At 41.2% G+C, this 68,012-nt stretch overlaps 5 protein-coding genes, 1 long non-coding RNA gene, 4 other non-coding genes and 4 pseudogenes across 10 annotated transcripts; 8 read left to right on the forward strand and 6 right to left on the reverse strand.

The window, feature by feature from the left end:
- Positions 1 to 985: 985 nt before the first annotated feature.
- Positions 986 to 5,471, reverse strand: LOC115793610 (protein FAM49A-like; annotated as a pseudogene).
- Positions 5,472 to 5,675: 204 nt separating this feature from the next.
- Positions 5,676 to 5,748, forward strand: trnaa-agc (transfer RNA alanine (anticodon AGC)). The gene has a single exon. It is a non-coding gene; the product is annotated as a tRNA-Ala (tRNA).
- Positions 5,749 to 12,025: 6,277 nt separating this feature from the next.
- LOC115793612 (protein FAM49A-like) lies at positions 12,026 to 15,718 on the reverse strand. The gene is made up of 5 exons (XM_030748657.1): positions 15,470 to 15,718; positions 13,941 to 14,037; positions 13,561 to 13,733; positions 12,523 to 12,681; positions 12,026 to 12,109 (listed from the first exon to the last, which is right to left on the reverse strand). The coding sequence occupies exons 1-5, from the start codon at positions 15,716 to 15,718 to the stop codon at positions 12,026 to 12,028; spliced, it is 762 nt and encodes a 253-aa protein (XP_030604517.1).
- A 5,503-nt stretch (positions 15,719 to 21,221) lies between these two features.
- LOC115793613 (golgin subfamily A member 6-like protein 22) lies at positions 21,222 to 22,686 on the forward strand. The gene has a single exon (XM_030748658.1). It carries the CDS (start codon positions 21,367 to 21,369, stop codon positions 22,684 to 22,686), a length of 1,320 nt encoding a protein of 439 aa, XP_030604518.1. The 5' UTR covers positions 21,222 to 21,366.
- Positions 22,687 to 23,405: 719 nt separating this feature from the next.
- On the reverse strand, positions 23,406 to 27,106 carry LOC115793614 (protein FAM49A-like; annotated as a pseudogene).
- Positions 27,107 to 28,094: 988 nt separating this feature from the next.
- Positions 28,095 to 28,167, forward strand: trnaa-agc (transfer RNA alanine (anticodon AGC)). Its single transcript has one exon. It is a non-coding gene; the product is annotated as a tRNA-Ala (tRNA).
- Positions 28,168 to 30,443: 2,276 nt separating this feature from the next.
- Positions 30,444 to 32,286, forward strand: LOC115793615 (myosin-9-like). The gene has a single exon (XM_030748660.1). The coding sequence runs from the start codon at positions 30,925 to 30,927 to the stop codon at positions 32,284 to 32,286; it is 1,362 nt and encodes a 453-aa protein (XP_030604520.1). The 5' UTR covers positions 30,444 to 30,924.
- Positions 32,287 to 34,453: 2,167 nt separating this feature from the next.
- On the reverse strand, positions 34,454 to 38,150 carry LOC115793616 (protein FAM49A-like; annotated as a pseudogene).
- A 988-nt stretch (positions 38,151 to 39,138) lies between these two features.
- On the forward strand, positions 39,139 to 39,211 carry trnaa-agc (transfer RNA alanine (anticodon AGC)). The gene has a single exon. It is a non-coding gene; the product is annotated as a tRNA-Ala (tRNA).
- A 2,298-nt stretch (positions 39,212 to 41,509) lies between these two features.
- On the forward strand, positions 41,510 to 44,594 carry LOC115793617 (myosin-10-like). Its single transcript, XM_030748661.1, has one exon. It carries the CDS (start codon positions 41,985 to 41,987, stop codon positions 44,592 to 44,594), a length of 2,610 nt encoding a protein of 869 aa, XP_030604521.1. The 5' UTR covers positions 41,510 to 41,984.
- A 913-nt stretch (positions 44,595 to 45,507) lies between these two features.
- Positions 45,508 to 47,709, reverse strand: LOC115793618 (protein FAM49A-like; annotated as a pseudogene).
- A 2,473-nt stretch (positions 47,710 to 50,182) lies between these two features.
- Positions 50,183 to 50,255, forward strand: trnaa-agc (transfer RNA alanine (anticodon AGC)). The gene has a single exon. It is a non-coding gene; the product is annotated as a tRNA-Ala (tRNA).
- An 8,346-nt stretch (positions 50,256 to 58,601) lies between these two features.
- Positions 58,602 to 60,613, reverse strand: LOC115792845 (uncharacterized). Its single transcript, XR_004021079.1, has 4 exons — positions 60,464 to 60,613; positions 59,344 to 59,457; positions 59,053 to 59,187; positions 58,602 to 58,695 (listed from the first exon to the last, which is right to left on the reverse strand). It is a non-coding gene; the product is annotated as an uncharacterized LOC115792845 (long non-coding RNA).
- A 3,697-nt stretch (positions 60,614 to 64,310) lies between these two features.
- On the forward strand, positions 64,311 to 66,800 carry LOC115792844 (cingulin-like protein 1). The gene has a single exon (XM_030747413.1). It carries the CDS (start codon positions 64,404 to 64,406, stop codon positions 66,348 to 66,350), a length of 1,947 nt encoding a protein of 648 aa, XP_030603273.1. The 5' UTR covers positions 64,311 to 64,403; the 3' UTR covers positions 66,351 to 66,800.
- The last annotated feature ends 1,212 nt before the right edge of the window (positions 66,801 to 68,012 follow it).

The following is a 68,012-nucleotide window of genomic DNA, read 5'->3' on the forward strand; positions in this document are numbered from 1 at the left end:
AACAAAGATTTAGAGGAATACCGCCAGAAAAAGAAGGGAAAGCATGTCTTTTCTTTTTCCAGCTGAGGTTCTGCTGCTTCTCCCGCTCAACCTGGAGAAACATAGGCTGCTCTTCCTCCACCGTTCCTCCATCTCCTTCATTTTCCCCTCTCCCATCTCTTCACCTTTCAGGAGATTAAAAAAGAAGAAGCGTCACTGGCTGCTTCACCTAATTGGCCACAAAATTCACCAACAGCATGTCCTAAACATCACATTTATATAAATATGTCATTGAACTTATCAGTGGTAGGTTAAAAGACCATTCCTCGTTTCCATCACGCCCCCCCCAGCCGGTCGCAGCAGATGGCTGCCCCTTCCTGAGCCTGGTTCTGCCCGAGGTTTCTTCCTTTAAAAAGGGAGTTTTTCCTCGCCACTGTCGCCAAGCGCTTGCTCACAGGGGATCTTCTGATTGCTGGGGGGCTCTTTAAACCAAAAACTGATAAGTTCACTGGCATCAAATATCAGACTCAGCAAATATGTAAATACATGGGAATCATGTATTTTAAACATGGATTGTATAAATATAATTTGAAATCAAATAAAAAAAAAAAATCAAAACATCTGTGTCAATGTGTATACGTTCATTTATACTGTATAAGAATTCCTGTTTTACAGTAAAATATGGCAAATGTGTTTCTATGCCAAAACTTCAAAAACAGACATTTGAGGAAAATGGTCATCAAAGCTGACCTTCATATCTCCAGCCTAACTCTTTACTGGTAGAGCTAAACCACCAGTACTGTGGTACTGAGAGCAGCTGGCTTCTTATTAGTGGACATGCGCATCAATATTGTCAGCAAATCAAAAGCTGCAAATCCTACTGTGTGTGTGTGTGTGTGTGTGTGTGTGTGTGTGTGTGTGTGTGTGTGTGTGTGTGTGTGTGTGTGTGTGTGTGTGTGTGTGTGTGTGTGTGTGTGTGTGTGTGTGAGAAAGAGAGAATCCTAATTCACGGTGTCTCTAGCATGACTTTACAGACGCTGGCCATGGTGCTGAGGCAGCCTGTTGTGTTCTCCAGTGGAAGAATCTTGTTCTGAACAAAGTACAAATCACACATGATCACAAATCATTACGATAACATCAGTTATCGTAATGAGCCAGCAGTGGTCGTTACAAATATTTTCAGACCTGAAATAAAAACAGAGGCTGTGGAAACAGGCGTATGAACCCTGCTGCACGAATAAAAGAGCAACTTTAGACATTAATCTCTAGCCATGATTCTGCTGTGCAGCAGATAACATTGTATGAACATGTAGAAGTCGACTTCAGAAGTCTGAAAGTCAGTATTTTTATTTTTTTTTTGCAAACACAGTAGGTCACAGTAAGTAAGTAATACTGTTTGTTTCAGTCACGTGTTGTGGATAGACCCCTTACACTCCTCACTGCTTAACAACAAACACGCTCTCTTAGTCAGACTGCTCACAGTCATGTGCTGTCAGCACTTTTACCTCTGTCACAAAGTTTGTGGTTGCATTGCTGAGTGTTTTCAGCATGGGCGTGGCCTCCGTATAGAACAGAGACATCCTGTTAGCCATCTCATTGTTGACTTCACTCTCAATGTCCAACTGTGGGTGCAGAAACCAGAGATGTATAGTAATGAAGTAGAACTACTTAAGTACTGTACTTAAGTACTAAAATGCAATATCTGTACTTTATTGGAGTACATATTTTTTCCCCTACTTTCACTTTTACTCCACTATATATTTTTGATTAATTTAATACTTTTACTCCGATACATTTTTCACGTGCTGAATCGTTACTCGTTACTATTATGAAAACGTTATTAATCATCCCCAAGTCATAGTATCAATGCCAGAGCGGTAGATGGCGCTGTCACGGTTTATGAAGCTGGCTCATCATTGGGCGATTTGAGCGATCAAGCCTATAAAAAAAACGCAGGCTTCGTCTCCGCCTTTTGCGCTGTTGCTTGTAAGTATTGAGGACAGAACGCGTCAGCTTACTGTCCGATATCGAGATGGATGACGTCCCAGGAACACCTTGTCCAGGTTTGTCTTTTAGCTGCTCTGTGGACTGCCCCTCTGGCCTTTTGAGATGTTTTATTTGTGTTTGGTTTTTTGTAAACACTTGTATGGCCTTTTATCATTGTACTCCAGCTTCAGCCAAATACATTGTGCCTTTCAAATGTTTGAAATTATATAAACAATGATAATCAAACTTTTGACTGCCTTTCTTTAATATACACAGTACTTGTACTTTTACTTGTACTTGTACTTTCGGTACTTGAGTAGCAATTTTTGAAATACTTCTACTTGCAATACTTAAGTACCAAAAAAATTGAAGTACTTCTGTACTTCCACTTGAGTATGGTGTTGAAAGAACACTTCAACTTTTACTCAAGTCAATTTTTTTATATAGTACTTGTACTTCTACTCCACTCCTCTACTCCAGTACTTTATACATCTCTGGCAGAAACAAACAGGAGGCTCCAGTTTTATTCCACACTGATGAGCGTCATGTAGCCTTGTACAAGACTGAGTGTGTGTATGAGTTTAACTCGAGTGTTTCCACAGACCTCGAGCTCATCAAAGCGTAGAGTGAAGTGGAGGATCTCAGCGAACTGTTTGCCCAGCGCCTGCTTCCTCTCCAGGTGCTGAGTGGGCGTGAGGGGCGGACATGTCAGGGACTCCGGCAGGGACTCCTCTGTACGCACACAGGCGCACGTGCGCACACACACACACACACACACGCACACACACGAGACGTCAACTAATTTTAAAAAGCGAATTCAATCTTTATTCATCACCTAAAAAGTGACTCATTAAGATGAAACCTATGGCATAACCTGTTGACTAACAAAAGGAAGTAATAATCCTGTCCCAACACATTTGTTCAGCAGTGTGACTGCACCTACTTTGAGAGAGAAGCTGTAAAAACGTCTCAAGCTTGATGACCAACGGGCAGACAGAGTTCCACTCTCGCTCCTGCAGGCTGGGGTTTTGAATCGCCTGGAAACAAAGAAACAACAAAACAGAATCAAACACATCCATCAAACATCACACACACACATCTCAACGGGGACTTAACAGCATCGAGAAATTGCACTCACACAAATCTAAAATGGTAAAAAAGGGTAGTGGTTGATTTGCAGCATTCACATCAGTTTCAGCTGTGTGGTGGCAGGTGTCTCAGTAAATATGTAAGTGCAGATTTTCTTTTCTTTTTTTAACGTTTTCTTGTCTTATTGTATCCATAATGTGAATCAGCGTGGCATTTGTTCTTTGAGCTGAGCTACAGATGTCGATCATGTCACCAAAATCCATTCTTACATTATATAATTTTCTATGCATGCAGTACTTCTGTTCCATTGACCACTGAAATGAAAGTCATGGCTTTCTTTTCATTCATATAGATCAGGGCTTTAAAATAACTTATAATACTCACAAAACAACAATAATAATCAGGGGTGTAGCACAGAACTCTGGGCCCTATATAGAAGCAGTCTCTGTGGGCCCCCTTCCTTTCTTGATCTTTTCTCATGCATCTTTTGATTTTATTTATTTATTTAATTTACTTATTTTAACAAATAATCTCCTGTGGTCCTTAGGGTAGCCAGTGATGAACTATTCATTTACCATATCTAATAAATCTAGGATAGGCCCATAAGTCTGCACAGTTTGAAATATCCCCACAATAGTGCATTATTTTCTTCATTTTCATTCAAGTAAAAAATGATATTCTTAGTTTTCTAACACATTAAGAACATGCGTAGGCTGCTGTGCTGCATAACAAAGACATCAACTGTATCCAAGTGAACAAGAACACGACCAGCTTTCTTGACATACAGCGCAATGGTTCAAAAGCATAAAGGCCCAAAACAAAGAAAAGATAAATCATTCAAATGGAACAAATCTGTCTGCTCTTCATTCTTCCCATCACCCTCAGGGCAACCTTCATTTTCCTTGCTCTCTCACTTCCATCGTCCTCTGTCATGTCTGTTTGCTCACTATCTGCTAAACAGAAAGACCTGTACAAGAATGAATCATAAAGGCACACATAAAGGCACACCATGATAATTGAATAGTTGAACATATAGAAATAGAAATACAAATCCCTTTATTTGTCCCACAATGGGGAAATTTCAGTGTAGTAGCAGCAAGCTATTGTACAGACACACGATACTATAAACACAATAAAAAAACACAATAAGAAAGTATTAAAAGATAAAAATAATTAAGAAAATACAAATACAGAATTACAAATAAAACTGTATACACTATGTGCAGTATAGACTATGTATACACTATGTATAGTATAGACAATATAGAGATTGCGATCAGTATAGACAATACAGACAATGTGACCAATCAAATGTCAGTAGTGTAGATACGTACATAGCAAAACACTCTTATGTCTGGGAGCAGTGATGGGTAAAAAGTCTCACTACTGCAGGCAGGAAGGACCTGCGATAGCGCTCTCTCAAACATTTGGGGTGCAACAGTCTGTCTCTGATGGAGCTCCTCAAGGCTGTCACAGTTCCATACATGGGGTGGGAGTCATTTGACAGCATAGAGTACAACCTTCTTGTCATCCTCCTCTCCCTCACCACCTCCACAGTGTCCAGAGAGCAGCCCAGGACAGAACTGGCCTTATTGATGAGCCTATCCAGTCTCTTCCTGTCAGCAGCAGTCATACTGCTCCCCCAACACACCACACTGTAAAAAAGAGCTGATGCCACCACAGAGTCATAAAATGTTTTCAGGAGTGCCCCCTGCACTCCAAAGGACCTCAGTCTCCTGAGCAGGTAGAGTCTGCTCTGACCTTTCTTATAAAGTGCATTGGTGTTGTCTGACCAGTTCAGTTTATTGTTTAGATGAACACCCAGATACTGCCCAGATAAAGTGAGCAGCAGTTCTCCAGGTGAAACTCTTTCTGATGACAGAGCTCGTGCACAAGACATCAAACCTTGAAGCAAGTGGGCTACAGAAGCAGAAGACCACACTGTGTGCCACTGTCAGATAAGAACAAGAAACTGAGGCTACAATTCGCACGTTCTCACCGAACTGGATAACACAAGATAAAAAACATTGCCTGGTCTGATGAGTCTTGATTTCTGCACTGACAATCGGATGGTAGGTTCAGAATTTGGTATAAACAACAAGAAAGTATGGATTCATCCTACCTTGTATTAACAATTCTGGCTGGTGGTGCTTTAAACATGCTTTTTATCAGAGCTAAATGTAGCCCAGCTTGCAGTAAATTGCCATAAACCCATGTTCTGCTCCAGAAATTTTGCACAATGAAAGGGAAAAACCCTACAAACATGGCTTCTACCTATTACCCCTGCCGGGGCAGAGGCCGTCAACAAGCGATCTCCAGCCATCCTGGTCCTGGGCCTTTCTCTCCAGCTGGTTCCAGCTGTACCCCATTCTCTTGGTGTCAGCATCGAGGTCACGGCACAGGGATTTTCTGGCCATCCTCTGTTTCTCTTTCCTTGGGGGTTCCAGGTAAGGGCTTGGTTGGTTATGTTGGAGGCTGGCTTATTATTATTATTATTAACAACACTATACTACCCTTTATATAAGGTGTCACAGCACATTTCAGTCACTCAATACTGCATTATTTTAGGGTCATTAAGAATCTTTGTGATGTTTGTCGCTACGGTCGCTCACCATGAACATGGGGGATTAGCTCAAATGGTAGAGCACTCGCTTAGCATGCGAGAGGTAGCGGGATCGATGCCCTCATCCTCCAATTACCAATTGTTACTGGGGGCATATATTTCCTTGCGTACTACTATAGTAGTAATCAGTATTGGCACCACCTGTTTCACGTTTTACACACTTGGCTTATGGTGCATTTTTGTTGCAGTTCAAACAGTATCATGGCTTAGTGGAAACACCCATTCATAACGCTGCCCCACCAGTCAATGCAAATACTAATAATAACGGAAATGTAAATGCAAAAAAATGACAAGCCCACAAAAATATTTAGTTTAAACTAATAATTTAACTTTTTGAGCAACAGTAAAGTGAAATGAAGGAATTTAAATAATAAGTGTGTGTGTGTGTTGCTGTTTAAGCCTTTAGTTTTCTCCGTGTTCGTTTCATCGAACAGGAATGACAAAAAGATCAGAATAAGGAGTCCAACTATTAAATTTAATAAAGCCGTTTCAAACAGTTCAGATATCTGGGTCAGACTTCATGCCATGAGATGGCATGAAGTACTGGCACATTCTAATTCAACTTACAGTTTCATATAGTCACAGCATATCAGTCTTGATTACATCATTTACAAAACAGAATGTGGAAAGCAGAGAATTTCAACAACAGGGTGACCTTGAAGTCTCCATTTCTATCATTGTGTAGTCTTCATCAGTGTGGTTCATTGTACAGTCAGAATACAAAGTTCATGATGACACAGAACATTATAAGCTTCTGTATTTTTAATCAGTTATGTTATTTTCCAGACAAATTTGCTCAGGGAAGTAAATGTATGTAAGACATATATGTGGCATATACCATGAATAATACAACAGAAGGTAATATGAAAAAACTGAACACTTTAAATATTTAATTATATTTGATGTATTCATTGAATTTATCTTGAACAACGTTTTAAAGGTATCCATTTGAAGATCAACTTCCAACAGCAGTAACTTGAGGTCCTCTCTAACAGCTGTGCCAGCACTTCCTATTCTGATCCTTAATCTGAATACCAATACGAATACCTTTATTAGTCCCACAATGGGGAAATTACAGTTAACAGAACACCCATCCAAGAAATACAAACACAGAGACAAACAAAAACAGGGGGGGACAGGTGTCTGAGGTCATGCAGCCGTTTTAACCGGCGCTAACTTTAGCAGGAAAACAGAAGGAGATACACTGGGATAAGTAGGTTCAAAAAAATCATCTCGTACTATGTTCGGGAAAAGAAATCCTGGTATCAATATATATATGCCACGTCCACACAGTGCAGCCAGGAACGTTATTTTCCATCCCCACAGGAATCCATAACATAGCCAGCCGGGTGTGTAGTCGGACCAGAGGAAAGAGGGTTCCCCTTCTCCCATTCTCCTCGTGATGAGAATTTGGCCATCAGTAGTGTTGAGAGACCAGCTGACAAGATCCATAATTTAATTTGCAGTTCGGGGATGTGTGAAGAGATGCTCTAAGCAGCGAAGCAGCAACAAGCAGGGGCAGATAGGGAAGGCTGGGGAGAAGAGAAAAATGCGTCCGTCTTCACCGAGAGCATGTGATGCAGAGGGGCATCTTGCAACAGATATGCCTCAGCAGCAGTGGTGCAAAAAGTGGGTATGAGCTATATGCAATGCAAAGGGGTGCCGCACAGGGAGGCGCCAAAGCGATGAGGGGAAATTGGTTTCTCTAGTCGGCATTTTCTGTATTTAACAGCTGTACATATGATATGATCAATAACAGAAGGCACGGCGCTGATCAGGCGCCCCGTGCTCCTTTAGGCGCTCCAGCGCGCGCTTTCGAGAACGCGCTCGATCGCGACATGTCTGTTTGCTCACTATCTGCTGTGTGTGTGTGTGTGTGTGTGTGTGTGTGTGTGTGTGTGTGTGTGTGTGTGTGTGTGCGAGATTGGGGGCAGGGGGTGGGGGGCTAAAATGTATCTGCATACACCTCAGAAAGTATATAGCTGCGCTCCTGATAACAAGGTATTGTTATTGAAATGAAATTCCAGAAAACCTATGGTCCACCAGCTGGTGTTATTGTTAGACTGTAAATCAAGACTTATATGTGCATACATCCATGTGGACCATAGGTTTTTGGACAGAAACAAATGTATTTTGTCCAGAAAAGAGCTTGTGAAAATTGAGGGACTATTTAAAAGTGGCTATACCACTTCTTAAATATTTGATAAAATGTCTTCCATTAACCCCATTCAATAAAAGCTGTGTGTACACTTCAAGCATAGACAGAGTGGGTCAAGATGATTAAAGTGACTCATCATGCTCCACACTGACACGTGCGCTCCTCCATCCATCGGATTCAAATAGCGGCGCTGCTCTTTATTTACCCGTTGCCATGGTGAATCCTGGTGCCACTGATGATGGCAGGGTGCACTCAAACTGAAGTTCTAATGTGTACAGGTGTGGATCCAGGTGCTTCTGATTATGCTGCTATAACAATGGGTCAGACTCACCTCAGATCACCCAGAACACTTCCTCTATTTCCCACGTCTTTTTCAGCAACTCGAATCACGCAATGAGTCAGTCACGTGATTGCAGAAACAACACGGGGCCTCCTTTGGCTTTTGTCACGTGATCAAAACCGTACGTGCTTCCGCACAGGTTTCATTTAGACACGCCCCCTCTATTCTATTTTTGTGACGTCATTCTTTTCGGCTCAAAACATCAGAGGCGCTTCGTTCGAAGCTCAAATCTATAAGAAGCCAGAGAAGCATTACACAGCTGACAGAGTTTAATTTTTGCAGCGTTCAAACTTTTGGAAACATTTACAGCGTCAGTGTATCAAAATTGCAACATGTCTCAGCACCCAAGACAGAGACATTCTGCTGACATTGAATCCTTCAGAAGGGCATTAGATTGCACGAAGAAGGAAAATCAAGACCTGCACAATATCATTAAAAAAATGCAGGAGGAGAAAAGTCAGCTGGAGGACAAGAATAGTCAGCTGGAGGACAAGAATAGACAGCTGGAGGACAAGAATAGACAGCTGGAGGACAAGAATAGACAGCTGGAGGACAAGAATAGACAGCTGGAGGACAAGAATAGTCAGCTGGAGGACAAGAATAGTCAGCTGGAGGGACAAGAAGTCATGGAGGACAGAATAGTCAGCTGGAGGCCCAAATTAAAAACCTCCCAGAAATTTCCTCACAGGACCAACCAGGTCAAGATCTGCAGTACAAGCCTGACTTGCAGGTCTTAAATGCCGGTTGGGAGATTCTGCTTAAACAATCACAGCAGCAAATCACAGGCCTGTTGGAAGGAAAGAAAAATTGCAACAGCGTCTCCAAAAATTAGAGAACATCGCTGAAGAGAAAAAACAGGTGGAAGCATTAGCTGATGAGATGGCAGGCCTGTTTGAAAAAACTGAGGAAAAAAATGAAGATTTGCAGAAAAAGCTTGACGAAGCACTGCAAATGAATAGACAAATGATTAAAGAGAAGCAGCAACAGGAAGCCGAGCACAGGGAGATGGCTTGCGAGCTTGAAGACGTGAAAGCAAAACACCAAGAGACACAACAGAAGCTTCAAGACGTGGAAAAAATACACAAAGAGACGCAACACAGGCTGGAGGACAAGACCAGACAGCTGGAGTGCCAAATTAAAGACCTCCCAGAAATTTCCCAACAGGACCAAACCAGTAAAGATCTGCAGTACAAGCCTGAATTACAGGTCTTAAATGAAGTTTGGGAGATTCTGCTTAACCAATCACAGCAGCATATCACAGGCCTGTTGGTAGGAAATAAAAAATTGCAACAGCGTTTCCAAGAATTAGAGGGCATCGCTGAAGTGCAAAAACAAATGGAAGAGGCAATTAATGAGATCACAGGCCTGTATGTAGAAACTGAGGAAAAAAATATAAATTTGCAGAGAAAGCTTGACGAAGCACTGCAACAAATAGACAAATGATTAAAGAGAAGCAGCAACAGGAAGCCGAGCACAGGGAGATGGCTTGCGAGCTTGAAGACGTGAAAGCAAAACACCAAGAGACACAACAGAAGCTTCAAGACGTGGAAAAAATACACAAAGAGACGCAACACAGGCTGGAGGACAAGACCAGACAGCTGGAGGCCCAAATTAAAGACCTCCCAGAAATTTCCTCACAGGACCAAAGTGGTAAACATCTGCAGTACAAGCCTGAATTACAGGTCTTAAATGAAGTTTGGGGACTTCTGCTTAACCAATCACAGCAACATATCACAGGCCTGTTGGTAGGAAATAAAAAATTGCAACAGCGTTTCCAAGAATTAGAGGGCATCGCTGAAGAGAAAAAACAAATGGAAGCGGCAGTTGATGAGATGGCAGGCCTGTATGTAGAAACTGAGGAAAAAAATATAAATTTGCAGAGAAAGCTTGACGAAGCACTGCAAACAAATAGAGAAATGATTAAGAGAAGCAACAACAGGAAGCCGAACACAGAGAGATGAAGTGCGAGCTTGAAGACATCAAAGCGAAGCATGAAGAGACACAACAGAAGCTTCAAGACTTGGAAAAAATACACAAAGAGATGCAACACAGGCTGGAGGACAAGACCAGACAGCTGGAGGCCCAAATTAAAGACCTCCCAGAAATTTCCTCACAGGACCAAACTGGTAAACATCTGCAGTACAAGCCTGAATTACAGGTCTTAAATGAAATTTGGGGGCTTCTGCTTAACCAATCACAGCAGCATATCACAGGCCTGTTGGTAGGAATAAAAAATTGCAACAGCGTTTCCAAGAATTAGAGGGCATCGCTGAAGAGAAAAAACAAATGGAAGCGGCAGTTGATGAGATGGCAGGCCTGTATGTAGAAACTGAGGAAAAAAATATAAATTTGCAGAGAAAGCTTGACGAAGCACTGCAAACAAATAGAGAAATGATAAAAGAGAAGCAACAACAGGAAGCCGAGCACAGAGAGATGAAGTGCGAGCTTGAAGACATCAAAGCGAAGCATGAAGAGACACAACAGAAGCTTCGGGATGTGGAAGAAAGCTATTCTTCCAAGCTTCAAGAGTTAGAAGAAAAACACAACCAGACAAAATACAAGCTTAAAGAGCTGGAAGAAAGGTGTGAAGCAACACAACAGAAGCTTCACAAAGGTGAGGAAAAACTAAAGGTTTGCAGGTAACTCTTGATGGAGCACTGCAGAGAAATGCAGAACTGCAAAGAGAGAAGGAGCAACAGGTAGAAGAGATCAGGCAGGCAATGAAAGCACAGGATGAGAAATATAAAGACCTGAAGGTAAAGCATTCTGAAAAGGAGAAAGAGTTAGAAGAACTCCACAAAAAATGCACCAAACTGGAAGAAGAGAATGCACAAATCTTCAGTGAGGTCAAAAGACTCATCCTCCAAAACAAAGATTTAGAGGAATAACGCCAGAAAAAGAAGGGAAAGCATGTCTTTTCTTTTTCCAGCTGAGGTTCTGCTGCTTCTCCCGCTCAACCTGGAGAAACATAGGCTGCTCTTCCTCCACCGTTCCTCCATCTCCTTCATTTTCCCCTCTCCCATCTCTTCACCTTTCAGGAGATTAAAAAAGAAGAAGCGTCACTGGCTGCTTCACCTAATTGGCCACAAAATTCACCAACAGCATGTCCTAAACATCACATTTATATAAATATGTCATTGAACTTATCAGTGGTAGGTTAAAAGACCATTCCTCGTTTCCATCACGCCCCCCCCAGCCGGTCGCAGCAGATGGCTGCCCCTTCCTGAGCCTGGTTCTGCCCGAGGTTTCTTCCTTTAAAAAGGGAGTTTTTCCTCGCCACTGTCGCCAAGCGCTTGCTCACAGGGGATCTTCTGATTGCTGGGGGCTCTTTAAACCAAAAACTGATAAGTTCACTGGCATCAAATATCAGACTCAGCAATATGTAAATACATGGGAATCATGTATTTTAAACATGGATTGTATAAATATAATTTGAAATCAAATAAAAAAAAAAATCAAAACATCTGTGTCAATGTGTATACGTTCATTTATACTGTATAAGAATTCCTGTTTTACAGTAAAATATGGCAAATATGTTTCTATGCCAAAACTTCAAAAACAGACATTTGAGGAAAATGGTCATCAAAGCTGACCTTCATATCTCCAGCCTAACTCTTTACTGGTAGAGCTAAACCACCAGTACTGTGGTACTGAGAGCAGCTGGCTTCTTATTAGTGGACATGCGCATCAATATTGTCAGCAAATCAAAAGCTGCAAATCCTACTGTGTGTGTGTGTGTGTGTGTGTGTGTGTGTGTGTGTGTGTGTGTGTGTGTGTGTGTGTGTGTGTGTGTGTGTGTGTGTGTGTGTGTTGTGTGTGTGTGTGTGTGTGAGAAAGAGAGAATCCTACTTCACGGTGTCTCTAGCATGACTTTACAGACGCTGGCCATGGTGCTGAGGCAGCCTGTTGTGTTCTCCAGTGGAAGAATCTTGTTCTGAACAAAGTACAAATCACACATGATCACAAATCATTACGATAACATCAGTTATCGTAATGAGCCAGCAGTGGTCGTTACAAATATTTTCAGACCTGAAATAAAAACAGAGGCTGTGGAAACAGGCGTATGAACCCTGCTGCACGAATAAAAGAGCAACTTTAGACATAATCTCTAGCCATGATTCTGCTGTGCAGCAGATAACATTGTATGAACATGTAGAAGTCGACTTCAGAAGTCTGAAAGTCAGTATTTTTATTTTTTTTTTGCAAACACAGTAGGTCACAGTAAGTAAGTAATACTGTTTGTTTCAGTCACGTGTTGTGGATAGACCCCTTACACTCTCACTGCTTAACAACAAACACGCTCTCTTAGTCAGACTGCTCACAGTCATGTGCTGTCAGCACTTTTACCTCTGTCACAAAGTTTGTGGTTGCATTGCTGAGTGTTTTCAGCATGGGCGTGGCCTCCGTATAGAACAGAGACATCCTGTTAGCCATCTCATTGTTGACTTCACTCTCAATGTCCAACTGTGGGTGCAGAAACCAGAGATGTATAGTAATGAAGTAGAACTACTTAAGTACTGTACTTAAGTACTAAAATGCAATATCTGTACTTTATTGGAGTACATATTTTTTCCCCTACTTTCACTTTTACTCCACTATATATTTTTGATTAATTTAATACTTTTACTTCCGATACATTTTTCACGTGCTGAATCGTTACTCGTTACTATTATGAAAACGTTATTAATCATCCCCAAGTCATAGTATCAATGCCAGAGCGGTAGATGGCGCTGTCACGGTTTATGAGCTGGCTCATCATTGGGCGATTTGAGCGATCAAGCCTATAAAAAAAACGCAGGCTTCGTCTCCGCCTTTTGCGCTGTTGCTTGTAAGTATTGAGGACAGAACGCGTCAGCTTACTGTCCGATATCGAGATGGATGACGTCCCAGGAACACCTTGTCCAGGTTTGTCTTTTAGCTGCTCTGTGGACTGCCCCTCTGGCCTTTGAGATGTTTTATTTGTGTTTGGTTTTTTGTAAACACTTGTATGGCCTTTTATCATTGTACTCCAGCTTCAGCCAAATACATTGTGCCTTTCAAATGTTTGAAATTATATAAACAATGATAATCAAACTTTTGACTGCCTTTCTTTAATATACACAGTACTTGTACTTTTACTTGTACTTGTACTTTCGGTACTTGAGTAGCAATTTTTGAAATACTTCTACTTGCAATACTTAAGTACCAAAAAAATTGAAGTACTTCTGTACTTCCACTTGAGTATGGTTTGAAAGAACACTTCAACTTTTACTCAAGTCAATTTTTTTATATAGTACTTGTACTTCTACTCCACTCCTCTACTCCAGTACTTTATACATCTCTGGCAGAAACAAACAGGAGGCTCCAGTTTTATTCCACACTGATGAGCGTCATGTAGCCTTGTACAAGACTGAGTGTGTGTATGAGTTTAACTCGAGTGTTTCCACAGACCTCGAGCTCATCAAAGCGTAGAGTGAAGTGGAGGATCTCAGCGAACTGTTTGCCCAGCGCCTGCTTCCTCTCCAGGTGCTGAGTGGGCGTGAGGGGCGGACATGTCAGGGACTCCGGCAGGGACTCCTCTGTACGCACACAGGCGCACGTGCGCACACACACACACACACACACGCACACACACGAGACGTCAACTAATTTTAAAAAGCGAATTCAATCTTTATTCATCACCTAAAAAGTGACTCATTAAGATGAAACCTATGGCATAACCTGTTGACTAACAAAAGGAAGTAATAATCCTGTCCCAACACATTTGTTCAGCAGTGTGACTGCACCTACTTTGAGAGAGAAGCTGTAAAAACGTCTCAAGCTTGATGACCAACGGGCAACAGAGTTCCACTCTCGCTCCTGCAGGCTGGGGTTTTGAATCGCCTGGAAACAAAGAAACAACAAAACAGAATCAAACACATCCATCAAACATCACACACACACATCTCAACGGGGACTTAACAGCATCGAGAAATTGCACTCACACAAATCTAAAATGGTAAAAAAGGGTAGTGGTTGATTTGCAGCATTCACATCAGTTTCAGCTGTGTGGTGGCAGGTGTCTCAGTAAATATGTAAGTGCAGATTTTCTTTTCTTTTTTTAACGTTTTCTTGTCTTATTGTATCCATAATGTGAATCAGCGTGGCATTTGTTCTTTGAGCTGAGCTACAGATGTCGATCATGTCACCAAAATCCATTCTTACATTATATAATTTTCTATGCATGCAGTACTTCTGTTCCATTGACCACTGAAATGAAAGTTATGGCTTTCTTTTTATTCATATAGATCAGGGCTTTAAAATAACTTATAATGCTCACAAAACAACAATAATAATCAGGGGTGTAGCACAGAACTCTGGGCCCTATATAGAAGCAGTCTCTGTGGGCCCCCTTCCTTTCTTGATCTTTTCTCATGCATCTTTTGATTTTATTTATTTAATTTACTTATTTTAACAAATAATCTCCTGTGGTCCTTAGGGTAGCCAGTGATGAACTATTCATTTACCATATCTAATAAATCTAGGATAGGCCCATAAGTCTGCACAGTTTAAAATATCCCCACAATAGTGCATTATTTTCTTCATTTTCATTCAAGTAAAAAATGATATTCTTAGTTTTCTAACACATTAAGAACATGCGTAGGCTGCTGTGCTGCATAACAAAGACATCAACTGTATCCAAGTGAACAAGAACACGACCAGCTTTCTTGACATACAGCGCAATGGTTCAAAAGCATAAAGGCCCAAAACAAAGAAAGATAAATCATTCAAATGGAACAAATCTGTCTGCTCTTCATTCTTCCCATCACCCTCAGGGCAACCTTCATTTTCCTTGCTCTCTTCACTTCCATCGTCCTCTGTCATGTCTGTTTGCTCACTATCTGCTAAACAGAAAGACCTGTACAAGAATGAATCATAAAGGCACACATAAAGGCACACCATGATAATTGAATAGTTGAACATATAGAAATAGAAATACAAATCCCTTTATTTGTCCCACAATGGGGAAATTTCAGTGTAGTAGCAGCAAGCTATTGTACAGACACACGATACTATAAACACAATAAAAAAACACAATAAGAAAGTATTAAAAGATAAAAATAATTAAGAAAATACAAATACAGAATTACAAATAAAACTGTATACACTATGTGCAGTATAGACTATGTATACACTATGTATAGTATAGACAATATAGAGATTGCGATCAGTATAGACAGTACAGACAATGTGACCAATCAAATGTCAGTAGTGTAGATACGTACATAGCAAAACACTCTTATGTCTGGGAGCAGTGCTGGTTAAAAAGTCTCACTACTGCAGGCAGGAAGGACCTGCGATAGCGCTCTCTCAAACATTTGGGGTGCAACAGTCTGTCTCTGATGGAGCTCCTCAAGGCTGTCACAGTTCCATACATGGGGTGGGAGTCATTTGACAGCATAGAGTACAACCTTCTTGTCATCCTCCTCTCCCTCACCACCTCCACAGTGTCCAGAGAGCAGCCCAGGACAGAACTGGCCTTATTGATGAGCCTATCCAGTCTCTTCCTGTCAGCAGCAGTCATACTGCTCCCCCAACACACCACACTGTAAAAAAGAGCTGATGCCACCACAGAGTCATAAAATGTTTTCAGGAGTGCCCCCTGCACTCCAAAGGACCTCAGTCTCCTGAGCAGGTAGAGTCTGCTCTGACCTTTCTTATAAAGTGCATTGGTGTTGTCTGACCAGTCAGTTTATTGTTAGATGAACACCCAGATACTGCCCAGATAAAGTGAGCAGCAGTTCTCCAGGTGAAACTCTTTCTGATGACAGAGCTCGTGCACAAGACATCAAACCTTGAAGCAAGTGGGCTACAGAAGCAGAAGACCACACTGTGTGCCACTGTCAGATAAGAACAAGAAACTGAGGCTACAATTCGCACGTTCTCACCGAACTGGATAACACAAGATAAAAAACATTGCCTGGTCTGATGAGTCTTGATTTCTGCACTGACAATCGGATGGTAGGTTCAGAATTTGGTATAAACAACAAGAAAGTATGGATTCATCCTACCTTGTATTAACAATTCTGGCTGGTGGTGCTTTAAACATGCTTTTTATCAGAGCTAAATGTAGCCCAGCTTGCAGTAAATTGCCATAAACCCATGTTCTGCTCCAGAAATTTGCACAATGAAAGGGAAAAACCCTACAAACATGGCTTCTACCTATTACCCCTGCCGGGGCAGAGGCCGTCAACAAGCGATCTCCAGCCATCCTGGTCCTGGGCCTTTCTCTCCAGCTGGTTCCAGCTGTACCCCATTCTCTCGGTGTCAGCATCAAGGTCACGGCACAGGGATTTTCTGGGCCATCCTCTGTTTCTCTTTCCTTGGGGGTTCCAGGTAAGGGCTTGGTTGGTTATGTTGGAGGCTGGCTTATTATTATTATTATTAACAACACTATACTACCCTTTATATAAGGTGTCACAGCACATTTCAGTCACTCAATACTGCATTATTTAGGGTCATTAAGAATCTTTGTGATGTTTGTCGCTACGTCGCTCACCATGAACATGGGGGATTAGCTCAAATGGTAGAGCGCTCGCTTAGCATGCGAGAGGTAGCGGATCGATGCCCTCATCCTCCAATTACCAATTGTTACTGGGGCATATATTTCCTTGCGTACTACTATAGTAGTAATCAGTACTGGCACCACCTGTTTCATGTTTTACACACTTGGCTTATGGTGCATTTTTGTTGCAGTTCAAACAGTATCATGGCTTAGTGGAAACACCCATTCATAACGCTGCCCCACCAGTCAATGCAAATACTAATAATAACGGAAATGTAAATGCAAAAAAATGACAAGCCCACAAAAATATTTAGTTTAAACTAATAATTTAACTTTTTGAGCAACAGTAAAGTGAAATGAAGGAATTTAAATAATAAGTGTGTGTGTGTGTTGCTGTTTAAGCCTTTAGTTTTCTCCGTGTTCGTTTCATCGAACAGGAATGACAAAAGATCAGATAAGGAGTCCAACTATTAAATTTAATAAAGCCGTTTCAAACAGTTCAGATATCTGGGTCAGACTTCATGCCATGAGATGGCATGAAGTACTGGCACATTCTAATTCAACTTACAGTTTCATATAGTCACAGCATATCAGTCTTGATTACATCATTTACAAAACAGAATGTGGAAAGCAGAGAATTTCAACAACAGGGTGACCTCGAAGTCTCCATTTCTATCATTGTGTAGTCTTCATCAGTGTGGTTCATTGTACAGTCAGAATACAAAGTTCATGATGACACAGAACATTATAAGCTTCTGTATTTTTAATCAGTTATGTTATTTCCAGACAAATTTGCTCAGGGAAGTAAATGTATGTAAGACATATATGTGGCATATACCATGAATAATACAACAGAAGGTAATATGAAAAAACTGAACACTTTAAATATTTAATTATATTTGATGTATTCATTGAATTTATCTTGAACAACGTTTTAAAGGTATCCATTTGAAGATCAACTTCCAACAGCAGTAACTTGAGGTCCTCTCTAACAGCTGTGCCAGCACTTCCTATTCTGATCCTTAATCTGAATACCAATACGAATACCTTTATTAGTCCCACAATGGGGAAATTACAGTTAACAGAACACCCATCCAAGAAATACAAACACAGAGACAAACAAAAACAGGGGGGGACAGGTGTCTGAGGTCATGCAGCCGTTTTACCGGCGCTACCTTTAGCAGGAAAACAGAAGGAGATACACTGGGATAAGTAGGTTCAAAAAAATCATCTCGTACTATGTTCGGGAAAAGAAATCCTGGTATCAATATATATATGCCACGTCCACACAGTGCAGCCAGGAACGTTATTTCCATCCCCACAGGAATCCATAACATAGCCAGCCGGGTGTGTAGTCGGACCAGAGGAAAGAGGGTTCCCCTTCTCCCATTCTCCTCGTGATGAGAATTTGGCCATCAGTAGTGTTGAGAGACCAGCTGACAAGATCCATAATTTAATTTGCAGTTCGGGGATGTGTGAAGAGATGCTCTAAGCAGCGAAGCAGCAACAAGCAGGGGCAGATAGGGAAGGCTGGGGAGAAGAGAAAAATGCGTCCGTCTTCACCGAGAGCATGTGATGCAGAGGGGCATCTTGCAACAGATATGCCTCAGCAGCAGTGGTGCAAAAAGTGGGTATGAGCTATATGCAATGCAAAGGGGTGCCGCACAGGGAGGCGCCAAAGCGATGAGGGGAAATTGTTTCTCTAGCGCATTTTCTGTATTTAACAGCTGTACATATGATATGATCAATAACAGAAGGCACCGGCGCTGATCAGGCGCCCCGTGCTCCTTTAGGCGCTCCAGCGCGCGCTTTCGAGAACGCGCTCGATCGCGACATGTCTGTTTGCTCACTATCTGCTGTGTGTGTGTGTGTGTGGTGTGTGTGTGTGTGTGTGTGGTGTGTGTGTGTGTGTGTTGTGTGTGTGGTGTGGTGCGAGATTGGGGGCAGGGGGTGGGGGCTAAAAATGTATCTGCATACACCTCAGAAAGTATATAGCTGCGCTCCTGATAACAAGGTATTGTTATTGAAATGAAATTCCAGAAAACCTATGGTCCACCAGCTGGTGTTATTGTTAGACTGTAAATGAAGACTTATATGTGCATACATCCATGTGGACCATAGGTTTTTGGACAGAAACAAATGTATTTTGTCCAGAAAAGAGCTTGTGAAAATTGAGGGAATATTTAAAAGTGGCTATACCACTTCTTAAATATTTGATAAAATGTCTTCCATTAACCCCATTCAATAAAAGCTGTGTGTACACTTCAAGCATAGACAGAGTGGGTCAAGATGATTAAAGTGACTCATCATGCTCCACACTGACACGTGCGCTCCTCCATCCATCGGATTCAAATAGCGGCGCTGCTCTTTATTTACCCGTTGCCATGGTGAATCCTGGTGCCACTGATGATGGCAGGGTGCACTCAAACTGAAGTTCTAATGTGTACAGGTGTGGATCCAGGTGCTTCTGATTATGCTGCTATAACAATGGGTCAGACTCACCTCAGATCACCCAGAACACTTCCTCTATTTCCCACGTCTTTTTCAGCAACTCGAATCACGCAATGAGTCAGTCACGTGATTGCATACAACAACACGGGGCCTCCTTTGGCTTTTGTCACGTGATCAAAACCGTACGTGCTTCCGCAAGGTTTCATTTAGACAACGCCCCCTCTATTCTATTTGTGACCGTCATTCTTTTCGGCTCCAAAACATCAGAGGCGCTTCGTTCGAAGCTCAAATCTATAAGAAGCCAGAGAAGCATTAACACAGCTGACAGAGTTTAATTTTTGCAGCGTTCAAACTTTTGGAAACATTTACCGCGTCAGTGTATCAAAATTGCAACATGTCTCAGCACCCAAGACAGAGTCATTCTGCTGACATTGAATCCTTCAAAGGGCATTAGATTGCACGAAGAGGAAATCAAGACCTGCACAATATCATTAACAAAATGCAGGAGGAGAAAAGTCAGCTGGAGGACAAGAATAGTCAGCTGGAGGACAAGAATAGACCAGCTGGCGGACACGAATAGACAGCTGAGGACAAGAATAGACAGCTGAGGGACACTGGAGGACAAGAATAGACAGCTGGAGGACAAGAATAGACAGCTGGAGGACAAGAATAGACAGCTGGAGGACAAGAATGTCAGCTGGAGGACAAGAATAGACAGCTGGAGGACAGAATAGACAGCTGGAGGACAAGAATAGTCAGCTGGAGGACAAGAATAGTCAGCTGGAGGGACAAGAATAGACAGCTGGAGGACAAGAATAGACAGCTGGAGGACAAGAATAGACAGCTGGAGGACAAGAATAGACAGCTGGAGGACAAGAATAGTCAGCTGGAGGACAGAATAGTCAGCTGGAGGACAAGAATAGACAGCTGGAGGACAGAATAGACAGCTGGAGGACAAGAATAGACAGCTGGAGGACAAGAATAGTCCAGCTGGAGGACAAGAATAGTCAGCTGGAGGACAAGAATAGTCAGCTGGAGGACAAGAATAGACAGCTGGAGGCCCAAATTAAAAACCTCCCAGAATTCCTCACAGGACCAACCAGGTCAAGATCTGCAGTACAAGCCTGACTTGCAGGTCTTAAATGCCGGTTGGGAGATTCTGCTTAAACAATCACAGCAGCAAATCACAGGCCTGTTGGAAGGAAAGAAAAAATTGCAACAGCGTCTCCAAAAATTAGAGAACATCGCTGAAGAGAAAAAACAGGTGGAAGCATTAGCTGATGAGATGGCAGGCCTGTTTGAAAAAACTGAGGAAAAAAATGAAGATTTGCAGAAAAAGCTTGACGAAGCACTGCAAACGAATAGACAAATGATTAAAGAGAAGCAGCAACAGGAAGCCGAGCACAGGGAGATGGCTTGCGAGCTTGAAGACGTGAAAGCAAAACACCAAGAGACACAACAGAAGCTTCAAGACGTGGAAAAAATACACAAAGAGACGCAACAATGGCTGGAGGACAAGACCAGACAGCTGGAGTGCCAAATTAAAGACCTCCCAGAAATTTCCCAACAGGACCAACCAGGTCAAGATCTGCAGTACAAGCCTGAATTACAGGTCTTAAATGAAGTTTGGGAGATTCTGCTTAACCAATCACAGCAGCATATCACAGGCCTGTTGGTAGGAAATAAAAAATTGCAACAGCGTTTCCAAGAATTAGAGGGCATCGCTGAAGTGCAAAAACAAATGGAAGCGGCAATTAATGAGATCACAGGCCTGTATGTAGAAACTGAGGAAAAAAATATAAATTTGCAGAGAAGCTTGACGAAGCACTGCAAACAAATAGACAAATGATTAAAGAGAAGCAGCAACAGGAAGCCGAGCACAGGGAGATGGCTTGCGAGCTTGAAGACGTGAAAGCAAAACACCAAGAGACACAACAGAAGCTTCAAGACGTGGAAAAAATACACAAAGAGACGCAACACAGGCTGGAGGACAAGACCAGACAGCTGGAGGCCCAAATTAAAGACCTCCCAGAAATTCCTCACAGGACCAAAGTGGTAAACATCTGCAGTACAAGCCTGAATTACAGGTCTTAAATGAAGTTTGGGGACTTCTGCTTAACCAATCACAGCAGCATATCACAGGCCTGTTGGTAGGAAATAAAAAATTGCAACAGCGTTTCCAAGAATTAGAGGGCATCGCTGAAGAGAAAAAACAAATGGAAGCGGCAGTTGATGAGATGGCAGGCCTGTATGTAGAAACTGAGGAAAAAAATATAAATTTGCAGAGAAAGCTTGACGAAGCACTGCAAACAAATAGAGAAATGATTAAAGAGAAGCAACAACAGGAAGCCGAACACAGAGAGATGAAGTGCGAGCTTGAAGACATCAAAGCGAAGCATGAAGAGACACAACAGAAGCTTCAAGACTTGGAAAAAATACACAAAGAGATGCAACACAGGCTGGAGGACAAGACCAGACAGCTGGAGGCCCAAATTAAAGACCTCCCAGAAATTTCCTCACAGGACCAAACTGGTAAACATCTGCAGTACAACCCTGAATTACAGGTCTTAAATGAAATTTGGGGGCTTCTGCTTAACCAATCACAGCAGCATATCACAGGCCTGTTGGTAGGAAATAAAAAATTGCAACAGCGTTTCCAAGAATTAGAGGGCATCGCTGAAGAGAAAAAACAAATGGAAGCGTCAGTTGATGAGATGGCAGGCCTGTATGTAGAAACTGAGGAAAAAAATATAAATTTGCAGAGAAAGCTTGACGAAGCACTGCAAACAAATAGAGAAATGATAAAAGAGAAGCAACAACAGGAAGCCGAGCACAGGGAGATGAAGTGCGAGCTTGAAGACATCAAAGCGAAGCATGAAGAGACACAACAGAAGCTTCGGGATGTGGAAGAAAGCTATTCTTCCAAGCTTCAAGAGTTAGAAGAAAAACACAACCAGACAAAATACAAGCTTAAAGAGCTGGAAGAAAGGTGTGAAGCAACACAACAGAAGCTTCACAAAGGTGAGGAAAAAACTAAAGGTTTGCAGGTAACTCTTGATGGAGCACTGCAGAGAAATGCAGAACTGCAAAGAGAGAAGGAGCAACAGGTAGAAGAGATCAGGAGGGCAATGAAAGCACAGGGTAAGAAATATAAAGACCTGAAGGTAAAGCATTCTGAAAAGGAGAAAGAGTTAGAAGAACTCCACAAAAAATGCACCAAACTGGAAGAAGAGAATGCACAAATCTTCAGTGAGGTCAAAAGACTCATCCTCCAAAACAAAGATTTAGAGGAATACCGCCAGAAAAGAAGGGAAAGCATGTCTTTTCTTTTTCCAGCTGAGGTTCTGCTGCTTCTCCCGCTCAACCTGGAGAAACATAGGCTGCTCTTCCTCCACCGTTCCTCCATCTCCTTCATTTTCCCCTCTCCCATCTCTTCACCTTTCAGGAGATTAAAAAAGAAGAAGCGTCACTGGCTGCTTCACCTAATTGGCCACAAAATTCACCAACAGCATGTCCTAAACATCACATTTATATAAATATGTCATTGAACTTATCAGTGGTAGGTTAAAAGACCATTCCTCGTTTCCATCACGCCCCCCCCAGCCGGTCGCAGCAGATGGCTGCCCCTTCCTGAGCCTGGTTCTGCCCGAGGTTTCTTCCTTTAAAAAGGGAGTTTTTCCTCGCCACTGTCGCCAAGCGCTTGCTCACAGGGGATCTTCTGATTGCTGGGGGGCTCTTTAAACCAAAAACTGATAAGTTCACTGGCATCAAATATCAGACTCAGCAAATATGTAAATACATGGGAATCATGTATTTTAAACATGGATTGTATAAATATAATTTGAAATCAAATAAAAAAAAAAATCAAAACATCTGTGTCAATGTGTATACGTTCATTTATACTGTATAAGAATTCCTGTTTTACAGTAAAATATGGCAAATGTGTTTCTATGCCAAAACTTCAAAAACAGACATTTGAGGAAAATGGTCATCAAAGCTGACCTTCATATCTCCAGCCTAACTCTTTACTGGTAGAGCTAAACCACCAGTACTGTGGTACTGAGAGCAGCTGGCTTCTTATTAGTGGACATGCGCATCAATATTGTCAGCAAATCAAAAGCTGCAAATCCTACTGTGTGTGTGTGTGTGTGTGTGTGTGGTGTGTGTGTGTGTGTGTGTGTGTGTGTGTGTGTGTGTGTGTGTGTGTGTGTGTGTGTGTGTGTGTGTGTGTGTGTGAGAAAGAGAGAATCCTAATTCACGGTGTCTCTAGCATGACTTTACAGACGCTGGCCATGGTGCTGAGGCAGCCTGTTGTGTTCTCCAGTGGAAGAATCTTGTTCTGAACAAAGTACAAATCACACATGATCACAAATCATTACGATAACATCAGTTATCGTAATGAGCCAGCAGTGGTCGTTACAAATATTTTCAGACCTGAAATAAAAACAGAGGCTGTGGAAACAGGCGTATGAACCCTGCTGCACGAATAAAAGAGCAACTTTAGACATTAATCTCTAGCCATGATTCTGCTGTGCAGCAGATAACATTGTATGAACATGTAGAAGTCGACTTCAGAAGTCTGAAAGTCAGTATTTTTATTTTTTTTTTGCAAACACAGTAGGTCACAGTAAGTAAGTAATACTGTTTGTTTCAGTCACGTGTTGTGGATAGACCCCTTACACTCCTCACTGCTTAACAACAAACACGCTCTCTTAGTCAGACTGCTCACAGTCATGTGCTGTCAGCACTTTTACCTCTGTCACAAAGTTTGTGGTTGCATTGCTGAGTGTTTTCAGCATGGGCGTGGCCTCCGTATAGAACAGAGACATCCTGTTAGCCATCTCATTGTTGACTTCACTCTCAATGTCCAACTGTGGGTGCAGAAACCAGAGATGTATAGTAATGAAGTAGAACTACTTAAGTACTGTACTTAAGTACTAAAATGCAATATCTGTACTTTATTGGAGTACATATTTTTTCCCCTACTTTCACTTTTACTCCACTATATATTTTTGATTAATTTAATACTTTTACTCCGATACATTTTCACGTGCTGAATCGTTACTCGTTACTATTATGAAAACGTTATTAATCATCCCCAAGTCATAGTATCAATGCCAGAGCGGTAGATGGCGCTGTCACGGTTTATGAAGCTGGCTCATCATTGGGCGATTTGAGCGATCAAGCCTATAAAAAAAACGCAGGCTTCGTCTCCGCCTTTTGCGCTGTTGCTTGTAAGTATTGAGGACAGAACGCGTCTGCTTACTGTCCGATATCGAGATGGAGGACGTCCCAGGAACACCTTGTCCAGGTTTGTCTTTAGCTGCTCTGTGGACTGCCCCTCTGGCCTTTTGAGATGTTTTATTTGTGTTTGGTTTTTTGTAAACACTTGTATGGCCTTTTATCATTGTACTCCAGCTTCAGCCAAATACATTGTGCCTTTCAAATGTTTGAAATTATATAAACAATGATAATCAAACTTTTGACTGCCTTTCTTTAATATACACAGTACTTGTACTTTTACTTGTACTTGTACTTTCGGTACTTGAGTAGCAATTTTTGAAATACTTCTACTTGCAATACTTAAGTACCAAAAAAATTGAAGTACTTCTGTACTTCCACTTGAGTATGGTGTTGAAAGAACACTTCAACTTTTACTCAAGTCAATTTTTTTATATAGTACTTGTACTTCTACTCCACTCCTCTACTCCAGTACTTTATACATCTCTGGCAGAAACAAACAGGAGGCTCCAGTTTTATTCCACACTGATGAGCGTCATGTAGCCTTGTACAAGACTGAGTGTGTGTATGAGTTTAACTCGAGTGTTTCCACAGACCTCGAGCTCATCAAAGCGTAGAGTGAAGTGGAGGATCTCAGCGAACTGTTTGCCCAGCGCCTGCTTCCTCTCCAGGTGCTGAGTGGGCGTGAGGGGCGGACATGTCAGGGACTCCGGCAGGGACTCCTCTGTACGCACACAGGCGCACGTGCGCACACACACACACACACACACGCACACACACGAGACGTCAACTAATTTTAAAAAGCGAATTCAATCTTTATTCATCACCTAAAAAGTGACTCATTAAGATGAAACCTATGGCATAACCTGTTGACTAACAAAAGGAAGTAATAATCCTGTCCCAACACATTTGTTCAGCAGTGTGACTGCACCTACTTTGAGAGAGAAGCTGTAAAAACGTCTCAAGCTTGATGACCAACGGGCAGACAGAGTTCCACTCTCGCTCCTGCAGGCTGGGGTTTTGAATCGCCTGGAAACAAAGAAACAACAAAACAGAATCAAACACATCCATCAAACATCACACACACACATCTCAACGGGGACTTAACAGCATCGAGAAATTGCACTCACACAAATCTAAAATGGTAAAAAAGGGTAGTGGTTGATTTGCAGCATTCACATCAGTTTCAGCTGTGTGGTGGCAGGTGTCTCAGTAAATATGTAAGTGCAGATTTTCTTTTCTTTTTTTAACGTTTTCTTGTCTTATTGTATCCATAATGTGAATCAGCGTGGCATTTGTTCTTTGAGCTGAGCTACAGATGTCGATCATGTCACCAAAATCCATTCTTACATTATATAATTTTCTATGCATGCAGTACTTCTGTTCCATTGACCACTGAAATGAAAGTCATGGCTTTCTTTTCATTCATATAGATCAGGGCTTTAAAATAACTTATAATACTCACAAAACAACAATAATAATCAGGGGTGTAGCACAGAACTCTGGGCCCTATATAGAAGCAGTCTCTGTGGGCCCCCTTCCTTTCTTGATCTTTTCTCATGCATCTTTTGATTTTATTTATTTATTTAATTTACTTATTTTAACAAATAATCTCCTGTGGTCCTTAGGGTAGCCAGTGATGAACTATTCATTTACCATATCTAATAAATCTAGGATAGGCCCATAAGTCTGCACAGTTTGAAATATCCCCACAATAGTGCATTATTTTCTTCATTTTCATTCAAGTAAAAAATGATATTCTTAGTTTTCTAACACATTAAGAACATGCGTAGGCTGCTGTGCTGCATAACAAAGACATCAACTGTATCCAAGTGAACAAGAACACGACCAGCTTTCTTGACATACAGCGCAATGGTTCAAAAGCATAAAGGCCCAAAACAAAGAAAAGATAAATCATTCAAATGGAACAAATCTGTCTGCTCTTCATTCTTCCCATCACCCTCAGGGCAACCTTCATTTTCCTTGCTCTCTTCACTTCCATCGTCCTCTGTCATGTCTGTTTGCTCACTATCTGCTAAACAGAAAGACCTGTACAAGAATGAATCATAAAGGCACACATAAAGGCACACCATGATAATTGAATAGTTGAACATATAGAAATAGAAATACAAATCCCTTTATTTGTCCCACAATGGGGAAATTTCAGTGTAGTAGCAGCAAGCTATTGTACAGACACACGATACTATAAACACAATAAAAAAACACAATAAGAAAGTATTAAAAGATAAAAATAATTAAGAAAATACAAATACAGAATTACAAATAAAACTGTATACACTATGTGCAGTATAGACTATGTATACACTATGTATAGTATAGACAATATAGAGATTGCGATCAGTATAGACAATACAGACAATGTGACCAATCAAATGTCAGTAGTGTAGATACGTACATAGCAAAACACTCTTATGTCTGGGAGCAGTGCTGGTTAAAAAGTCTCACTACTGCAGGCAGGAAGGACCTGCGATAGCGCTCTCTCAAACATTTGGGGTGCAACAGTCTGTCTCTGATGGAGCTCCTCAAGGCTGTCACAGTTCCATACATGGGGTGGGAGTCATTTGACAGCATAGAGTACAACCTTCTTGTCATCCTCCTCTCCCTCACCACCTCCACAGTGTCCAGAGAGCAGCCCAGGACAGAACTGGCCTTATTGATGAGCCTATCCAGTCTCTTCCTGTCAGCAGCAGTCATACTGCTCCCCCAACACACCACACTGTAAAAAAGAGCTGATGCCACCACAGAGTCATAAAATGTTTTCAGGAGTGCCCCCTGCACTCCAAAGGACCTCAGTCTCCTGAGCAGGTAGAGTCTGCTCTGACCTTTCTTATAAAGTGCATTGGTGTTGTCTGACCAGTTCAGTTTATTGTTTAGATGAACACCCAGATACTGCCCAGATAAAGTGAGCAGCAGTTCTCCAGGTGAAACTCTTTCTGATGACAGAGCTCGTGCACAAGACATCAAACCTTGAAGCAAGTGGGCTACAGAAGCAGAAGACCACACTGTGTGCCACTGTCAGATAAGAACAAGAAACTGAGGCTACAATTCGCACGTTCTCACCGAACTGGATAACACAAGATAAAAAACATTGCCTGGTCTGATGAGTCTTGATTTCTGCACTGACAATCGGATGGTAGGTTCAGAATTTGGTATAAACAACAAGAAAGTATGGATTCATCCTACCTTGTATTAACAATTCTGGCTGGTGGTGCTTTAAACATGCTTTTTATCAGAGCTAAATGTAGCCCAGCTTGCAGTAAATTGCCATAAACCCATGTTCTGCTCCAGAAATTTTGCACAATGAAAGGGAAAAACCCTACAAACATGGCTTCTACCTATTACCCCTGCCGGGGCAGAGGCCGTCAACAAGCGATCTCCAGCCATCCTGGTCCTGGGCCTTTCTCTCCAGCTGGTTCCAGCTGTACCCCATTCTCTTGGTGTCAGCATCGAGGTCACGGCACAGGGATTTTCTGGGCCATCCTCTGTTTCTCTTTCCTTGGGGGTTCCAGGTAAGGGCTTGGTTGGTTATGTTGGAGGCTGGCTTATTATTATTATTATTAACAACACTATACTACCCTTTATATAAGGTGTCACAGCACATTTCAGTCACTCAATACTGCATTATTTTAGGGTCATTAAGAATCTTTGTGATGTTTGTCGCTACGTCGCTCACCATGAACATGGGGGATTAGCTCAAATGGTAGAGCACTCGCTTAGCATGCGAGAGGTAGCGGGATCGATGCCCTCATCCTCCAATTACCAATTGTTACTGGGGCATATATTTCCTTGCGTACTACTATAGTAGTAATCAGTATTGGCACCACCTGTTTCACGTTTTACACACTTGGCTTATGGTGCATTTTTGTTGCAGTTCAAACAGTATCATGGCTTAGTGGAAACACCCATTCATAACGCTGCCCCACCAGTCAATGCAAATACTAATAATAACGGAAATGTAAATGCAAAAAAATGACAAGCCCACAAAAATATTTAGTTTAAACTAATAATTTAACTTTTTGAGCAACAGTAAAGTGAAATGAAGGAATTTAAATAATAAGTGTGTGTGTGTGTTGCTGTTTAAGCCTTTAGTTTTCTCCGTGTTCGTTTCATCGAACAGGAATGACAAAAAGATCAGAATAAGGAGTCCAACTATTAAATTTAATAAAGCCGTTTCAAACAGTTCAGATATCTGGGTCAGACTTCATGCCATGAGATGGCATGAAGTACTGGCACATTCTAATTCAACTTACAGTTTCATATAGTCACAGCATATCAGTCTTGATTACATCATTTACAAAACAGAATGTGGAAAGCAGAGAATTTCAACAACAGGGTGACCTTGAAGTCTCCATTTCTATCATTGTGTAGTCTTCATCAGTGTGGTTCATTGTACAGTCAGAATACAAAGTTCATGATGACACAGAACATTATAAGCTTCTGTATTTTTAATCAGTTATGTTATTTTCCAGACAAATTTGCTCAGGGAAGTAAATGTATGTAAGACATATATGTGGCATATACCATGAATAATACAACAGAAGGTAATATGAAAAAACTGAACACTTTAAATATTTAATTATATTTGATGTATTCATTGAATTTATCTTGAACAACGTTTTAAAGGTATCCATTGAAGATCAACTTCCAACAGCAGTAACTTGAGGTCCTCTCTAACAGCTGTGCCAGCACTTCCTATTCTGATCCTTAATCTGAATACCAATACGAATACCTTTATTAGTCCCACAATGGGGAAATTACAGTTAACAGAACACCCATCCAAGAAATACAAACACAGAGACAAACAAAAACAGGGGGGGACAGGTGTCTGAGGTCATGCAGCCGTTTTACCGGCGCTAACTTTAGCAGGAAAACAGAAGGAGATACACTGGGATAAGTAGGTTCAAAAAAATCATCTCGTACTATGTTCGGGAAAAGAAATCCTGGTATCAATATATATATGCCACGTCCACACAGTGCAGCCAGGAACGTTATTTTCCATCCCCACAGGAATCCATAACATAGCCAGCCGGGTGTGTAGTCGGACCAGAGGAAAGAGGGTGCCCCTTCTCCCATTCTCCTCGTGATGAGAATTTGGCCATCAGTAGTGTTGAGAGACCAGCTGACAAGATCCATAATTTAATTTGCAGTTCGGGGATGTGTGAAGAGATGCTCTAAGCAGCGAAGCAGCAACAAGCAGGGGCAGATAGGGAAGGCTGGGGAGAAGAGAAAAATGCGTCCGTCTTCACCGAGAGCATGTGATGCAGAGGGGCATCTTGCAACAGATATGCCTCAGCAGCAGTGGTGCAAAAAGTGGGTATGAGCTATATGCAATGCAAAGGGGTGCCGCACAGGGAGGCGCCAAAGCGATGAGGGGAAATTGTTTCTCTAGTCGGCATTTTCTGTATTTAACAGCTGTACATATGATATGATCAATAACAGAAGGCACGGCGCTGATCAGGCGCCCCGTGCTCCTTTAGGCGCTCCAGCGCGCGCTTTCGAGAACGCGCTCGATCGCGACATGTCAGTTTGCTCACTATCTGCTGTGTGTGTGTGTGTGTGTGTGTGTGTGTGTGTGTGTGTGTGTGTGTGTGTGTGTGTGCGAGATTGGGGGCAGGGGGTGGGGGGCTAAAAATGTATCTGCATACACCTCAGAAAGTATATAGCTGCGCTCCTGATAACAAGGTATTGTTATTGAAATGAAATTCCAGAAAACCTATGGTCCACCAGCTGGTGTTATTGTTAGACTGTAAATCAAGACTTATATGTGCATACATCCATGTGGACCATAGGTTTTTGGACAGAAACAAATGTATTTTGTCCAGAAAAGAGCTTGTGAAAATTGAGGGACTATTTAAAAGTGGCTATACCACTTCTTAAATATTTGATAAAATGTCTTCCATTAACCCCATTCAATAAAAGCTGTGTGTACACTTCAAGCATAGACAGAGTGGGTCAAGATGATTAAAGTGACTCATCATGCTCCACACTGACACGTGCGCTCCTCCATCCATCGGATTCAAATAGCGGCGCTGCTCTTTATTTACCCGTTGCCATGGTGAATCCTGGTGCCACTGATGATGGCAGGGTGCACTCAAACTGAAGTTCTAATGTGTACAGGTGTGGATCCAGGTGCTTCTGATTATGCTGCTATAACAATGGGTCAGACTCACCTCAGATCACCCAGAACACTTCCTCTATTTCCCACGTCTTTTTCAGCAACTCGAATCACGCAATGAGTCAGTCACGTGATTGCAGAAACAACACGGGGCCTCCTTTGGCTTTTGTCACGTGATCAAAACCGTACGTGCTTCCGCACAGGTTTCATTTAGACACGCCCCCTCTATTCTATTTTTGTGACGTCATTCTTTTCGGCTCAAAACATCAGAGGCGCTTCGTTCGAAGCTCAAATCTATAAGAAGCCAGAGAAGCATTAACACAGCTGACAGAGTTTAATTTTTGCAGCGTTCAAACTTTTGGAAACATTTACAGCGTCAGTGTATCAAAATTGCAACATGTCTCAGCACCCAAGACAGAGACATTCTGCTGACATTGAATCCTTCAGAAGGGCATTAGATTGCACGAAGAAGGAAAATCAAGACCTGCACAATATCATTAAAAAAATGCAGGAGGAGAAAAGTCAGCTGGAGGACAAGAATAGTCAGCTGGAGGACAAGAATAGACAGCTGGAGGACAAGAATAGACAGCTGGAGGACAAGAATAGACAGCTGGAGGACAAGAATAGACAGCTGGAGGACAAGAATAGTCAGCTGGAGGACAAGAATAGTCAGCTGGAGGACAAGAATAGTCAGCTGGAGGACAAGAATAGTCAGCTGGAGGCCCAAATTAAAAACCTCCCAGAAATTTCCTCACAGGACCAACCAGGTCAAGATCTGCAGTACAAGCCTGACTTGCAGGTCTTAAATGCCGGTTGGGAGATTCTGCTTAAACAATCACAGCAGCAAATCACAGGCCTGTTGGAAGGAAAGAAAAAATTGCAACAGCGTCTCCAAAAATTAGAGAACATCGCTGAAGAGAAAAAACAGGTGGAAGCATTAGCTGATGAGATGGCAGGCCTGTTTGAAAAAACTGAGGAAAAAAATGAAGATTTGCAGAAAAAGCTTGACGAAGCACTGCAAATGAATAGACAAATGATTAAAGAGAAGCAGCAACAGGAAGCCGAGCACAGGGAGATGGCTTGCGAGCTTGAAGACGTGAAAGCAAAACACCAAGAGACACAACAGAAGCTTCAAGACGTGGAAAAAATACACAAAGAGACGCAACACAGGCTGGAGGACAAGACCAGACAGCTGGAGTGCCAAATTAAAGACCTCCCAGAAATTTCCCAACAGGACCAAACCAGTAAAGATCTGCAGTACAAGCCTGAATTACAGGTCTTAAATGAAGTTTGGGAGATTCTGCTTAACCAATCACAGCAGCATATCACAGGCCTGTTGGTAGGAAATAAAAAATTGCAACAGCGTTTCCAAGAATTAGAGGGCATCGCTGAAGTGCAAAAACAAATGGAAGAGGCAATTAATGAGATCACAGGCCTGTATGTAGAAACTGAGGAAAAAAATATAAATTTGCAGAGAAAGCTTGACGAAGCACTGCAAACAAATAGACAAATGATTAAAGAGAAGCAGCAACAGGAAGCCGAGCACAGGGAGATGGCTTGCGAGCTTGAAGACGTGAAAGCAAAACACCAAGAGACACAACAGAAGCTTCAAGACGTGGAAAAATACACAAAGAGACGCAACACAGGCTGGAGGACAAGACCAGACAGCTGGAGGCCCAAATTAAAGACCTCCCAGAAATTTCCTCACAGGACCAAAGTGGTAAACATCTGCAGTACAAGCCTGAATTACAGGTCTTAAATGAAGTTTGGGGACTTCTGCTTAACCAATCACAGCAACATATCACAGGCCTGTTGGTAGGAAATAAAAAATTGCAACAGCGTTTCCAAGAATTAGAGGGCATCGCTGAAGAGAAAAAACAAATGGAAGCGGCAGTTGATGAGATGGCAGGCCTGTATGTAGAAACTGAGGAAAAAAATATAAATTTGCAGAGAAAGCTTGACGAAGCACTGCAAACAAATAGAGAAATGATTAAAGAGAAGCAACAACAGGAAGCCGAACACAGAGAGATGAAGTGCGAGCTTGAAGACATCAAAGCGAAGCATGAAGAGACACAACAGAAGCTTCAAGACTTGGAAAAAATACACAAAGAGATGCAACACAGGCTGGAGGACAAGACCAGACAGCTGGAGGCCCAAATTAAAGACCTCCCAGAAATTTCCTCACAGGACCAAACTGGTAAACATCTGCAGTACAAGCCTGAATTACAGGGCTTAAATGAAATTTGGGGGCTTCTGCTTAACCAATCACAGCAGCATATCACAGGCCTGTTGGTAGGAAATAAAAAATTGCAACAGCGTTTCCAAGAATTAGAGGGCATCGCTGAAGAGAAAAAACAAATGGAAGCGGCAGTTGATGAGATGGCAGGCCTGTATGTAGAAACTGAGGAAAAAAATATAAATTTGCAGAGAAAGCTTGACGAAGCACTGCAAACAAATAGAGAAATGATAAAAGAGAAGCAACAACAGGAAGCCGAGCACAGAGAGATGAAGTGCGAGCTTGAAGACATCAAAGCGAAGCATGAAGAGACACAACAGAAGCTTCGGGATGTGGAAGAAAGCTATTCTTCCAAGCTTCAAGAGTTAGAAGAAAAACACAACCAGACAAAATACAAGCTTAAAGAGCTGGAAGAAAGGTGTGAAGCAACACAACAGAAGCTTCACAAAGGTGAGGAAAAAACTAAAGGTTTGCAGGTAACTCTTGATGGAGCACTGCAGAGAAATGCAGAACTGCAAAGAGAGAAGGAGCAACAGGTAGAAGAGATCAGGCAGGCAATGAAAGCACAGGATGAGAAATATAAAGACCTGAAGGTAAAGCATTCTGAAAAGGAGAAAGAGTTAGAAGAACTCCACAAAAAATGCACCAAACTGGAAGAAGAGAATGCACAAATCTTCAGTGAGGTCAAAAGACTCATCCTCCAAAACAAAGATTTAGAGGAATACCGCCAGAAAAAGAAGGGAAAGCATGTCTTTTCTTTTTCCAGCTGAGGTTCTGCTGCTTCTCCCGCTCAACCTGGAGAAACATAGGCTGCTCTTCCTCCACCGTTCCTCCATCTCCTTCATTTTCCCCTCTCCCATCTCTTCACCTTTCAGGAGATTAAAAAAGAAGAAGCGTCACTGGCTGCTTCACCTAATTGGCCACAAAATTCACCAACAGCATGTCCTAAACATCACATTTATATAAATATGTCATTGAACTTATCAGTGGTAGGTTAAAAGACCATTCCTCGTTTCCATCACGCCCCCCCCAGCCGGTCGCAGCAGATGGCTGCCCCTTCCTGAGCCTGGTTCTGCCCGAGGTTTCTTCCTTTAAAAAGGGAGTTTTTCCTCGCCACTGTCGCCAAGCGCTTGCTCACAGGGGATCTTCTGATTGCTGGGGGGCTCTTTAAACCAAAAACTGATAAGTTCACTGGCATCAAATATCAGACTCAGCAAATATGTAAATACATGGGAATCATGTATTTTAAACATGGATTGTATAAATATAATTTGAAATCAAATAAAAAAAAAAATCAAAACATCTGTGTCAATGTGTATACGTTCATTTATACTGTATAAGAATTCCTGTTTTACAGTAAAATATGGCAAATATGTTTCTATGCCAAAACTTCAAAAACAGACATTTGAGGAAAATGGTCATCAAAGCTGACCTTCATATCTCCAGCCTAACTCTTTACTGGTAGAGCTAAACCACCAGTACTGTGGTACTGAGAGCAGCTGGCTTCTTATTAGTGGACATGCGCATCAATATTGTCAGCAAATCAAAAGCTGCAAATCCTACTGTGTGTGTGTGTGTGTGTGTGTGTGTGTGTGTGTGTGTGTGTGTGTGTGTGTGTGTGTGTGTGTGTGTGTGTGTGTGTGTGTGTGTGTGTGTGTGTGTGTGTGTGTGAGAAAGAGAGAATCCTAATTCACGGTGTCTCTAGCATGACTTTACAGACGCTGGCCATGGTGCTGAGGCAGCCTGTTGTGTTCTCCAGTGGAAGAATCTTGTTCTGAACAAAGTACAAATCACACATGATCACAAATCATTACGATAACATCAGTTATCGTAATGAGCCAGCAGTGGTCGTTACAAATATTTTCAGACCTGAAATAAAAACAGAGGCTGTGGAAACAGGCGTATGAACCCTGCTGCACGAATAAAAGAGCAACTTTAGACATTAATCTCTAGCCATGATTCTGCTGTGCAGCAGATAACATTGTATGAACATGTAGAAGTCGACTTCAGAAGTCTGAAAGTCAGTATTTTTATTTTTTTTTGCAAACACAGTAGGTCACAGTAAGTAAGTAATACTGTTTGTTTCAGTCACGTGTTGTGGATAGACCCCTTACACTCCTCACTGCTTAACAACAAACACGCTCTCTTAGTCAGACTGCTCACAGTCATGTGCTGTCAGCACTTTTACCTCTGTCACAAAGTTTGTGGTTGCATTGCTGAGTGTTTTCAGCATGGGCGTGGCCTCCGTATAGAACAGAGACATCCTGTTAGCCATCTCATTGTTGACTTCACTCTCAATGTCCAACTGTGGGTGCAGAAACCAGAGATGTATAGTAATGAAGTAGAACTACTTAAGTACTGTACTTAAGTACTAAAATGCAATATCTGTACTTTATTGGAGTACATATTTTTTCCCCTACTTTCACTTTTACTCCACTATATATTTTTGATTAATTTAATACTTTTACTCCGATACATTTTTCACGTGCTGAATCGTTACTCGTTACTATTATGAAAACGTTATTAATCATCCCCAAGTCATAGTATCAATGCCAGAGCGGTAGATGGCGCTGTCACGGTTTATGAAGCTGGCTCATCATTGGGCGATTTGAGCGATCAAGCCTATAAAAAAAACGCAGGCTTCGTCTCCGCCTTTTGCGCTGTTGCTTGTAAGTATTGAGGACAGAACGCGTCAGCTTACTGTCCGATATCGAGATGGATGACGTCCCAGGAACACCTTGTCCAGGTTTGTCTTTTAGCTGCTCTGTGGACTGCCCCTCTGGCCTTTTGAGATGTTTTATTTGTGTTTGGTTTTTTGTAAACACTTGTATGGCCTTTTATCATTGTACTCCAGCTTCAGCCAAATACATTGTGCCTTTCAAATGTTTGAAATTATATAAACAATGATAATCAAACTTTTGACTGCCTTTCTTTAATATACACAGTACTTGTACTTTTACTTGTACTTGTACTTTCGGTACTTGAGTAGCAATTTTTGAAATACTTCTACTTGCAATACTTAAGTACCAAAAAAATTGAAGTACTTCTGTACTTCCACTTGAGTATGGTGTTGAAAGAACACTTCAACTTTTACTCAAGTCAATTTTTTATATAGTACTTGTACTTCTACTCCACTCCTCTACTCCAGTACTTTATACATCTCTGGCAGAAACAAACAGGAGGCTCCAGTTTTATTCCACACTGATGAGCGTCATGTAGCCTTGTACAAGACTGAGTGTGTGTATGAGTTTAACTCGAGTGTTTCCACAGACCTCGAGCTCATCAAAGCGTAGAGTGAAGTGGAGGATCTCAGCGAACTGTTTGCCCAGCGCCTGCTTCCTCTCCAGGTGCTGAGTGGGCGTGAGGGGCGGACATGTCAGGGACTCCGGCAGGGACTCCTCTGTACGCACACAGGCGCACGTGCGCACACACACACACACACACACGCACACACACGAGACGTCAACTAATTTTAAAAAGCGAATTCAATCTTTATTCATCACCTAAAAAGTGACTCATTAAGATGAAACCTATGGCATAACCTGTTGACTAACAAAAGGAAGTAATAATCCTGTCCCAACACATTTGTTCAGCAGTGTGACTGCACCTACTTTGAGAGAGAAGCTGTAAAAACGTCTCAAGCTTGATGACCAACGGGCAGACAGAGTTCCACTCTCGCTCCTGCAGGCTGGGGTTTTGAATCGCCTGGAAACAAAGAAACAACAAAACAGAATCAAACACATCCATCAAACATCACACACACACATCTCAACGGGGACTTAACAGCATCGAGAAATTGCACTCACACAAATCTAAAATGGTAAAAAAGGGTAGTGGTTGATTTGCAGCATTCACATCAGTTTCAGCTGTGTGGTGGCAGGTGTCTCAGTAAATATGTAAGTGCAGATTTTCTTTTCTTTTTTTAACGTTTTCTTGTCTTATTGTATCCATAATGTGAATCAGCGTGGCATTTGTTCTTTGAGCTGAGCTACAGATGTCGATCATGTCACCAAAATCCATTCTTACATTATATAATTTTCTATGCATGCAGTACTTCTGTTCCATTGACCACTGAAATGAAAGTCATGGCTTTCTTTTTATTCATATAGATCAGGGCTTTAAAATAACTTATAATGCTCACAAAACAACAATAATAATCAGGGGTGTAGCACAGAACTCTGGGCCCTATATAGAAGCAGTCTCTGTGGGCCCCCTTCCTTTCTTGATCTTTTCTCATGCATCTTTTGATTTTATTTATTTAATTTACTTATTTTAACAAATAATCTCCTGTGGTCCTTAGGGTAGCCAGTGATGAACTATTCATTTACCATATCTAATAAATCTAGGATAGGCCCATAAGTCTGCACAGTTTAAAATATCCCCACAATAGTGCATTATTTTCTTCATTTTCATTCAAGTAAAAAATGATATTCTTAGTTTTCTAACACATTAAGAACATGCGTAGGCTGCTGTGCTGCATAACAAAGACATCAACTGTATCCAAGTGAACAAGAACACGACCAGCTTTCTTGACATACAGCGCAATGGTTCAAAAGCATAAAGGCCCAAAACAAAGAAAAGATAAATCATTCAAATGGAACAAATCTGTCTGCTCTTCATTCTTCCCATCACCCTCAGGGCAACCTTCATTTTCCTTGCTCTCTTCACTTCCATCGTCCTCTGTCATGTCTGTTTGCTCACTATCTGCTAAACAGAAAGACCTGTACAAGAATGAATCATAAAGGCACACATAAAGGCACACCATGATAATTGAATAGTTGAACATATAGAAATAGAAATACAAATCCCTTTATTTGTCCCACAATGGGGAAATTTCAGTGTAGTAGCAGCAAGCTATTGTACAGACACACGATACTATAAACACAATAAAAAAACACAATAAGAAAGTATTAAAAGATAAAAATAATTAAGAAAATACAAATACAGAATTACAAATAAAACTGTATACACTATGTGCAGTATAGACTATGTATACACTATGTATAGTATAGACAATATAGAGATTGCGATCAGTATAGACAATACAGACAATGTGACCAATCAAATGTCAGTAGTGTAGATACGTACATAGCAAAACACTCTTATGTCTGGGAGCAGTGCTGGTTAAAAAGTCTCACTACTGCAGGCAGGAAGGACCTGCGATAGCGCTCTCTCAAACATTTGGGGTGCAACAGTCTGTCTCTGATGGAGCTCCTCAAGGCTGTCACAGTTCCATACATGGGGTGGGAGTCATTTGACAGCATAGAGTACAACCTTCTTGTCATCCTCCTCTCCCTCACCACCTCCACAGTGTCCAGAGAGCAGCCCAGGACAGAACTGGCCTTATTGATGAGCCTATCCAGTCTCTTCCTGTCAGCAGCAGTCATACTGCTCCCCCAACACACCACACTGTAAAAAAGAGCTGATGCCACCACAGAGTCATAAAATGTTTTCAGGAGTGCCCCCTGCACTCCAAAGGACCTCAGTCTCCTGAGAAGGTAGAGTCTGCTCTGACCTTTCTTATAAAGTGCATTGGTGTTGTCTGACCAGTCCAGTTTATTGTTTAGATGAACACCCAGATACTGCCCAGATAAAGTGAGCAGCAGTTCTCCAGGTGAAACTCTTTCTGATGACAGAGCTCGTGCACAAGACATCAAACCTTGAAGCAAGTGGGCTACAGAAGCAGAAGACCACACTGTGTGCCACTGTCAGATAAGAACAAGAAACTGAGGCTACAATTCGCACGTTCTCACCGAACTGGATAACACAAGATAAAAAACATTGCCTGGTCTGATGAGTCTTGATTTCTGCACTGACAATCGGATGGTAGGTTCAGAATTTGGTATAAACAACAAGAAAGTATGGATTCATCCTACCTTGTATTAACAATTCTGGCTGGTGGTGCTTTAAACATGCTTTTTATCAGAGCTAAATGTAGCCCAGCTTGCAGTAAATTGCCATAAACCCATGTTCTGCTCCAGAAATTTTGCACAATGAAAGGGAAAAACCCTACAAACATGGCTTCTACCTATTACCCCTGCCGGGGCAGAGGCCGTCAACAAGCGATCTCCAGCCATCCTGGTCCTGGGCCTTTCTCTCCAGCTGGTTCCAGCTGTACCCCATTCTCTCGGTGTCAGCATCAAGGTCACGGCACAGGGATTTTCTGGGCCATCCTCTGTTTCTCTTTCCTTGGGGGTTCCAGGTAAGGGCTTGGTTGGTTATGTTGGAGGCTGGCTTATTATTATTATTATTAACAACACTATACTACCCTTTATATAAGGTGTCACAGCACATTTCAGTCACTCAATACTGCATTATTTTAGGGTCATTAAGAATCTTTGTGATGTTTGTCGCTACGTCGCTCACCATGAACATGGGGGATTAGCTCAAATGGTAGAGCGCTCGCTTAGCATGCGAGAGGTAGCGGGATCGATGCCCTCATCCTCCAATTACCAATTGTTACTGGGGCATATATTTCCTTGCGTACTACCATAGTAGTAATCAGTACTGGCACCACCTGTTTCATGTTTTACACACTTGGCTTATGGTGCATTTTTGTTGCAGTTCAAACAGTATCATGGCTTAGTGGAAACACCCATTCATAACGCTGCCCCACCAGTCAATGCAAATACTAATAATAACGGAAATGTAAATGCAAAAAAAATGACAAGCCCACAAAAATATTTAGTTTAAACTAATAATTTAACTTTTTGAGCAACAGTAAAGTGAAATGAAGGAATTTAAATAATAAGTGTGTGTGTGTGTTGCTGTTTAAGCCTTTAGTTTTCTCCGTGTTCGTTTCATCGAACAGGAATGACAAAAAGATCAGAATAAGGAGTCCAACTATTAAATTTAATAAAGCCGTTTCAAACAGTTCAGATATCTGGGTCAGACTTCATGCCATGAGATGGCATGAAGTACTGGCACATTCTAATTCAACTTACAGTTTCATATTGTCACAGCATATCAGTCTTGATTACATCATTTACAAAACAGAATGTGGAAAGCAGAGAATTTCAACAACAGGGTGACCTTGAAGTCTCCATTTCTATCATTGTGTAGTCTTCATCAGTGTGGTTCATTGTACAGTCAGAATACAAAGTTCATGATGACACAGAACATTATAAGCTTCTGTATTTTTAATCAGTTATGTTATTTTCCAGACAAATTTGCTCAGGGAAGTAAATGTATGTAAGACATATATGTGGCATATACCATGAATAATACAACAGAAGGTAATATGAAAAAACTGAACACTTTAAATATTTAATTATATTTGATGTATTCATTGAATTTATCTTGAACAACGTTTTAAAGGTATCCATTTGAAGATCAACTTCCAACAGCAGTAACTTGAGGTCCTCTCTAACAGCTGTGCCAGCACTTCCTATTCTGATCCTTAATCTGAATACCAATACGAATACCTTTATTAGTCCCACAATGGGGAAATTACAGTTAACAGAACACCCATCCAAGAAATACAAACACAGAGACAAACAAAAACAGGGGGGGACAGGTGTCTGAGGTCATGCAGCCGTTTTACCGGCGCTAACTTTAGCAGGAAAACAGAAGGAGATACACTGGGATAAGTAGGTTCAAAAAAATCATCTCGTACTATGTTCGGGAAAAGAAATCCTGGTATCAATATATATATGCCACGTCCACACAGTGCAGCCAGGAACGTTATTTTCCATCCCCACAGGAATCCATAACATAGCCAGCCGGGTGTGTAGTCGGACCAGAGGAAAGAGGGTTCCCCTTCTCCCATTCTCCTCGTGATGAGAATTTGGCCATCAGTAGTGTTGAGAGACCAGCTGACAAGATCCATAATTTATTTTGCAGTTCGGGGATGTGTGAAGAGATGCTCTAAGCAGCGAAGCAGCAACAAGCAGGGGCAGATAGGGAAGGCTGGGGAGAAGAGAAAAATGCGTCCGTCTTCACCGAGAGCATGTGATGCAGAGGGGCATCTTGCAACAGATATGCCTCAGCAGCAGTGGTGCAAAAAGTGGGTATGAGCTATATGCAATGCAAAGGGGTGCCGCACAGGGAGGCGCCAAAGCGATGAGGGGAAATTGTTTCTCTAGTCGGCATTTTCTGTATTTAACAGCTGTACATATGATATGATCAATAACAGAAGGCACGGCGCTGATCAGGCGCCCCGTGCTCCTTTAGGCGCTCCAGCGCGCGCTTTCGAGAACGCGCTCGATCGCGACATGTCTGTTTGCTCACTATCTGCTGTGTGTGTGTGTGTGTGTGTGTGTGTGTGTGTGTGTGTGTGTGTGTGTGTGTGTGTGTGTGTGTGTGTGAGAGAGATTGGGGGCAGGGGGTGGGGGGCTAAAAATGTATCTGCATACACCTCAGAAAGTATATAGCTGCGCTCCTGATAACAAGGTATTGTTATTGAAATGAAATTCCAGAAAACCTATGGTCCACCAGCTGGTGTTATTGTTAGACTGTAAATCAAGACTTATATGTGCATACATCCATGTGGACCATAGGTTTTTGGACAGAAACAAATGTATTTTGTCCAGAAAAGAGCTTGTGAAAATTGAGGGACTATTTAAAAGTGGCTATACCACTTCTTAAATATTTGATAAAATGTCTTCCATTAACCCCATTCAATAAAAGCTGTGTGTACACTTCAAGCATAGACAGAGTGGGTCAAGATGATTAAAGTGAGTCATCATGCTCCACACTGACACGTGCGCTCCTCCATCCATCGGATTCAAATAGCGGCGCTGCTCTTTATTTACCCGTTGCCATGGTGAATCCTGGTGCCACTGATGATGGCAGGGTGCACTCAAACTGAAGTTCTAATGTGTACAGGTGTGGATCCAGGTGCTTCTGATTATGCTGCTATAACAATGGGTCAGACTCACCTCAGATCACCCAGAACACTTCCTCTATTTCCCACGTCTTTTTCAGCAACTCGAATCACGCAATGAGTCAGTCACGTGATTGCAGAAACAACACGGGGCCTCCTTTGGCTTTTGTCACGTGATCAAAACCGTACGTGCTTCCGCACAGGTTTCATTTAGACACGCCCCCTCTATTCTATTTTTGTGACGTCATTCTTTTCGGCTCAAAACATCAGAGGCGCTTCGTTCGAAGCTCAAATCTATAAGAAGCCAGAGAAGCATTAACACAGCTGACAGAGTTTAATTTTTGCAGCGTTCAAACTTTTGGAAACATTTACAGCGTCAGTGTATCAAAATTGCAACATGTCTCAGCACCCAAGACAGAGTCATTCTGCTGACATTGAATCCTTCAGAAGGGCATTAGATTGCACGAAGAAGGAAAATCAAGACCTGCACAATATCATTAAAAAAATGCAGGAGGAGAAAAGTCAGCTGGAGGACAAGAATAGTCAGCTGGAGGACAAGAATAGACAGCTGGAGGACAAGAATAGACAGCTGGAGGACAAGAATAGACAGCTGGAGGACAAGAATAGACAGCTGGAGGACAAGAATAGTCAGCTGGAGGACAAGAATAGTCAGCTGGAGGACAAGAATAGTCAGCTGGAGGACAAGAATAGACAGCTGGAGGCCCAAATTAAAAACCTCCCAGAAATTTCCTCACAGGACCAACCAGGTCAAGATCTGCAGTACAAGCCTGACTTGCAGGTCTTAAATGCCGGTTGGGAGATTCTGCTTAAACAATCACAGCAGCAAATCACAGGCCTGTTGGAAGGAAAGAAAAAATTGCAACAGCGTCTCCAAAAATTAGAGAACATCGCTGAAGAGAAAAAACAGGTGGAAGCATTAGCTGATGAGATGGCAGGCCTGTTTGAAAAAACTGAGGAAAAAAATGAAGATTTGCAGAAAAAGCTTGACGAAGCACTGCAAATGAATAGACAAATGATTAAAGAGAAGCAGCAACAGGAAGCCGAGCACAGGGAGATGGCTTGCGAGCTTGAAGACGTGAAAGCAAAACACCAAGAGACACAACAGAAGCTTCAAGACGTGGAAAAAATACACAAAGAGACGCAACACAGGCTGGAGGACAAGAATAGACAGCTGGAGTGCCAAATTAAAGACCTCCCAGAAATTTCCCAACAGGACCAAACCAGTAAAGATCTGCAGTACAAGCCTGAATTACAGGTCTTAAATGAAGTTTGGGAGATTCTGCTTAACCAATCACAGCAGCATATCACAGGCCTGTTGGTAGGAAATAAAAAATTGCAACAGCGTTTCCAAGAATTAGAGGGCATCGCTGAAGTGCAAAAACAAATGGAAGAGGCAATTAATGAGATCACAGGCCTGTATGTAGAAACTGAGGAAAAAAATATAAATTTGCAGAGAAAGCTTGACGAAGCACTGCAAACAAATAGACAAATGATTAAAGAGAAGCAGCAACAGGAAGCCGAGCACAGGGAGATGGCTTGCGAGCTTGAAGACGTGAAAGCAAAACACCAAGAGACACAACAGAAGCTTCAAGACGTGGAAAAAATACACAAAGAGACGCAACACAGGCTGGAGGACAAGACCAGACAGCTGGAGGCCCAAATTAAAGACCTCCCAGAAATTTCCTCACAGGACCAAAGTGGTAAACATCTGCAGTACAAGCCTGAATTACAGGTCTTAAATGAAGTTTGGGGACTTCTGCTTAACCAATCACAGCAACATATCACAGGCCTGTTGGTAGGAAATAAAAAATTGCAACAGCGTTTCCAAGAATTAGAGGGCATCGCTGAAGAGAAAAAACAAATGGAAGCGGCAGTTGATGAGATGGCAGGCCTGTATGTAGAAACTGAGGAAAAAAATATAAATTTGCAGAGAAAGCTTGACGAAGCACTGCAAACAAATAGAGAAATGATAAAAGAGAAGCAACAACAGGAAGCCGAACACAGAGAGATGAAGTGCGAGCTTGAAGACATCAAAGCGAAGCATGAAGAGACACAACAGAAGCTTCAAGACTTGGAAAAAATACACAAAGAGATGCAACACAGGCTGGAGGACAAGACCAGACAGCTGGAGGCCCAAATTAAAGACCTCCCAGAAATTTCCTCACAGGACCAAACTGGTAAACATCTGCAGTACAAGCCTGAATTACAGGTCTTAAATGAAATTTGGGGGCTTCTGCTTAACCAATCACAGCAGCATATCACAGGCCTGTTGGTAGGAAATAAAAAATTGCAACAGCGTTTCCAAGAATTAGAGGGCATCGCTGAAGAGAAAAAACAAATGGAAGCGGCAGTTGATGAGATGGCAGGCCTGTATGTAGAAACTGAGGAAAAAAATATAAATTTGCAGAGAAAGCTTGACGAAGCACTGCAAACAAATAGAGAAATGATAAAAGAGAAGCAACAACAGGAAGCCGAGCACAGAGAGATGAAGTGCGAGCTTGAAGACATCAAAGCGAAGCATGAAGAGACACAACAGAAGCTTCGGGATGTGGAAGAAAGCTATTCTTCCAAGCTTCAAGAGTTAGAAGAAAAACACAACCAGACAAAATACAAGCTTAAAGAGCTGGAAGAAAGGTGTGAAGCAACACAACAGAAGCTTCACAAAGGTGAGGAAAAAACTAAAGGTTTGCAGGTAACTCTTGATGGAGCACTGCAGAGAAATGCAGAACTGCAAAGAGAGAAGGAGCAACAGGTAGAAGAGATCAGGCAGGCAATGAAAGCACAGGATGAGAAATATAAAGAACTGATGGAAAAGCATGCAGAAAAGGAGAAAGGGTTTGAAGAGCTCGAGAAAAGATGCACAAATCTTGAAGAAGAGAATGCACAAATCTTCAGTGAGGTCAAAAGACTCATCCTCCAAAACAAAGATTTAGAGGAATACCGCCAGAAAAAGAAGAGAAAGCATGTCTTTTCTTTTTCCAGCTGAGGTTCTGCTGCTTCTCCCGCTCAACCTGGAGAAACATAGGCTGCTTTTCCTCCACCGTTCCTCCATCTCCTTCATTTTCCCCTCTCCCATCTCTTCACCTTTCAGGAGATTAAAAAAGAAGAAGCGTCACTGGCTGCTTCACCTAATTGGCCACAAAATTCACCAACAGCATGTCCTAAACATCACATTTATATAAATATGTCATTGAACTTATCAGTGGTAGGTTAAAAGACCATTCCTCGTTTCCATCACGCCCCCCCCAGCCGGTCGCAGCAGATGGCTGCCCCTTCCTGAGCCTGGTTCTGCCCGAGGTTTCTTCCTTTAAAAAGGGAGTTTTTCCTCGCCACTGTCGCCAAGCGCTTGCTCACAGGGGATCTTCTGATTGCTGGGGGGCTCTTTAAACCAAAAACTGATAAGTTCACTGGCATCAAATATCAGACTCAGCAAATATGTAAATACATGGGAATCATGTATTTTAAACATGGATTGTATAAATATAATTTGAAATCAAATAAAAAAAAAAAATCAAAACATCTGTGTCAATGTGTATACGTTCATTTATACTGTATAAGAATTCCTGTTTTACAGTAAAATATGGCAAATGTGTTTCTATGCCAAAACTTCAAAAACAGACATTTGAGGAAAATGGTCATCAAAGCTGACCTTCATATCTCCAGCCTAACTCTTTACTGGTAGAGCTAAACCACCAGTACTGTGGTACTGAGAGCAGCTGGCTTCTTATTAGTGGACATGCGCATCAATATTGTCAGCAAATCAAAAGCTGCAAATCCTACTGTGTGTGTGTGTGTGTGTGTGTGTGTGTGTGTGTGTGTGTGTGTGTGTGTGTGTGTGTGTGTGTGTGTGTGTGTGTGTGTGTGTGTGTGTGTGTGTGTGAGAAAGAGAGAATCCTAATTCACGGTGTCTCTAGCATGACTTTACAGACGCTGGCCATGGTGCTGAGGCAGCCTGTTGTGTTCTCCAGTGGAAGAATCTTGTTCTGAACAAAGTACAAATCACACATGATCACAAATCATTACGATAACATCAGTTATCGTAATGAGCCAGCAGTGGTCGTTACAAATATTTTCAGACCTGAAATAAAAACAGAGGCTGTGGAAACAGGCGTATGAACCCTGCTGCACGAATAAAAGAGCAACTTTAGACATTAATCTCTAGCCATGATTCTGTTGTGCAGCAGATAACATTGTATGAACATGTAGAAGTCGACTTCAGAAGTCTGAAAGTCAGTATTTTTATTTTTTTTTTGCAAACACAGTAGGTCACAGTAAGTAAGTAATACTGTTTGTTTCAGTCACGTGTTGTGGATAGACCCCTTACACTCCTCACTGCTTAACAACAAACACGCTCTCTTAGTCAGACTGCTCACAGTCATGTGCTGTCAGCACTTTTACCTCTGTCACAAAGTTTGTGGTTGCATTGCTGAGTGTTTTCAGCATGGGCGTGGCCTCCGTATAGAACAGAGACATCCTGTTAGCCATCTCATTGTTGACTTCACTCTCAATGTCCAACTGTGGGTGCAGAAACCAGAGATGTATAGTAATGAAGTAGAACTACTTAAGTACTGTACTTAAAATGCAATATCTGTACTTTATTGGAGTACATATTTTTTCCCCTACTTTCACTTTTACTCCACTATATATTTTTGATTAATTTAATACTTTTACTCCGATACATTTTTCACGTGCTGAATCGTTACTCGTTACTATTATGAAAACGTTATTAATCATCCCCAAGTCATAGTATCAATGCCAGAGCGGTAGATGGCGCTGTCACGGTTTATGAAGCTGGCTCATCATTGGGCGATTTGAGCGATCAAGCCTATAAAAAAAACGCAGGCTTCGTCTCCGCCTTTTGCGCTGTTGCTTGTAAGTATTGAGGACAGAACGCGTCAGCTTACTGTCCGATATCGAGATGGATGACGTCCCAGGAACACCTTGTCCAGGTTTGTCTTTTAGCTGCTCTGTGGACTGCCCCTCTGGCCTTTTGAGATGTTTTATTTGTGTTTGTTTTTTTGTAAACACTTGTATGGCCTTTTATCATTGTACTCCAGCTTCAGCCAAATACATTGTGCCTTTCAAATGTTTGAAATTATATAAACAATGATAATCAAACTTTTGACTGCCTTTCTTTAATATACACAGTACTTGTACTTTTACTTGTACTTGTACTTTCGGTACTTGAGTAGCAATTTTTGAAATACTTCTACTTGCAATACTTAAGTACCAAAAAAAATGAAGTACTTCTGTACTTCCACTTGAGTATGGTGTTGAAAGAACACTTCAACTTTTACTCAAGTCAATTTTTTTATATAGTACTTGTACTTCTACTCCACTCCTCTACTCCAGTACTTTATACATCTCTGGCAGAAACAAACAGGAGGCTCCAGTTTTATTCCACACTGATGAGCGTCATGTAGCCTTGTACAAGACTGAGTGTGTGTATGAGTTTAACTCGAGTGTTTCCACAGACCTCGAGCTCATCAAAGCGTAGAGTGAAGTGGAGGATCTCAGCGAACTGTTTGCCCAGCGCCTGCTTCCTCTCCAGGTGCTGAGTGGGCGTGAGGGGCGGACATGTCAGGGACTCCGGCAGGGACTCCTCTGTACGCACACAGGCGCACGTGCGCACACACACACACACACACACGCACACACACGAGACGTCAACTAATTTTAAAAAGCGAATTCAATCTTTATTCATCACCTAAAAAGTGACTCATTAAGATGAAACCTATGGCATAACCTGTTGACTAACAAAAGGAAGTAATAATCCTGTCCCAACACATTTGTTCAGCAGTGTGACTGCACCTACTTTGAGAGAGAAGCTGTAAAAACGTCTCAAGCTTGATGACCAACGGGCAGACAGAGTTCCACTCTCGCTCCTGCAGGCTGGGGTTTTGAATCGCCTGGAAACAAAGAAACAACAAAACAGAATCAAACACATCCATCAAACATCACACACACACATCTCAACGGGGACTTAACAGCATCGAGAAATTGCACTCACACAAATCTAAAATGGTAAAAAAGGGTAGTGGTTGATTTGCAGCATTCACATCAGTTTCAGCTGTGTGGTGGCAGGTGTCTCAGTAAATATGTAAGTGCAGATTTTTCTTTTTTTAACGTTTTCTTGTCTTATTGTATCCATAATGTGAATCAGCGTGGCATTTGTTCTTTGAGCTGAGCTACAGATGTCGATCATGTCACCAAAATCCATTCTTACATTATATAATTTTCTATGCATGCAGTACTTCTGTTCCATTGACCACTGAAATGAAAGTTATGGCTTTCTTTTTATTCATATAGATCAGGGCTTTAAAATAACTTATAATGCTCACAAAACAACAATAATAATCAGGGGTGTAGCACAGAACTCTGGGCCCTATATAGAAGCAGTCTCTGTGGGCCCCCTTCCTTTCTTGATCTTTTCTCATGCATCTTTTGATTTTATTTATTTAATTTACTTATTTTAACAAATAATCTCCTGTGGTCCTTAGGGTAGCCAGTGATGAACTATTCATTTACCATATCTAATAAATCTAGGATAGGCCCATAAGTCTGCACAGTTTGAAATATCCCCACAATAGTGCATTATTTTCTTCATTTTCATTCAAGTAAAAAATGATATTCTTAGTTTTCTAACACATTAAGAACATGCGTAGGCTGCTGTGCTGCATAACAAAGACATCAACTGTATCCAAGTGAACAAGAACACGACCAGCTTTCTTGACATACAGCGCAATGGTTCAAAAGCATAAAGGCCCAAAACAAAGAAAAGATAAATCATTCAAATGGAACAAATCTGTCTGCTCTTCATTCTTCCCATCACCCTCAGGGCAACCTTCATTTTCCTTGCTCTTTTCACTTCCATCGTCCTCTGTCATGTCTGTTTGCTCACTATCTGCTAAACAGAAAGACCTGTACAAGAATGAATCATAAAGGCACACATAAAGGCACACCATGATAATTGAATAGTTGAACATATAGAAATAGAAATACAAATCCCTTTATTTGTCCCACAATGGGGAAATTTCAGTGTAGGGTTAGGCAAGCTATTGTACAGACACACGATACTATAAACACAATAAAAAAACACAATAAGAAAGTATTAAAAGATAAAAATAATTAAGAAAATACAAATACAGAATTACAAATAAAACTGTATACACTATGTGCAGTATAGACTATGTATACACTATGTATAGTATAGACAATATAGAGATTGCGATCAGTATAGACAATACAGACAATGTGACCAATCAAATGTCAGTAGTGTAGATACGTACATAGCAAAACACTCTTATGTCTGGGAGCAGTGCTGGTTAAAAAGTCTCACTACTGCAGGCAGGAAGGACCTGCGATAGCGCTCTCTCAAACATTTGGGGTGCAACAGTCTGTCTCTGATGGAGCTCCTCAAGGCTGTCACAGTTCCATACATGGGGTGGGAGTCATTTGACAGCATAGAGTACAACCTTCTTGTCATCCTCCTCTCCCTCACCACCTCCACAGTGTCCAGAGAGCAGCCCAGGACAGAACTGGCCTTATTGATGAGCCTATCCAGTCTCTTCCTGTCAGCAGCAGTCATACTGCTCCCCCAACACACCACACTGTAAAAAAGAGCTGATGCCACCACAGAGTCATAAAATGTTTTCAGGAGTGCCCCCTGCACTCCAAAGGACCTCAGTCTCCTGAGCAGGTAGTCTGCTCTGACCTTTCTTATAAAGTGCATTGGTGTTGTCTGACCAGTCCAGTTTATTGTTTAGATGAACACCCAGATACTGCCCAGATAAAGTGAGCAGCAGTTCTCCAGGTGAAACTCTTTCTGATGACAGAGCTCGTGCACAAGACATCAAACCTTGAAGCAAGTGGGCTACAGAAGCAGAAGACCACACTGTGTGCCACTGTCAGATAAGAACAAGAAACTGAGGCTACAATTCGCACGGGCTCACCAAACTGGATAACACAAGATAAAAAACATTGCCTGGTCTGATGAGTCTTGATTTCTGCACTGACAATCGGATGGTAGGTTCAGAATTTGGTATAAACAACAAGAAAGTATGGATTCATCCTACCTTGTATTAACAATTCTGGCTGGTGGTGCTTTAAACATGCTTTTTATCAGAGCTAAATGTAGCCCAGCTTGCAGTAAATTGCCATAAACCCATGTTCTGCTCCAGAAATTTTGCACAATGAAAGGGAAAAACCCTACAAACATGGCTTCTACCTATTACCCCTGCCGGGGCAGAGGCCGTCAACAAGCGATCTCCAGCCATCCTGGTCCTGGGCCTTTCTCTCCAGCTGGTTCCAGCTGTACCCCATTCTCTTGGTGTCAGCATCAAGGTCACGGCACAGGGATTTTCTGGGCCATCCTCTGTTTCTCTTTCCTTGGGGGTTCCAGGTAAGGGCTTGGTTGGTTATGTTGGAAGCTGGCTTATTATTATTATTATTAACAACACTATACTACCCTTTATATAAGGTGTCACAGCACATTTCAGTCACTCAATACTGCATTATTTTAGGGTCATTAAGAATCTTTGTGATGTTTGTCGCTACGTCGCTCACCATGAACATGGGGGATTAGCTCAAATGGTAGAGCGCTCGCTTAGCATGCGAGAGGTAGCGGGATCGATGCCCGCATCCTCCAATTACCAATTGTTACTGGGGCATATATTTCCTTGCGTACTACTATAGTAGTAATCAGTACTGGCACCACCTGTTTCATGTTTTACACACTTGGCTTATGGTGCATTTTTGTTGCAGTTCAAACAGTATCATGGCTTAGTGGAAACACCCATTCATAACGCTGCCCCACCAGTCAATGCAAATACTAATAATAACGGAAATGTAAATGCAAAAAAATGACAAGCCCACAAAAATATTTCGTTTAAACTAATAATTTAACTTTTCGAGCAACAGTAAAGTGAAGGTAATATGAAAAAACTGAACAGCTATTGTAAACAGTTTAAATATTTAATTATATTTGATTTATTCATTGAATTTATCTTGAACAACGTTTTAAAGGTATCCATTTGAAGACCAACTTCCAACAGCAGTAACTTGAGGTCCTCTCTAACAGCTGTGCCAGCACTTCCTATTCTGATCCTTAATCTGAATACCAATACGAATACCTTTATTAGTCCCACAATGGGGAAATTACAGTTAACAGAACACCCATCCAAGAAATACAAACATAGAGACAAACAGGGGGGACAGGTGTCTGAGGTCATGCAGCCGTTTTACCGGCGCTACCTTTAGCAGGAAAACAGAAGGAGATACACTGGGATAGGTAGGTTCAAAAAAATCATCTCGTACTGTGTTCATTATGAACACCTTACGAGGTTCCAAAAAACACCTCAGCAAAGCAGTAGCACATTTAAAGCCTGGAGAGCACTAGGGTGGGTAGGGGAGGGGTTCCAGACCAGCAGTTCATGATAATGTTCATGATAAGATCAGTGACGTGCAGTCAGGGGAGGCAGGTGAGGCACGGCCTCACCTGTCATCGTGGAAATATAAATTTAAAAAATAAATTAAATGGTTATATTCATTCAGTGATTTGTATTTTAAAGTTCTTTTCCATTTAACTACACCATTTTTAGATTAGTTTTTTCAAAATCGCTGAATTTTTGCATTTGCCGGTCAAATACTAAGAGACGAACGGTGAGGCACCAGCCCGGCGAGCCGCACCACAGATTGCGCAATCCGTGGTGCGGCTCAGTATAGTCATTGCCAATGACTACTAACTGTGCTGGCATGCTATGCAGTGAGACCGGATTACTTTCCCTTTGCATGTGGCTATTAAAATGTTCTAACACTTTTACTATATGAACTAAATTTCTATATTTTAGCTGGTGTATATAATGCACAGTTTTTTTTTGTTGTTTTTTTCATTAACAACTGTATGTGTGTAATGCATTCTTGTGTTGAGCGATCATGAAACTGCTGCGAAGAGACACTAGGTGAGGCACGCAATTCTCGTGCCTCATGGTAGGGGGCGCTGGTGATCCCAGGGACTCTACGACTCCTCGGCGGCAAGCTACCATAAACAGTTAGCAAGGCCAGTTAGTTTTTCCTGTTGCTTGGCCTTATGTTCAACATGGAAGATTACATAACTCAACTGAAAGAATTTTCTAAACTGGACTTTCAATCGAAGCAGAAGATAATAATTAAAGGAAGACCAACACCGGAGCTAAAAGGTTTGCTTCAGACTATGTTAATGTTAAACAAAACAACTGTTGCCAATCAAATGGTGAATAAGCTATATGTTTGTAAATCTGATGTGATGACGTCAGTGCCTCACCAGTCACGACCCTCACCGCACGTCACTGGATAAGATGGTATAGTCAGCCTTGGTTGCCAGGATACCAGTTCATACAGGTCACAACACGGGGCGGGGGTGAAGAGCATCTGTTTACATAACATCTCCAAGAGGCGATTTAGATAGACAGCCATCCAAGGCCGTCTGGGAGCCAAATTCCAAATAGTGCAAATGTTTTGGTTCAGGCCGTCATAAGTATTTGCTGACAGACCTTACAGTTTTCTGGTTACCTCTCAGAAGTCCAATAATCCGAATTTGGTTCTACTCCGCCATGCAGAACAGACAATACAACACTTCTCCAGATGTAATCCATTTCGATTCAGCTCTACTGAGTCTGATTGAGTTCGTACTGTTTCTGCATCCCTCATAGGCGGCCTTACTAGGGCCTGAACTGCTGCCCGGATACCAGGTATCCCCAGGTCCAGTTCGGGAAAAGAAATCCTGGTATCAATATATATGCCACGTCCACACAGTGCAGCCAGGAACGTTATCTTCCATCCCCACAGGAATCCATAACATACCCAGCCGGGTGCAGGGCTGGACTGGGACAAAAAATCGTCCCTGGCATTTGTGGCTTAGACCGGCCGCAACTATGTCTTAAAAGCATTTGACACTGTGTGGGCATACATTTTGCTAATAATACTTTAATACTTTTTTTTACACTTAGTTTAGTAATGCTTAAATTGCAAAGCTTTTACTTATTTAGCTTTTTTTTTAATCTGTTATTTTGCTTTTAGTGCTTTATAAAACCTGTTTAACCAGCATAGAGGCTACAAATTCAAACTACTGTGCAGCCTTTCGACACACCTTTAACCTAAATTGTCTACTGTAGATGCTCTAGATTGGCCTACTTTCCCTAACCCGCTTTCTGGTCAGTATACTGGAATATGTCAATATACAAGCCACCACAGGAAACCTTGAAGTCATTTCTTGTTGGGGCTCTCACTGCGGTATTGTATCACTTCCTGTTCCTGTTTCGGAGCACAGTGTTTTGCTGTCTGTTAGCTGTTATATCTGTATAACTCGATTTATCTGAATAATAACATATTTTAGTGTAATCTTCACCTACTTTAAATAGCATACTCTTTCCTGAATCACCTGTATTCACATTACTCACTTTATTTGTTTTTAGAAATTCGCTAGCTTAGCTCAGCTAGTAGCTTAGCCCTTAGCCGACTCACTACCAGCATGGCTTCTTCTCCTGTCTCTCCTGCACTTTCCTGCTCTGGGTGTCACATGTTTAGTTACTCCTCGGCCTCCTTTAGCAGTAACGGTACTTGTAATAAATGTAGTCTGTTTGTAGCTCTGGAGGCCAGGCTTTCTGAACTGGAGACTCGGCTCCGCACCCTGGAAAATCCTACATCTAGCCAGGCCCCTGTAGCGGGTGCGGACCATGGTAGCTTAGCCGCCGTTAGCTCCCCCCCAGCAGATCCCGAGCAGCAGGGAAAACAGGCCAGCTGGGTGACGGTGAGGAGGAAGCGTAGTCCTAAGCAGAAGCCCCGGGTACACCACCAACCTGTTCACGTCTCTAACCGTTTTTCTCCACTCGGCGACACACCCGCCGAGGAACAAACTCTGGTTATTGGTGACTCTGTTTTGAGAAACGTGAAGCTAGAGACACCGGCGACCATAGTCAAATGTCTTCCAGGGGCCAGAGCAGGCGACATTCATGGAAATTTGAAACTGCTGGCTAAGGCTAATCGTAGATTTGGTAAGATCGTTATTCACGTCGGCAGTAATGACACCCGGTTACGCCAATCGGAGGTCACTAAAATTAATATTGACTCGGTGTGTAACTTTGCTAAAACGATGTCGGACTCTGTAGTTTTCTCTGGGCCCCTCCCCAATCAGACCAGGAGCGACATGTTTAGCCGCATGTTCTCCTTGAATCGCTGGCTGTCTGAGTGGTGTCCAAAAAATGACGTGGGCTTCATAGATAATTGGCAAAGTTTCTGGGGAAAACCTGGTCTTGTTAGGAGAGACGGCATCCATCCCACTTTGGATGGAGCAGCTCTCCTTTCTAGAAATCTGGCCAAATTTATTAACCCTCCTAAAAACTGACTACCCAGGGTTGAGACCAGGAAGCAGAGTTGCAGTCTTACACGCCTCTCTGCAGCTTCTCTCCTCCTGCCATCCCCCCAAAACCCCATCCCCATAGAGTCGGTGCCTGCTCCCAGACCACCAAACACCAAAGCTAAAATCAGCAAAAAGCTATTTAAGCATAAAAATTCAAAAACAATAAATAATACAGCTTCATCAACTGCACCAAAAAATAAAACAATTAAATGTGGATTATTAAACATTAGGTCTCTCTCTTCCAAGTCCCTATTAGTAAATGATTTAATAATTGATCAACGTATTGATTTATTCTGCCTTACAGAAACCTGGTTACAGCAGGATGAATATGTTAGTTTAAATGAATCAACACCTCCGAGTCACAGTAACTGTCAGAATGCTCGAAGCACAGGTCGAGGAGGAGGATTAGCTGCAATCTTCAATTCCAGTTTATTAATTAATCAAAGACCCAGACAAAGTTTTCATTCTTTTGAAAGCCTGACTCTTAGTCTTGTCCATCCTAATTGGGAAAATCAAAAACCTGTTTTATTTGTTATTATCTATCGTCCACCTGGTCCCTACTCAGAGTTTCTGTCTGATTTCTCAGACTTTTTATCTGATTTAGTGCTCAGTTCAGATAAAATCATTATAGTGGGTGATTTTAACATCCATGTAGATGCTGAGAATGACAGCCTCAACACTGCATTTAATCTATTGTTAGATTCAATTGGCTTCTCTCAAAATGTAAAGGAGCCCACCCACCACTTTAATCATACTCTGGATCTTGTCCTAACATATGGCATAGAAACTGAAGACTTAACAGTATTCCCTGAAAGCCCCCTCCTGTCTGATCATTTCTTAGTAACATTTACATTTACTTTAATGGATTACACAGCAGCGGGGAATAAGTTTTATTACAGTAGAAGTCTTTCTGAAAGTGCTGTAACTAAGTTTATGGATCTAATTCCTTCATTGTTATGCTCTTCAGTGCCATGTGCCAACACAGTGCAGAGCAGCTACCTAAACTCTGCTCCCAGTGAGGTCGATTATCTCATCAATAGTTTTACATCCTCACTGCGTATAACTTTGGATACTGTGGCTCCTCTGAAAAGGAAAGCTTCAAATCAGAAGTGCCTGACTCCGTGGTATAATTCACAAACGCACAGCTTAAAGCAGATAACCCGAAAGCTGGAGAGGGAATGGCATCTCACTAAATTAGAAGATGCTCATTTAGCCTGGAAAAAAAGTTTGTTGCTCTATAAAAAAGCCCTCCGTAAAGCTAGGACATCTTACTATTCATCATTAATTGAAGAAAATAAGAACAACCCCAGGTTTCTTTTCAGCACTGTAGCCAGGCTGACAAAGAGTCAGAGCTCTGTAGAGCCGAGTATTCCTTTCATGTTAACTAGTAGTGACTTCATGGATTTCTTTACAAATAAAATTTTAGACATTCGAGAAAAAATTATTCATAACCATCTCAAAGATTATTCTTCATGTTCGGCTGCTTTCAGCACTGCTGGTATTTGTTTAGACTCTTTTGCTCCAGTTGATCTTTCAGAGTTAACTTCAATAGTTACTTCCTCCAAACCAGCAACATGTTTGTTAGATCCCATTCCTACTAGACTGTTCAAAGAAGTCTTTCCAATTATTGATGCTTCAATCTTAAAAATGATCAATCAGTCTTTAGTAGTTGGCTATGTACCACAGACCTTCAAGGTGGCTGTAATTAAACCTCTGCTTAAAAAGCCATCACTTGACCCAGTTGTCTTAGCTAATTATAGGCCAATCTCCAACCTTCCTTTTCTCTCAAAGATTCTTGAAAGAGTAGTTGTAAAACAGCTAACTGATCATCTGCAGAGGAACGGTTTATTTGAAGAGTTTCAGTCAGGATTCAGAATTCATCACAGTACAGAAACAGCATTAGTGAAGGTTACAAATGATCTTCTTAGAGCCTCTGACAGTGGACTCATCTCTGTTCTTGTCCTGCTGGACCTCAGTGCAGCTTTTGATACTGTTGACCATAACATTCTATTACAGAGATTAGAGCATACTATAGGTATTAAAGGTACTGCACTGCAGTGGTTTGAATCATATTTATCTCATAGACTCCAATTTGTTCATGTAAATGGGGAGTCTTCTTCACACACTAAGGTTAATTATGGAGTTCCACAGGGTTCTGTGCTAGGACCAATTTTATTTACATTATACATGCTTCCCTTAGGCAGTATTATTAGAAAGCACTGCATCAATTTTCATTGTTACTGTATGCAGATGATACTCAGCTTTACCTATCAATGAAGCCAGATGACACACATCAATTAGTTAAACTGCAGGAATGTCTTAAAGACATTAAGGCCTGGATGACCTCTAATTTCCTGCTTCTAAATTCAGATAAAACTGAAATTCTTGTTCTCGGCCCCAGAAATCTTAGAAACATGGTGTCTAACCAGATACTTACTCTGGATGGCATTACTTTGGCCTCCAGTAACACTGTGAGAAATCTTGGAGTCATTTTTGACCAGGATATGTCCTTCAATGCACATATTAAACAAATATGTAGGACCGCTTTTTTGCATTTGCGCAATATTTCTAAAATTAGAAACATCCTTTCTCAGAGTGATGCTGAAAAGCTCATTCATGCATTTATTACTTCTAGGCTGGATTATTGTAATTCATTATTATCAGGCTGTCCTAAAAGCTCCCTGAAAAGCCTTCAGCTGATCCAAAATGCTGCAGCTAGAGTCCTGACAGGGACTAGAAAGAGAGAGCAGATTTCTCCCATATTGGCTTCTCTTCATTGGCTCCCTGTTAAATCTAGAATAGAATTTAAAATTCTTCTCCTCACATACAAGGTCTTGAATAATCAGGCACCATCTTATCTCAAAGACCTCATAGTACCATATCGCCCCAACAGAACACTTCGCTCTCAGACTGCTGGCTTACTTGTGGTTCCTAGGATACTTAAGAGTAGAATGGGAGGCAGAGCCTTCAGCTTTCAGGCGCCTCTTCTGTGGAACCAGCTTCCAGCTTGGATTCGGGAGACAGACACCCTCTCTATTTTTAAGATTAGGCTTAAAACTTTCCTTTATGATAAAGCTTATAGTTAGGGCTGGATCAGGTGACCCTGAACCATCCCTTAGTTATGCTGCTATAGGCCTAGTCTGCTGGGGGGTTCACATAATGCACTGTTTCTCATTCACCTTATTTACTTTGTTTATACTCCACTCTGCATTTAATCATTAATTGATATTAATCTCTGGCTCTCTTCCACAGCATGTCTTTCTCTCCCCTCAGCCCAACCGGTCGCGGCAGATGACTGCCCCTCCCTGAGCCTGGTTCTGCTGGAGGTTTCTTCCTGTTAAAAGGGAGTTTTTCCTTTCCACTGTCGCCAAGTGCTTGCTCATAGGGGGTCGTTTTGACTGTTGGGTTTTTTCTGTATTATTGTAGGGTCTTTACCCACAATACAAAGCGCCTTGAGGCGACAGTTTGTTGTGATTTGGCGCTATATAAATAAAATTGAATTGAATTGAATTGAATTGAATATCTAAGATGCTATGATGTAGCCTAAAATGGACACTTGCTGCTCATTTTGTGCCACACATTGTGGCACAAAATAAAGCCCCGCCCGTCTTTCCATCCCATATTTTGACTGTTGATTCGTCATAGACCCCAGCCGAGATAACGACCCTCAAATATGCATGTAAATGTATTTTATCCGGCTCTTTAAACTTAGAGTGGAGACTGTGAGCCAGGCCTTCTCTCCAACATCAGTGTCTGACCTCACAAATGTGCTTCTGGAAGAATGGACAGAATTTTTCATAAACTCTCCTAAACCTGTGGAAAGCCTTCCCAGAAGAGTTGAAGCTGTTATAGCTGCAAAGGGTGGATCAATATCATAACATCCTATTGAGAATGGGATGTTACTCAGGTTTACATGTGAGTGAAGGCATTTGAGCAAATACTTTTGGCAGTATAGTGTGTCTCACACTTGCAAAGTAACAAATAGTATTTCACACTTCAGACCCCTTTAACCTCCAACGTAAAAACAGCAAAAATTACTTGATCTAAGAAAAAAAAAAAAAAAAAAAAAACTTCAAACTGTAAAATGGGTCAATCTGACCCCTAACATAACAGTATGGTTAACAACTTTGTTTAGTATGGAGATTTCACAAGCTATAAATCAGACCGTATTTTTTTTCTAAAGTTAAATCATCAAGTCTTTTGAATGTTTCCTTTAAATCCCTTTAAATGAATATTTAAAATGATTTTAAAATTAAACTTAGCTATTACAATGTGAAAACAAAGTAACTGGGCAATCTTGTGAACAGCTGATGCCAAACACCATAGCACTTAGCCTCTGTCATGACATTATTGCCACTATTGCATTACTCTTTTGTGCACTTTGAGATGTTTCAGCCAAAAACAGAACAAGGATAACAATCACATGGTAATGTACACTAATCCACAGTATTCCATCTCCTTGACTCTGAACCACAGCTGTGACTTCATATCCTGTTCTTGATGATTGATAAATAGTTTGACAAGTGTTGCTTCATTCTAAATGTTTATTTATGATCACATAAAACATAAAGTGAAACAATTTAAAGAATGAACAAGAAACCTCAACAAACAGTTAAAACCGACTCCCGCTGGCCATCACCACCTGCACCTGTAGCTGGGTCAGACCTTGCATTGCCAAGAACTTGATGATGACCTGAAAAATAAATAATCCAGTCATGCCTTGTGGCACTCACAACTTCACTTTCATAGGCTCTAAAGGGACATTTGTTTTGCAGCCAAGCAAGCACAAAAACAAAACTGTTACTCTTTACAGCCTCCAGTTTTAGACAGTCACAATTGTCCACAATACCTAAGAGAACAGCTCATATTGAGGTTTGATTTTTTTGCTCCAAGCTGGCATTTTTTCCCCCAAAATGTTTAAACTGCTAAGCAATTCTGGAAAAAAATGTAGGTATAAGTAAATGAAAGTATGTCAGTCAAATGTTTGAGTTTATTTATCCTCTTTGTGTGATACTTCATATACATATTTAACTAGGTAATGCCATAGTACCTCGTGTTTTCATTTGAATCTCTGCATCCACAGTTATTAACTCCTCTCTCAGATGCTCCTGCACAGTCTGTATGCAGCCAGCCTTTGCACACATGACACTGGACCCATTCCAGTGTTTCATCTGGGTATAAGAGTCTGCAACATAAAAGACATTTTCTGTTTGAAATAAGACACACTGCCCAAAAGTTATCCTTGGACTGTGTTGTGGCTGCCTGTGTATATGAGGCATCTTATATGATCTCAAAAACACTGATAAGTCCAAATTTCAATTTAGTTAACTTTTAAACCCACAGCAGTCCTGTGCTCTCCTCGTTGTGAATCTGGGACATAATTGACATCCATGCTCAGAGGATGTGAGGTTACACTCTCCAGCCTGCCTCCTTTGCAAATAACAGATGGGTGCATCTGTTTAAAAAAAAAAAAAAGACAAGAAAACACAAAACTTAATAATTCATGGAATATTACATTCAAACATATCTTGAAAAGTTTACTCACTGCTTTTTTGGAACATGTATGAGATTCAGGGGAGAATTGTATTAGGGAACAGTATATATTCATCTCCCACTGCTGACATATTGTCATATTAGTCATTTTGTTCTGAAATAAGGTCCCAGCAAAAGGTCGGCATTGAAACGATCCATGCATCCACCTTTCATGTATTGAAAACTAAAAATGCAATGGTATCTGCAGGGACCATGTTGGCAAATAAATATGATGAAATGCAGCTAAATAAAAAGATGAGACAGGGCAGTGAAGGAATATTCAGGATATATGCCACATATATATCTTATGTACATTTACTTCCCTGAGAAACTTGTCTGGAAAATAACATAAATGATTAAAAATACAGAAGCTTATAATGTTCTGTGTCATCATGAACTTTGTGAAGACTACACAATGATAGAAATGGAGACTTCGAGGTCACCCTGTTGTTGAAATTCTCTGCTTTCCACATTCTGTTTTGTAAATGATGTAATCAAGACTGATATGCTGTGACTATATGAAACTGTAAGTTGAATTAGAATGTGCCAGTACTTCATGCCATCTCACACAAGCATGACCATGCAGTCTGACCCAGATATCTGAACTGTTTGAAATGGCTTTATTAAATTTAATAGTTGGACTCCTTATTCCTGCTTGTTTGGTGTCAATTCCTGTTCGATAAAACGAACACGCAGAAACCTAAAGGCTTAAACAGCAGCACACACACACACACACACTTATTTAAATTCCTTCAGCAGCTCTCGGCACTAATCAGAACACCTGTCTCCTCTGCTTACGTCCCTAGCAGGGCTAATTGGCTAATTATGTAACAGACGTTACACAATGAACTACATGGTCAGATAACACAGAAGTACACCTTAGTGAACATGATAGTGAAAGTGATAATTTGTCAATTACTTCTCCTTACCTTTTAAAAGTGTATTTTAAGAGTGGGCATTCTTTCAAGTGCGACCTGGCTGAGGACAAGAGATTATTTCCAGCAGCAGGTCTTCTTCTTCTTCTTCTTCTTCTTGTGGTTGACAAAAAGCTAAGAGGTGCATTACCGTAACTTACTGGACTGGAATTTGGCTCAGGAAGTGACACCGGCAATTTCCCAGTGATAAACTCACTAAGAAGACCAACTTCCTGTGGAGTTCCGGAATAGAGCAGCCAGGCTTTTTTTTTTTAAAAAAAACTTTATTGAACAATAGCAACGATACAGTTATAAACACGAACTTACATATATTATACAGCAACTTACAATTAAAACAAGAAAGAAAAGTGTAGAAGAAGTAAAATAAAAAATAAATAAAATAAAGAATAAATAGAATAAGTGGACACAAGAGGGTTTTCAGATAAAAACATTAAGTGTATTACAGATAGATATTGTCTTGAGAGCCTTTTTGTTTTGTATTTGGGATAAGGTCGTAATATATTTTTCAAACTCAGATTCAAAAATGAAGAATTTAGGTTTTTGATTTGAAAACTTGCATTTATGTATGTAAAATTTAGCAGCAAATAAAATGAGATTTATGAAAAAGGAGGCATCAGTGTTTTTACTATTGAAATATCCAAAAATAATATTGTGATAAAATAAACAAATATTTTGATAAATATTCTTATTAACAAATGTGTTAACATCTTTCCAAAATTTATAAGTGAATTCACAAGACCAAAATAAGTGTGAGACGGTTTCAGGGTGTAACTCACAAAATGAACAATTTACATCTATGTCTTGATTAAACTTGTTTAAAAACACTTTCACTGGGTAAAACCTGTGGAGCAGTTTAAAGGAATTTCGGAACATAATGAGTTTTATTTCTCCATAAAAAACTATAGAGCATTTTGTCAACAGATTTGCAGATGGAGTTATTAACGTGTAAAGATTGAGCGGCATAGGTGAGTCGAGAGATGCCTTCCGCTTTGGTGATTAGAACGCGACCTTTTAATGACAAATCTCGTTGTAACCAGTGATTAAAGACCTTCTGAGCTTTTTCAATGAGAGGAGGAAAGTTTAGGTTGGATCTGGATTTTCCGTTTTTGGTAATATGGATACCGAGGTATGTCACAGAGGTTCTTACGGGAATATTTAAAATAGAGGCTGAAGGGCAATTATTGATTGGCAGCAGTTCACATTTGTTAAGATTAAGGGAGAGACCTGAAGCTTTGGAGAAGGATTGAATAGTGGTGATTGCAACAGGTATTTGAGCAGCATCTTTTAGAAATAAGGCGGTGTCATCTGCCAGTTGACTGATTGAAATATTTTTACCTGCAACATTAATACCTTTAATGTGACTATTTTTAATGTGTAAATTGAGGAGTTGAGCTGCCAGTAAAAAGAGGTGACCAGAGAGAGGACACCCTTGGCGGACCCCTCGATTTAAAGCAAACCTGGGGGAGGTGCCGCTGCTTAATTTAATGGAGCTGTTTCCATTGGTGTATAGGGATTGAACCGCTTTGCAAAAGAATTGGCCGAAACCAAACATATTGAGTGTTGACATTATGAAATTATGTCCTAAGGAATCAAAGGCTTTATAAAAGTCTAAGAAAAGAATAAAACTATCATCATGAACAAGCTCAGAGTAGTCTAGTAAATCTAGGATCAGCCTTACATTATTAGAGATATGTCTGTTTCTCATAAAGCCAGATTGACTCTCATCAATGACAGAGTCCAGAACAGATTTCAGTCTATTAGCTAATATTAAAGCAAAGATTTTATAATCATTGTTCAAAAGTGTGATTGGGCGCCAATTGTCTAAGAAGAGTGTGTCTTTTTTGGGTTTAGGAATAAGTGTAATTAAGCTTAAGGTTGGGGGTAAGGAGCCTCGGTTAATGCTTTCAACAATCATTTCTTTTACAAATGGGGCAAGTTTATCAGAAAACTGCTTATAGAATTCAGCAGTAAAACCATCAGTTCCAGGTGATTTATTGATTTTAATTTGGTTAATAGCATTAATGACTTCAGTTATTGAAATAGTGGCTTCGCAAGAAGTATTGTGAGCTTCGGAGATTTGATTTACAGTGGGAAGAGATTCGAAAAAGGTGCAGGCATCCTTAAGGGAGTATTTAGAGGAGTAAAGATCACTGTAGAAACTAGCACAAAAATCAGCAATTTTTTTTGGGTCTTCAGTGACTGAACCATCGATACTTAATCGTTGTATAGAATTGTGTTTTAATTGCTGTTTCTCTAATCTGAAGAAATATGCAGTGTTCTGCTCACCTTCCTCAAGCCATTTACGACGAGATCTAATAAATGCACCTTCCGCTTTCCGTTTGTATATTTCATCCAATTTATGTTGTAAATTAATAATCTCTGTCTTCTCTGACTCAGTGAGAACCTCTATTGGTTTGGAAGTTAAAGATGTGATCCTAAGTATTGTGTCATTTTCATCCGCTCTTCTTTTCTTAGCCAGATCGCTGCTATATTTTCTAAGGAATTTAGAAATTTCGTACTTTAACAGTTCCCAATTATTGCTGTAAACATGTTTGGTTTGAGCTTTGTTCCAGTACAACTGAATCAAGCTTTCAATTTTACAAACTACTTCCTTGTGTTTGAGAACTGAATTATTTAATTTCCAATATGAAAATGTAGAAGGTCTGCTAGAGAATGAAGGGATGAGAATTTGAATGGTTTTATGGTCAGATAGTGGTGAAGGTAGAATGTTTGTTACAACATCCTTTAAGTCCTTGGATATAAGCCAGAAATCAATTCGAGACTGTCTTGATTGTGATTTGTTACACCATGTTTTAAGTGGACTTGCTCCCCCTCCTTTAATGTATTTTATAAGCAAAAAAACAAGCAATACAATAAACACAAGAGCACTGACCAGAGGCGACTGTAATGTACAGCGACGCAGGACAAAATTTGGCCAAATGGTGGTGTCCATTAGAGGCACACAGTTGTGGAACACACTGCCAGCTTATATCAGGAACTGCGGCACCTACTCTAGCTTTAAAAACTCTTTGAAACATTGGCTGAAAACTAACTGGAGGTGCACTCATATGTAGATTATTTTGTTTTGTTAGGGTGTCCTATCTTTACTGTAATTTTATGTTGTTTGTGTTATGTGTTATATAGGTGATGTTTGTATTATTTTCTGCTCTTTATCTCGTTGGATGTTTTTTGGTCTTACCTGCCTTAGGACAACGGATGAAAATTAGCTTTTGTGCTAACTCCGGCATATTTACATTGATGCTTATTGCAGACATGTTCATTAATGTGCATTGTCCTAATTTAAATAAATGAAATGAAATGAAAATGTGAAGGACTTCTGTAATGGGTGGGTGTCTCGCCACGTGTCTGTTAAATTGAAAGTATACAGAAGTGTCTTTAGATTGGTGTTTAAGTAATCTATGTTTTTGGTAGGCCACCTGTCCAAATGGTTATTCAAGACTCTATTGAAGTCTCCACCTAAAACTATGAAAGAATTTGGGAATTTAGAGCTCCAGTATGAAAGGCGTTCTTCTAGTTTGTTGAATAAATTGTTGTTTTCTGTTTGTGTGTTAATAGAGCAGCCAGGTCCCTCTCTCTTTTTCAGCAACTCGAATCACACAATGAGTCAGTCACGTGATTGCAGAAAACAACACGGGGCCTCCTTTGGCTTTTGTCACGTGATCAAAACCGTACGTGCTTCTGCACAGGCTTCATTTAGACACGCCCCCTTTGCGGCACAACACAACGCCTCGATTCTATTTTTGTGACGTCATTCTGTTCGGCTCAAAACATCAGAGGCGCTTCGTTCGAAGCTCAAATCTATAAGAAGCCAGAGAAGCATTAACACAGCTGACAGAGTTTGCTCGCAGGTTTTATTTTTGCAGTGTTCAAACTTTTGGAAACATTTACAGCGTCAGTGTATCAAAATTGCAACATGTCTCATTCTGCTGACATTGAATCCTTCAGAAGGGCATTAGATTGCACGAAGAAGGAAAATCAAGACCTGCACAATATCATTAAAAAAATGCAGGAGGAGAAAAGTCAGCTGGAGGACAAGAATAGTCAGCTGGAGGCCCAAATTAAAAACCTCCCAGAAATTTCCTCACAGGACCAACCAGGTCAAGATCTGCAGTACAAGCCTGACTTGCAGGTCTTAAATGCCGGTTGGGAGATTCTGCTTAAACAATCACAGCAGCAAATCACAGGCCTGTTGGAAGGAAAGAAAAAATTGCAACAGCGTCTCAAAAAATTAGAGAACATCGCTGAAGAGAAAAAACAGGTGGAAGCATTAGCTGATGAGATGGCAGGCCTGTTTGAAAAAACTGAGGAAAAAAATGAAGATTTGCAGAAAAAGCTTGACGAAGCACTGCAAATGAATAGACAAATGATTAAAGAGAAGCAGCAACAGGAAGCCGAGCACAGGGAGATGGCTTGCAAGCTTGAAGACGTGAAGGCAAAACACCAAGAGACACAACAGAAGCTTCAAGACGTGGAAAAAATAGACAAAGAGACGCAACAAAGGCTAGAGGACAAGACCAGACAGCCGGAGGCCAAAATTAAACACCTCCCAAAAATTTCCTCACAGGACCAACCAGGTCAAGATCTGCAGTACAAGCCTGACTTGCAGGTCTTAAATGCCGGTTGGGAGATTCTGCTTAAACAATCACAGCAGCAAATCACAGGCCTGTTGGAAGGAAAGAAAAAATTGCAACAGCGTCTCCAAAAATTAGAGAACATCGCTGAAGAGAAAAAACAGGTGGAAGCATTAGCTGATGAGATGGCAGGCCTGTTTGAAAAAACTGAGGAAAAAAATGAAGATTTGCAGAGAAAGCTTGACGAAGCACTGCAAACGAATAGACAAATGATTAAAGAGAAGCAGCAACAGGAAGCCGAGCACAGGGAGATGGCTTGCGAGCTTGAAGACGTGAAAGCAAAACACCAAGAGACACAACAGAAGCTTCAAGACGTGGAAAAAATACACAATGAGACGCAACACAGGCTGGAGGACAAGACCAGACAGCTGGAGTGCCAAATTAAAGACCTCCCAGAAATTTCCTCACAGGACCAAACTGGTAAACATCTGCAGTACAAGCCTGAATTACAGGGCTTAATTGTAGTTTGGGGGATTCTGCTTAACCAATCACAGCAGCATATCACAGGCCTGTTGGTAAAAAATAAAAAATTGCAACAGCGTCTCCAAGAATTAGAGGGCATCGCTGAAGAGAAAAAACAAATGGAAGCGGCAGTTGATGAGATGGCAGGCCTGTATGTAGAAACTGAGGAAAAAAATATAAATTTGCAGAGAAAGCTTGACGAAGCACTGCAAACAAATAGAGAAATGATAAAAGAGAAGCAACAACAGGAAGCCGAGCACAGAGAGATGAAGTGCGAGCTTGAAGACATCAAAGCGAAGCATGAAGAGACACAACAGAAGCTTCGGGATGTGGAAGAAAGCTATTCTTCCAAGCTTCAAGAGTTAGAAGAAAAACACAACCAGACAAAATACAAGCTTAAAGAGCTGGAAGAAAGGTGTGAAGCAACACAACAGAAGCTTCACAAAGGTGAGGAAAAAACTAAAGGTTTGCAGGTAACTCTTGATGGAGCACTGCAGAGAAATGCAGAACTGCAAAGAGAGAAGGAGCAACAGGTAGAAGAGATCAGGCAGGCAATGAAAGCACAGGATGAGAAATATAAAGACCTGAAGGTAAAGCATTCTGAAAAGGAGAAAGAGTTAGAAGAACTCCACAAAAAATGCACCAAACTGGAAGAAGAGAATGCACAAATCTTCAGTGAGGTCAAAAGACTCATCCTCCAAAACAAAGATTTAGAGGAATACCGCCAGAAAAAGAAGAGAAAGTGTTTCTTTTCTTTTTTCAGCTGAGGTTCTGCTGCTTCTCCCGCTCAACCTGGAGAAACATAGGCTGCTCTTCCTCCACCGTTCCTCCATCTCCTTCATTTTCCCCTCTCCCATCTCTTCACCTTTCAGGAGATTAAAAAAGAAGAAGCGTCACTGGCTGCTTCACCTAATTGGCCACAAAATTCACCAACAGCATGTCCTAAACATCACATTTATATAAATATGTCATTGAACTTATCAGTGGTAGGTTAAAAGACCATTCCTCGTTTCCATCACGCCCCCCCCAGCCGGTCGCAGCAGATGGCTGCCCCTTCCTGAGCCTGGTTCTGCCCGAGGTTTCTTCCTTTAAAAAGGGAGTTTTTCCTCGCCACTGTCGCCAAGCGCTTGCTCACAGGGGATCTTCTGATTGCTGGGGGGCTCTTTAAACCAAAAACTGATAAGTTCACTGGCATCAAATATGAGACTCAGCAAATATGTAAATACATGGGAATCATGTATTTTAAACATGGATTGTATAAATATAATTTGAAATCAAATTAAAAAAAAAAAAATCAAAACATCTGTGTCAATGTGTATACGTTCATTTATACTGTATAAGAATTCCTGTTTTACAGTAAAATATGGCAAATGTGTTTCTATGCCAAAACTTCAAAAACAGACATTTGAGGAAAATGGTCATCAAAGCTGACCTTCATATCTCCAGCCTAACTCTTTACTGGTAGAGCTAAACCACCAGTACTGTGGTACTGAGAGCAGCTGGCTTCTTATTAGTGGACATGCGCATCAATATTGTCAGCAAATCAAAAGCTGCAAATCCTACTGTGTGTGTGTGTGTGTGTGTGTGTGTGTGTGTGTGTGTGTGAGAAAGAGAGAATCCTAATTCACGGTGTCTCTAGCATGACTTTACAGACGCTGGCCATGGTGCTGAGGCAGCCTGTTGTGTTCTCCAGTGGAAGAATCTTGTTCTGAACAAAGTACAAATCACACATGATCACAAATCATTACGATAACATCAGTTATCGTAATGAGCCAGCAGTGGTCGTTACAAATATTTTCAGACCTGAAATAAAAACAGAGGCTGTGGAAACAGGCGTATGAACCCTGCTGCACGAATAAAAGAGCAACTTTAGACATTAATCTCTAGCCATGATTCTGTTGTGCAGCAGATAACATTGTATGAACATGTAGAAGTCGACTTCAGAAGTCTGAAAGTCAGTATTTTTTTTTTTTTTTTGCAAACACAGTAGGTCACAGTAAGTAAGTAATACTGTTTGTTTCAGTCACGTGTTGTGGATAGACCCCTTACACTCCTCACTGCTTAACAACAAACACGCTCTCTTAGTCAGACTGCTCACAGTCATGTGCTGTCAGCACTTTTACCTCTGTCACAAAGTTTGTGGTTGCATTGCTGAGTGTTTTCAGCATGGGCGTGGCCTCCGTATAGAACAGAGACATCCTGTTAGCCATCTCATTGTTGACTTCACTCTCAATGTCCAACTGTGGGTGCAGAAACAAACAGGAGGCTCCAGTTTTATTCCACACTGATGAGCGTCATGTAGCCTTCAATAAAGCTACTGAGCAGAACCATCCAGACTGCAAACATCAGGTCAGTCACCAGGTTTAGTGTGAAAACCCAAATCTGATCAGTTTGTTCTTTTTTTGGTCCTTCTGTAGATGCTGAAGTCA

Source organism: Archocentrus centrarchus, chromosome 15 (genome assembly GCF_007364275.1).
Source record: "Archocentrus centrarchus isolate MPI-CPG fArcCen1 chromosome 15, fArcCen1, whole genome shotgun sequence".
NCBI lineage: Eukaryota > Metazoa > Chordata > Actinopteri > Cichliformes > Cichlidae > Archocentrus > Archocentrus centrarchus.

Coding starts and splice junctions, on each gene's coding strand:
- LOC115793617 (XM_030748661.1), top strand. CDS start 41,985: ATGTCTCAGCACCCAAGACAGAGTCATTCTGCTGACATTGAATCCTTC.
- LOC115793613 (XM_030748658.1), top strand. CDS start 21,367: ATGGAAGCGGCAGTTGATGAGATGGCAGGCCTGTATGTAGAAACTGAG.
- LOC115793615 (XM_030748660.1), top strand. CDS start 30,925: ATGTCTCAGCACCCAAGACAGAGACATTCTGCTGACATTGAATCCTTC.
- LOC115792844 (XM_030747413.1), top strand. CDS start 64,404: ATGTCTCATTCTGCTGACATTGAATCCTTCAGAAGGGCATTAGATTGC.
- LOC115793612 (XM_030748657.1), bottom strand. CDS start 15,718: ATGACTGCTGCTGACAGGAAGAGACTGGATAGGCTCATCAATAAGGCC. Junction 13,734..13,940: donor CAGCTTCTCTCTCAAAGTAG/GTGCAGTCACAC, acceptor GTGTGCGTACAG/AGGAGTCCCTGCCGGAGTCC. Junction 12,110..12,522: donor CCACAAACTTTGTGACAGAG/GTAAAAGTGCTG, acceptor TACTTTGTTCAG/AACAAGATTCTTCCACTGGA.